Consider the following 72,089-nt stretch of genomic DNA (forward strand, 5'->3'; position numbering starts at 1 on the left):
CCCCACACAAACACACAAACAAAATATTTCAATGAATATAGAATTAAGTCAATACTGAGAAGCTGGGCACAGAGGGTTATAAGATTATAATGTTATAAGATTATAATAATGTAAATCTTGTTCATGTAGATCTATCCACAACACACTATACTATACTACACTACGCTACACTATACTGCATTTCAATATCCACTATTGTGGTCTCAGGGCTCAATACTCATATACTAGCCTCATATGTCTATCCATAGGGCTTTGTTGAGTTGCAATCAGTGTTGAGGCATGTCATAAATCGCTTGATAGAGTAACAGTTAAAATTCCAAATGCATTGAATGTGTGTCTTTAATATAGTATTGTAGCTTAAGAGTATTCCCATCATAGTATTTTAGGTGCTTTTGTTATTGTCTTGTTTTTTACATTTCAAATGGTTTAAGTAAAAAAAAAACATTTTTTAAGCTTTTGTGCTGGGACTCAACTCTGTAATCCTAGCTACTAAGAAGGATGAAATTTGAGGGTTGCAGCCTGGTCAGACAAATTCATGAGACTCTTATCTTCATGTAACCAACAAAAAGCTGAAAGTAGAGATGTAGATCAGGTGGTAGAGCAACACCCAGCAGTCAGAAAGCCAAGTGAGAGCATGAGGGTCTGAGTTCAAGCCCAAGTACAGGCACACCCACAACATACTCACACAAACTCCCTGTTGTTCAGAGCTATAATTAGCACAGTGGGAACTGGGCAATTCAATCAAGTCTTTTAGAAGTATTTTGAGCTGGTGAGAAAGCACGCTGGCTTTCGCTCTTCTGGTTATGTTGGCACAGTGTTCCCAAACTCACCACACAACCTGACTCACTTGTGCCATTGCTCAAGTTTTCTTCTACTTCCAATGGCTTTCCATTTCTCTTCTTCATATAACATCTTAAAAGATGCTACAAGAAAAACTTTTTAAAAAAATCAAAACGGGTGGATTTTCTTGGGTCCGGTCGTGGGGCCTGAACTCTGGGCCTGGGTACTGTCCCTCAGCTCTTCAGCTCAAGGCTAGCGCTCTACCACTTGAGCCACAGCGCCACTTCCGGCTTTTTAAAAATTTTTTTCTGCTTATGTGGTGCTGAGGAATTGAACCCAGGGCCTCATGCATGCAAGGCAAGCGCTCTACCACTGAGCCACCTTCCCAGCCCATGGGTAGATTTTTCTATCCAAGTGAGTTGCTTAAAAGTTCCTGTGTTGGCCTGGTGACTTGGCTCTTGTTGGTTATTCTGTTAAGATCAAATCATCAAGTATAGAAAGGAAAAGAAGAACTGCTTTGGGATAAGGATTTCTGAAATGCAAGGTTGTGTCTTCCCTTGTTTATTTTTTTCTTTCCCAAGATGGAATTAAGACACACCTCAGAAGACATACCTCTTAAACACAAGAACTAGTAGAAGGTGTGGGTATGTTTTGAAATTACATACTTGTATACTGTTAATCTTATTTCAAAGTCCAGGAATGGTCACCTAATGTAAATATGTTTTACCCTATTCAAACTAGCCAGTTGTGACCAGATTGTGAACCTGAACTCTACCAATCTGAGAAGAGGGGTGGGGCCTTCTGCATTAGGGATAAATAGGAGAGCAGCCTGCATGTTCTGTATGCTTGCTTGCTGGATTTTTGTCTGTTGGCTCATCCTTCTGCAGAAGTAAATTTTGCCTTGCTGAGAGAGTTCTTTATTTTGGTATCTATTGATGATTGATGTGACTCCAGTAGTGTTTGAAGAGCATATTTATAACAATCTTTATGCAAACATTACATCCTCCATGAAGCCTTTTCTATTTCACTCAAAACTACCCTTCCCTTTATCTGTCTGCTTTATGAATGCTATTGTTATCACTCTCAATCAGCAAACACTGAATGTCCAGATGGACTGCATCCCTGCACAGTTTGTCACTCATTTCCATAGGAATACAAGCATTTGCAGGCAAAGACAATATCTTGGTTATCTTCTCAATTTTACAGCTTAGTGTAGGGGTAAATGCAAAGTCATTTACTAAGTGACAACTAATACATAAACAAAAAAGGAAGAATAAAGAGAAAAGGTTCCATGGTCTATGCAATTATGTATGGAAGATTGTGATAAGAGGAGAGATTGGAAGAGAGGAGAGAAGAGGAGAGAAATAGAAAGGAGAGAAGTAGCGAGTAGCCTGTGAATCTCAAAAAAAATTCCTATGGAGAAAAATTTTACTCTAGTCCATCTATAGGCTCAAACATCAGGATCTCTTGTTCCCAAGACATTTCATATTTATTTTCAGACTGTAATTGCTAGTTCCATCAAGAAATGGCTAGTTGCTTTATAAATTTATTACAAAGTGGATATAGAAGTCTTTGATGTTTGCCCATGGTGGTGGCTCTTACCTGTAATCAAGGCTTGCCAGGTGTTGGTGGCTCATGCCTATAATCCTACTCAGGAGCCCAAGATCTAAGGATCATGGTTCCAAGCCGGCCCGGACAAGAAAAACTGTGAGAACTCATCTCCAATTAACCACCAAAAGCTGCAAATGCAGGTGTGGTTCAACTTATACAGTGTTAGCCTTGAGAAAAAAAAATGCTAAGGGACAGTGCCAAGACATTGATTGCAAGCCCCCCCCCCCCCTCAAACTCATCTTTGTTGCTTGCCAGAGGGGAAATCAGATTCTATGGGTGTGTAGGGTACAAGTTGGAACAAATGTCAGTAAACTCAAAGAGACAAAAGTTCAGGTACCTTCAGGATGTAAAAAAGAGACTCAACCTTCCTCCTTCTATTTGTTTCAACACTTGTGTCTGTTGTCATGTCCTGTGTCAGGGAGGGTGCTTGACTATCAGTACCATAAAGATCTGGCTTTGCTCCTGATTTGTCTCCAGCTAGCAAAAGATGCAAAAATGTGAACTGGGATTCAGCTTTGTTGAGAATGCCAGTGCTTGGGAACCTTACAAGTCAGGAAGAGCAGAACATTCCTTGGTGGGCCGCCTGGAGACTCAGCTTGTCTATCGCAATACCTTGAGATATAGCGTATGTGTTTGTATGTGTGTGTGTTTGCTTTGAGACTAAAATCAGATGGGGTATTTTGTTAAGAAGGAGAGATGCAGGAGAAAATGAGGGAGAGAGTGACACTGTTCAAAAGGAAATGTACTCGTTACCTGACTTCTGTAAATGTAGCCCTTCTGTACATCACCTTTACAATAAAATTGTTTTTTAGAAAAAGAAGGAAAGACCACAATCTCTGTCCCATGCTTACACAAGGACTGGGGAAGAAACAGACATTCTCTGGAATCAATGTGTAAACACAAAAATCCAACTAGATGACTATGAAACAAATGCTGAAGTGACTTCAGTGGTCAATACTTACTAAAACCTGGGAAGATTTCCCAGAAAAGGTTTTTGTCAAATAGAATATTGAAGAGACAAGGAACACCACACACTCTTTCACAAGTTCACCCTCAGTTTCTTTATGATTGGCATATTCACTACCTAACTTGTCTGAATACTATTGTCTCTGTCACAATGAAGGTTAATGGAAGTGGCTTGTGATTCTAAACTCTACTGAGGAACACTGATTTTATCCAGATGTATTTGACCTCTCAAACTCATCAGATTTAGTGTGTTTTGGGGTGCAGTGCTGCTCTAGGTTGGCTTTTCTCATTCCTGCTAATGCATTCACACATACCAGGAACATGAGTTTGCCTTTGCATTCAACAACAAAGAAATCATTATTTGTCTTTTGCTCTTGGAAAGATTGACACTATATACTATACATCAATTTTCCTTGATTGTAGTTGCCATTTGTAGGATGTCACTACACTTTTCTTGTTGATTTTGCTTTATTGTTTTATGGTGCTAGTGCTGGGGCATTGTTCAAGGTTAGCACTTTACCCTTAAGCTTCACTCCTGGCTTTTTACGAAAGTGGCTAATTGGAGAGAAGAGTCTCAATAGACTTTCCTGTCTGGGCTGGCTTTGAATGGTGATTCTCAGATCTCAGTCTCCTGAGTGGCCAGGATTACAGGCATGAGCCACCAGTGCCCAGAAAAGTCTTTAAAAAGTCTTAAAAAGTACGTGACTTGATTATTTTGCATCAATCTATCAGTCTATTCCTACATGTTACATTTGGACTATGTTCAAGGTTTGTATCATTGGCTCTTTGAGGTCTTTTCTGTGTGCTGTAGTTTCTTGCATCTTTATCTGAAATTCACCTTTTGTGAGGATAGTTGGTCATGAATATGTGGATTGAGTTTGGATTGGAGTCACTCTCTGCCATTACACAGAAATTGTAACCAAGATTCTGAGGATGATGCCCTTTCTCAGCCTTGGTGCAATAATTTCAAGCCATTGAAGATAAATTGCCTCCAAATGAATGACGCTGATATTCCACATTTGCCTTCTGATCTTTCTACATCCAGTCACAACAGGTTCAACGCCAGCCTGTTCTCAACTTTAAGAGACAATAGACAATCTCATCATCTGTCCTGTAGACTCACAGACTGAGTATACTTTGGGATATAACCTGGGATGAGAATAATGCTCTCTTGGTCACGGAGGGTTGGTGGTTTTGCCCTGGTTTTTCTGAGCCTCAGGCTGACAGAAGTCTATACTTACTAATTAGGTACAGCTTCCCAGATGTTGTGAGATGAAAGGGACATCAAAGGCTATAATTCAAACTTCTTCACAAGGTTGGCATTGCTTCCCCAGTAGCTTAGTGAGGAAAGTTTTTATGTTGTGCTTACATTGTGTCTTTTTGTGACTTTGCTCCATAGTCCTAACTCACTCTGAAACTATACAAAATGAATCTCTTTCTTCCACCACAGATTGATTGTACTTTGGCTACCAGAAGACATACCATCTTGCTATTATTTTCCTTTAGGTCAAACACCCAGAGTGCCTATAATCTTCCACTTCCTATGAAACTGAAAATTATACTTTCATAAATCAGTGTCCTTCCCCTCTCCAAATCCTACATCTTTTTTTTTTTTTACATATGTGGCTCTGTTGTCCTTTCACCTGGCTGGGCCTGGAATCATTTGAGTCTAAACCTTACTCTTGTTTTACATAGGAATAAACTGAGGCATGGAGAGATACTCATATGGTTAGGGGTAAAATCAGATTCAGATTTAACATAATAAAGATTTTAATTCCTTTCTATGTGACATTTTCACTATGTCATGCAGAAGGCCAAATACAAATGTGGCATATTTGTTTCGTTTTTTGTTGGTCAAGGCATGACTTTGGTTCTAGAAAGTTTTATTCAAGTAGAATATCTTTTTTTCTTGAGCATTTTCCCTGATTGCAATAGTCCAGTAGTTGAATTTACATTTTTGTGCTCCATCACCTTGCTCCAAATGCACAAAGCTGCCTCCAGGAAATTACCTTTTGGCATCTGAAGTCTTGGGACCTCAAAACTGCTTCAGTCATGTCCTTCCATAGATTAATTACATGTAATTTTGATCAAGCCTGGCAAAAAAGCAATAAATAAGGAAATAGAAAATTCAAAAACAGCAAAAAATTAAAAAAAATTTATTGTAAAGATACTGAACAGAAGGGTTACAGTTACATGAGTAAGATAATGAGTACATTTCCTATCAAGCATTGTTACCCTCCTTTGTTTCCCCCCCCCACCATCCCTTCCCTCCCCGCATAGAGTCTTGTATGTCTCATTGTTACAATGGGTCAACCTGTATCCTTATTTTATCATTTTGTTATTTCCCTTCCCCTCCCCAAATTAGAAAAATGTATATACAAGGGACTGGGAAGGTAGCTCAGTGGTAGAGTGCATGCCTTGCAAGCATGAGGCCCTGGGTTCGATTCCTCAGCACCACATAAACAGAAAAAGCCAGAAGTGGTTCTGTGGCTCCAGTGGTAGAGCGCTAGCCTTGAGCTGAAGAGCTGAGGGGCAGTGCCCAGACCCAGAGTTCAGGCCCCATGACCGGCAAAAAAAACAAAAAACAAAAAACACTCAACTTTCAGGCTGGGAAGGTGGCTCAGTGGTAGAGCGCTTGCCTTGCATGCTCGAGGCCCTGGGTTCAATTCCTCAGCACCACATAAGCAAAAAGAAAAGAGCCGGAAGTGGCGCTGTGGCTCAAGTGGTTGAGCGCTAGCCTTGAGCTGAAGAGCTGAGGGACAGCGCCCAGGCCCAGAGTTCAGGCCCCATGACCGGACCCCCCCCCCCAAAAAAAAAGAAAAGAAAAGAAAAGAAAAATGTATATACAAGATGCAGGGCACTGGAATCAAATACAGTAACAACAGGGGTTATACCACGGGGGGAAAACATACAAAAGAAACACAAAAATCACATAGTATATTAAAAACAACAGCAACAAAGATAAAACTTCTTGGGGGGCTAGGAAGGTGGCTCAGTGGTGGAGCACTTGTCTTGCATTCCTCAGCACCACATAAGCAAAAAGAAAAAAGCTGGAAGTGGTGCTGTGGCTCAAGTGGTAGAGCGCTAGCCTTGAGCTGAAGAGCTGAGGGACAGCGCCCAGGTCCAGAGTTCAGGTCCACGACCAGACCCACAAACAAACAAACAAACAAAAACTTCTTCAGTCCCTATCTTGGGGTTCATTTTGCTTAGCATCATCTTATATGGTCATATGTACATAGCTTTTGACCTTTTTTGCTTGTCTGATAAGATTATCCTAGATGTATACTAGTCATTGCAAATAAGAGAAACCATGGGACCTATGTTTCTTTGCGTCTGGCTTACTTAATTTAACTTTTTCCAAGTCTTTCCATTTCCTAACAAATGGGACAGTGTCATTCTTTCTTATGGAGACATAGAATTCATATAAATATATATTTTTTGGGGGAAGGGATCTGGTCGTGGGGCCTGAACTCTGGGCTTGGACGCTGTCCCTCAGCTCTTCAGCTCAAGGCTAGAGCTCGACCACTTGAGCCACAGCGCCACTTCCGGCTTTTTTCTTTTTGCTTGTGTGGCGCTGAGGAATCAAAAATCGAACCCAGGGCCTTATGCATGCAAGGCAAGTTCTGTACCACTGAGCCACCTTCCCAGCCCATATATATATATATATATATATATATATATATATATATATACACACACACACAATATTTTCTTGATCCATTCATCTACTGAGGGGCACCTGGGTTGGTTCCATATCTTAGCTATGGTGAATAATGCTGCAATACACATAGTTGTGCTGGTAGCTTTAGTATGGCTTTGTTTGTGATCGTTTGGGTAAATGCCTAAAAGTGGGCTTGCTGGGTCATAAGGGAGCTCTATGTGTGTTCTTTTGATGACCCACCATACTGCTTTCCAAAGTGGTTGAACAAGTTTACACTCCCACCAGCAATGCAGTAGGGATCTGTTTTGGCCACATCCCCTCCAGCATCTGTTACTAGATTTCTTGATAATAGCCATTCTAACTGAGGTGAGGTAGAATCTCAATGTGGTCTTGATCTGCATTTGTTTTGTGGCTAGAGAAGTTGAGCATTTCTTCATGTGTCTATTGGCCATTCTTATTTCCTCTTCAGAGAAGTCTCTCTTTAAGTCTTTAGCCTTAAAGGCTTAGGTGGTTGTTTCTTTGTTGTTGGGGGATTTAATTTTTTTAGTTCTAAGTGTATTTTAGATATGAGGCCCTTGTCTGTTGTATGGCTAGTGAAGATCTTCTCCCAACCCATGGGCTTTCTATTAAAAAAAAAAGAAAAATTTAAATTCTCAAATAGGTTTTGCAGCCCAGTTGAAGAAGAGAAAATCTCCATCAGTTCATTTAAACATGTTGTGTTTATTCTATGACTTGTGGAGTGTTTCCCTGCTCTTAATCTTGTGAAAATCTGCCTCTCAAAAAGAAAACGATGCCCTCAAATCAAAATAAAGTTTATGGTAATCTTTTCAAGCCCAAAATACATATAAGGAGCGTAATGAAAGTGATAAAGTGAAAACTTTAGATTTGTTGTAAAGTGTTGTATCTTTAGCAGATGTTGGGTGGCATTATAGGAAAGATGAATCACGCATGTCCGGTATGTGAGATAAAGCGCATGAAATAATAGGTAGTGCTTTGTGAGTGGTAGTTAATGTGTGCTATAGTAATTTTGTGAGAGTAACATAGCTTACCTAGGCTGTTTCAGACCTACCGTAGGTGTGAGTAATTTTAGAGTCCTGAATTCTGTATCCTGAGCAGTCACAGTTTTCCCTCCACAACCGTTTCTTTCAAACCATGCCTGTGGATATCAAGGTTCTACTGTAAATATGGTATAATCAGAAAGATATACTTGGGGCTGGGAAGGTGGCTCAGTGGTAGAGTGCTTGCCTCACATGCATGAGGCCCTGGGTTTGATTCTTCAGCACCACATAAGCAGAAAAAGCCGGAAGTGACGCTGTGACTCAAGTGGTAGAGTGCTAGTCTTGAGCTGAAGAGCTGAGGGACAGCAGCCAGGCCCAGAGTTTGGGCCCCACGACCCACCAAAAAAAAAGAGAAAAAGAAGAAAAAAGAAAGATGTACTTTGGGGCAAAAAGGAGACAAAACAGGTTCAGCCAACTTCTGTGGGAGAGCCTAGTGATACAGACATGCGCATTTCTTGATATTTCATTAGATAACTCTAGTCACATATAGTGGAGTTGATCTTACTGTTTAGTGTTGTGCTCCTCTTGTAGGATAAATAGATTCGATTTGTCTTCTGAGTTGTGTGTTTCACTTAATATGATGGTCTCTAGTTCTGTTCATTTTCCTGTAAACATGATTTTGTCCTGTTTTATAGCTTAAGTTTTAAATTCATACTCCTAACAATAAACTTTGCTTTTAGAACTGCCTTTGCTGTATCCTAAACATTATGGCAAGTTGAATTTTCATGTCATTTGATTCTAGGAATTTAAATTTTCCCCTAATGACTTTTTTGTGGGTACCGAGTTTGAAATCAGGGATTTATGCTTGTTAGGTAGGCACTTTAGCCACACCTCTAGCTCCTTCCCTACTGAATTTTTAAGTAACTCGTTGAATATTAAAAAGTTCATTGTCAGCTAGGCACTGGTGGCTCATGATTATAATCCTAGCTACTCAGGAGGCTGAGATCTGAGGATCGCAGTTCAAAGCCAGCCTGGGCAGGAAACTCTGTGAGACTCTATCTCCAAGTGGTGCTGTGGCTCAAGCGGTAGAGTGCTCACCTTGAGCTGAATAGCTCAGGGACAATGCCCAGGCCCAGAGTTCAAGACCCATGACTGACCAAAAAAAAGAAAAGTTCATTGTCCAATCTCCATGTTTCTATATTTTCTGTAGTTTCTCTTGATATGTCTCTAATTATATTCTATTAGAGCCTGATAAAATATGAGATTATTTCATTTTTTCATATTTGTTGAGACTGACTTGGTGGCTTATCATGTCATCTGTTTTGGAGAAGTGCCATGAACTACTTAGAAGACTATGTGTTCTGCAACTGTTGGATGGGCTATTCTGTAGCTGTCTGTTGAGTCTATTTGATCTATGGTGCTGTTTAATTCTAAATTTCTTAAAACATCTTTGTGTGGTTGATCTATCTGTTGATAAGAGTGGGATATTAAAGTCACAATTATTGTATCTGAATCTGTCCCTTTATATGAATTAGATTGTGTGTGTGTGTGTGTGTGTGTGTGTGTGTGTGTGTGTGTGTGTGTGTGTGTGTGTGTGTGTGATTAGTTTTAAGTACATCAACATTTGGTGTATGTGTACTTTTATCTTCTTAATGGATTGTTCCTTAATATGCAGTGACCTTGTTTACCTCATGACTAATTTAGACTAAAAGTCATCTTTTATCACATAGGAATAGAGCTACTTTTTCTTGCTTTCACCTTCTGTTTGCTTAGAATACTTTTTTAATTGTGAAAATACCGTACAGAGGGGTTACAATTACATGGGCAAGGTAATGAGTACATTTCTTATCAAGCATTGTTGCCTCCTCCTTTGTTTCCCCTTCCTGTCCCTTCCCATCTCCCCTCCCCAGAATACCTTTTTCAATCCTTTCACTTTGTCTCCATGTGATTTTGACAGTGAGGTTTCTTGCAGCCTGCAAATAGTTGGACCTTAATTTTTGTTTTTTAAATGTGTAAAGGGTTATTGATTATTGAATTAATGGTTTTTGATTCTTTCCCATATCTATTTATGTACTCTTCTTGTGAGGTTTATTCTTTCCTGTGCTTTTATGTTTGAGTTTGTGTTTCTTCTTCTTCTTTTGTGTGTAGTACTCCTTTGAGTGACATCTACAATGCCAGCATAGTTGTCATGAATTGCTTTGGTTTACATTTATCATGGATAATCTTTACTTCTATGAGGGTAATTTTTCTGGATATAGAATATTGATTGAAAATTATTGTCTTTCAGGCCTTGAAATATATCATTTCATGTTCTTCTGGCCTTTGGGCTTTCTGCTGAGAAATGTACAATCATTCTGATAGGTTTGCCTTAGTAGGTAAAAAAAAAAAAGTCATGTGGCCTCCTGGATGAACTTTTGATTGTGGCCTTAACCACCTTCCCCTCCTCACAGGAGTTGAGGTTAGTGCTTAGAGCTTTGGACAGTTTCATAAGTTTTCTATGCATATTTTTTGCTTATTTCTTTAAAGTTGTCCTGTTATCTCTTAATTCCAAATGTTCTTCCTCACCTCAGAACATAGTCTCTTCCTTTATTACTCTGACCCTTTTTATTCTCCAAGTCACATGGATGAAACTTCTAATCTCCCATTTTTCCCTAAAAATAGCTAGCCTTTATTATTATTATGTCAGTTATGGGTTTGAACTCAGGGCCTGGGCACTGTTCTTGAGCTCTCTTGCTCAAGGCTAGCACTCTACCACTTTGAGCCACAGCTCCACTTCTGGTTTTTGAGTGGTTAATTGGAGATAAGAGTCTCAAAGCCTGGACTGGCTTTGAAGAGAGATGATGCTCAGATCTCAGTCTCCTGGGCAGTTAGGATTACAGGCATGAGCCACCAGTGTCTGGCTCATTTAAAAAATTTTTTTTCTTAGATTTTTTTTTTGTTGTCGGTCCTATAGCTTGAACTTAGGGACTAGGAGCTGTGCCTGAGCTTTTAATTTTCTCAAGGCTAGAGCTCTACTATTTGAGCCACAGTGCCACATCTGTCTTTTTGTTGGTTAGTTAGAAACAAGAATCTCATTGACTTTTCTGCTTGTGCTGGCTTTGAATCACCAGTTCCCAGCTCACTTTTTAAAAAAAATTTATGTTGTTTTTGAGAAAGGTTGTTACTACATAGCTCAAGTTGCTCTTGAACTCACTATATAGTTCAGGCTGGCCTGAAACATACAATTTTCCTGTTTTAGTCTTCTTATTTAAAAAATATTGTCAAGGTGATGTACAGAGGGGTTACAGTTACATACGGTAGTGAGTACAGTTCTTGTCGAAATTGTTACCTTCTCCCTCATTTTTCTCCCACTTCCCCTCCCCTCAACATCCCCCAAGTTGTACAGATCATTTTTAACATATTGTCTTGTGAGTATCACTGTTGTATGGCCTGTCTTAATCTTCTAAGTACTGAGATTACAGGCATGCATCACTATGATTAGCTCAATCACGTCATAGACACTTGATGACAATGGAAGATAATAATGAAATCACCACCTTAAAAAAAGCCTATATAACTGGGCAAATTTTTAGCTTTGAGTAGCATTATTATTACCTTAATATTCCAAGTTGGTTTCCAATATTTCTCATCATTTTCCAATATGATTTCAGAAAACCCTGGCCCTTAAGAAATCAGTTTGTGGGCTGAAGGTGGTTCAGTGGTAGAGAGCTTGCCTTGCATGCATGAGGCCCTGGGTTTGATTCTTCAGCACCACATAAGCAGAAAAAAAAAAGCCAGAAGTGGTGCTGTGGCTCAAGTGGTAGAGTGCTAACCTTGAGCTGAAGAGCTGAGGGACAGCACCCAGGCCCAGAGTTCAGGCCCCAGGACCGGACCCTCCCTTCCCCCCCAGCCAAATCAGTTTGCTCCATAAGTCTCATGCAAAGGCTATCTCTGAATGTTCCTTTCAGAGTAAACATTTACCATGTGCAGTCCTCTGGATTATGATGGTCTGGAGCTTTTCTATGGCCCTTGGCATTTCCCACTCCTTATCCATTCAGACTTAACACCTTTCACAATTACTAATAGGCCTAAGTGCTTACTAGAGGACCTTCCCACTAAAAGGTAGCCACACTTAATGCTAATCCTACATTATTATGCTTGACTTACTTTAACTCATGTTGGAAAGAAAGGACCTGACCCCCCAGACCAGACTATCTCTATATATGTGAAATGTGAATGCAGTAGATTCAAATTCTTACACCCATAACACTCATTTCTATGGCTTTGGTGTTCATTCAGATTGAGGGGCAGATACCATCCACTACCTGCCCTGGGAGGTTCTCTGACTTCAGGCCAGACTAAAGGAGCTAGCAGATGAGATTATGTTGATCTCCAGTGCTTACCACCTTTCCTGAAATGGAGGCACAAATCATTATATTGATTGACTAAACAGATTATATAATATGAAAGAGTGTCTTTTTGGTTCTTCAAGTATTGAGGCTATTTGGGAAGATTTCCAAATCAGGGCCTTCACATTCCTGATCAGGGAACTCCAAAGCTTGGAAGAGCTCCTAACACATATGCATTTTAACCTGCTGTTTAATTATCCTCCGTATCTAACAAACCCAAATGCCATTTAAGTCCTTGACATGTATAGGCCAAAAGCCATCTAGTACCAGAGATAGGTACCAGCACCTGGAATTAGAGGTTGAGGGAAGAGATGCACAGATAATTCACACAAAATAAGATCACCCAATGGCAGACCACAAACCAGAAGATGGGCATATAATACTTGACAAGTCTTTTATGTTTGTATACAGTTGGTATGAGACCTTGCTCCTCTCCCTTGGCCCCACCCTGGCAGACAAGAGGGCCAAATTAATGAAGAAGTAGAAGAAGGCCTCTCTACTCAGTCCTGGAGATCCCCTGGTCAAGAAGAGTACATGAAGGTAGTGACTACTTCTCAATTGTAATATAGGCTGAAGTAAGCCACACGGTTCCGATGCTCTCTGAAGTCTTTGTCTGTTGACAGCTGCAATGAAACAATATTGTCTAGATCAATATTCTAATGTTAAGCCTCTGTCTGCAGTCTTCCTGACTGTGCATTATAGCAATGTGGCTCAGCAGAACCCCAACTCCATAGTAATCTAACCCTATTGGTTCAATATTTGTGCAAATCTACTCTTCATCTTACTATGGTATACATCCATCATGCAACAAATTATTTACTATTTGGTACACATTCTAGTATTTGATAGGCTCCTTGAAGAGAAGGATTATATATCCTTGAACACTATCACAGGGTAGAGCACAATGGTATTAATACATGGCATTTAACACATATTTCTGGAGTTAATTCTAAATTCCACTAGGAAAATACTGCTAAAATTATAGTAGCTAACCAATCAAAGATATGTTATTTGATCAGGTACTGTGTGAAATACTTTTCTATATTATTTTAATAGTTAAATTTAGCAGGGTGCCAGTGGCTCATATCTGTAATCCTAGCCATTCAGGACACTGAGATCTAAGATCTCAGTTCAAAGCCAGTCTGGGCAGGAAAGTCTGTGAGACTCTTATCTCCAATTAACCACCAAAAAGAAGTGGAACTATAGCTCAAGTGGTAGAGGGATAGCCCTGAGTAAAAAGCTTAGGGACAGTACACTGGCCCTAGGTCTTGAGCTCAGGGACAGTGTACTGTCTCTGAGCTCAAGACCTAGGACTGCACACACACACAAAATTTAAGATTAATTGTGTCATTGGATCAATTGTATTATCATACTCATTTTATAAATAAGAAAATTAGAGCTTAGAAATTAAAGGATTTGCTTAACATCATACAGCAAGTCAATACTAGAGCTAGTATTGGAACCCAGGTAATATTTTTCCTAGAATTGTGCTCTTATCTACAGCTCTCTAATGATGTAACATGCAAGTGATACACTGGAAGAAGTACTTCATTAGGAGTCATAAGATCTGGATTCCAGCTGTACAATCTGTACAAATCATGCTATTCCTAGTATCTATCCCTATCTGTCATCCTAGGGATTACTTGAAGATCATATATGTAAGTATGAGTTTTGGCTATACATATATACACATTTCAAAATTGTATGAAGTTATGTATGTCTCAAAAAATTCCTTATTCTTATATACACACAACCTTGTGCACATAATTTCAGGGAACCATGAACTCCCTGAAGTTTTATTCTTTACAGACACCTGGTTTATGACATAACTAGACAGAGCAGCTCACAGAAGTTCAAATCCTATTACCTCAGTTTTAAGGGTTCTTTTCTCCAGACAAGGAACCTGATCCCAGTCTGGAGCTCCAAATACCATTGGCCAAGTAACTTTTAAGGGTGGCTTTTTCTCTGGGTTGTATGTGCCAGGACTAGAAATAAAAATACAAACATGTATAATGAGTTAGTTACCACACATGAACTCCATCAGTAGCACATCCATCCCTGAACTCCTTGGGGAAAGATAACAGACTGACTAACCTCTTGATGTCAGGCACATGTACTTGTTAATGTATTTCTAATTAGAGATCTGTGTTAGAGATAGTCACTCCCAACACATAGTTAGGGCAAAGATTAAAAAGCTTAAAAAGTATTTCTGCAGGGGGATGGGAAGGTGGCTCAGTGGTAGAGTGCTTGCCTTGCATGCATGAGGCCCTGGGTTTGATTCCTCAGTACCACATAAGCAAAAAGGAAAAAAAAAGCCAGAAGTGGCGCTGTGGCTCAAGTGGTAGAGCGCTAGCCTTGAGCTAAAGAGCTGAGGGACAGTGCCCAGACCCAGAGTTCAGGCCCCATGACTGGACCCGAAAAAAAAAAGTATTTCTGCAGCTGCACTGGACATAGAATAAAAAGAACTAAGCAACCCAAAGACAGCAATGGGAAGGGAGGAATGAGAGGGAAAGAGGAAACAGCCTACACTAAGCAAAAGGAAAGAAATGTAATCATCACCCAAAGTGGAAGAAATAATTTGTATTGCCAAAGCTCATAGAATTCACAAACTTTATAGACCATGATAATGACAATATGCCTTGTGAAGGTTAAAATGTTTTTGTGACTTTAACTAAGTGTCACTATTCCACAATACTGTGAAATATGTGAAATTTATATAATCACCTAATCTCAATTTTAAAAAAAATGTGAGGGAAGGGATGGGTTAGGAGCGATGGGTGACAATGTTATCAGACACCTTGTACTCATATTGTACTCATATACTGTTTTGTAGAATGGAAACTTCTTTGTACAACTACTTAAAGATATAATAATAAAAATGTAAATAAATATATATGTATAAAATGCCAAGTCCAAAAAAAAAGTATTTCTGCCACTCAATGTCCTTAGTTAAGAGACAGAAGATCCCTGGAAAGGTGAGTGATGAGCTGGTACTGCCCACAATTTGAAGTTGATGATTAACATGCACCGACAATCTTTTTGTAATCTAGGGACAGCAGAGCAGAATCAATTACATTTTCTTAACTGTTGTATTTTTTCAGAACACTTTACGTCTTGATATAGACTTTATTGTGTGGAAATGATAATTAGGGTAGACATGGCAGGGTGGAGGGGGGTATCAAGATTCAATTCCTAAACCTAAATGCAATCTTGGAAAGTTGCTCTTTGATCCTTGAATTTCTCATGACTAAACACCTGGAGCATTTACTCATACATTCTGAGTTCCTAAAGCATTTAGAATAAGCCTCTTAACTCACAAAGCCTTTGTAAACCCTAGACCACCCCTCTCATTCTCTTTTCTCTTTATATCCTTGTTCACTATACTCTAGTTTTTTTTTTTAACTCCACTACCAATTCTTTCCCAACTATACTGAATATTAGACCTAGAAAACCAAGATTACGGGTATTTGATTCTTACCTGTGTGGACTCCAACATGTAAGCTCCAAGAAATATCAGGAACATTGTGTGATGGGTGCACCACTGCTAGATATGTGGAACCTATAAAACTACCTGGCACAAAATACAGGCTATTTCATGAATAACAGATTCTATAGTGCCAGGGATCTGAAGGGCAAGAGGTTAAACATTTAAAGGTAAGTTGTTTCTTTAACTGGGATGGTTTGTATGTAATCCTGATTTAAGGACTGCTTTTCCTACTTGATATTCTCTTAACTTTAACTGGGATGGTTTGTATGTAATCCTGATTTAAGGACTGCTTTTCCTACTTGATATTCCCTTAAGAGCACCCGAAAAGAGGAGACATACCCAGGATAAGAAGGCTCCTTTGAATAGCTCCCAAATTGAGGCATCAAGGTATTAAATGGAGCAAAATTTTGCTTGACTTTCTTTTCACCAGTGTTTACTTTCTGGTACATGCCTGGGTAAGGTGTTGTATCCTGTTACCAAGAAAAAGATCAATGTGTTAGAGAATCATGTGTGTGTATGTGTGTGTGTGTGTGTGTGTGTTGTGTGCATGTGTGCACATGCATCTGTGTGTGCATCTATCATCTATCTCCTTATGGTTAAAAAAAAGAGTCATTTTTCTTTCTATAAATCAACTATGTTTCAGTCATTTTAAGACATAGAAATAGGCCTTTCTGGATGCCAAAAAAATTAAGATATGGGAGTAGATTGTCTAAGGACAAATAATACAGAGGTTGTAAACATAAACAAGGATGGGTAGAAAACCAAGGTCATTTGTCACAGTCCATAACCTCATCATTTGAACCCAATCCCACAAAAGGCTGGAAAATTCAGAATCTGTTTTTTTTAAACTGGCAAGATAATAATATATATAATACATTAATAAATATCACACTCACACAAACACACACATGCACACCTTCCAGTATTTCAACTGTAGGCATCTCAGCATTGAAGCCCTTGTCTGGGGATCACTTATTTTCAGTGGATTGTTTCCTATTCTCTCCAGGACCCTTACACACATTTGCAATGAGAATGCCCAAGTGTTTCATGGAACAACTAAGATCATCCTGCAACCCCAGCACATTACCTTGATTGTCTTAAATCTTGCCGCTGTTCTGGCTCCGAGAGTATATCCTTTTACACTGGTGGGAATCTTAGATAAGTTGTATGCTAAGCTATTCCACTTTGAGTGGGAGAGGGAATGGGAGAGAAAGGAAATGTCAGTAACACAGAGAACATCTTTCAAAATGCTGTGAACTTAGAATGTTCCTCTCTGAACCTTCTTTGCAAAACATTTCTCTTTCTTACTTGATTTGACTCCTTTGAGCTCAAGACCATCTAAACAATTATATACATAACACGTATGGTTTTACCAAGGAGTATGGCTGGACAGGTCAAATAAACGACATTTTTGAATTCCAATGGATTGGATCTTTCCAGTCCCGCAAGAGCTGAACTCACTCTTAATACAACAGTTACCCTGAGGACTGAACTAAAGGGAGAAACTGGTATAAGATACCTTAAAGTTTATCCTTCCATAGCCAGGGAACCGAGACCCACCTAAAGGCAGGCGAATACTCACATCTGTGTCTGTGTACCGTCCAGGCCCACGGTGGGGCGCCCCCCTAATAGGGAGAAACTTGTTCCCCAATCTGTTTGGGGGATGGTAGTAAGGAAAGAGCTTCCTTGATTGACATGTTCCAAAGAAGTAGTTATCAGGCAAACCTAAAGATCAACAAAGAGGCGAAACTCCAGGTGAGGGAAGGCTCCTTGCTCTGTGGCAGCCTACTGACAGCCTAGTGGAAGGAGAGAAAGGTCGAGAGGACCTGGCTCTTACAAAAACCACACACAGCTCCGTGGAGAGAGGGAACTGACCTTCCTCCCACTTAACCTTTCTTGGCTTCCCCATGTTCTCTTGCTCTCTGATCTACCTTCCGCAGATCTGGATCTGCTTAAGCACATCTCCAACGTGCTCAGTCTCAAGGTTTACTGCGTTGCCAAGGAAACGGAGGCGGGGCCACTAAGCTTCCAACGCGACTGCGCAGCAGGGGGGGGGGGTCGGCCTCTTTCCAGCTACTACTATTCGGGTGGGAACTGGCAGGAGGGAGCCTACAGCCCAGGCAACCGTGAAGTCAGCTGATCAGATCAGGTGAGAGGGTCTGCTAGATTCGCGGCTGGAGGAGGTGGGTGAGGGGGTGGCAAAGGTCCCCAAGCTGTGCACGATTGCAGAGGTGTCGTGAAAGTAGACAATCATCACCACAGCTGCAAAGTTGGCATAGAAGGGTGAGCACCCTAGGCAACACCCACAGCGGAGAAGTGGGACGGGCTGCTACTCTAGTAGGTTTCTCGGTGACCTGTGGTTTTCTTTTTCTTTTTCCTTTAAGCCCTTCCAATCTGGTTGCCCCACACTATCTAAGAGGGATAGAGACAGGATCAGGGACAGGCTTGAAGCTTTAATAGACATATGGCTTTGAGTGGCCCAGTCTAGTGGAATCATAGATGTGTTTTAATATTTGGTAAATATCTTTAGTTGTAAAAAGGGGTTTCAATTCAACATGATCAATTTTGTTTTGTTTTGGTTCCAGTACTGGGGCTTGAACTGAGGGCCTAGACACCATCTCTTAGTTTTCTTTTGCTCAGGACTGGCTCTGTACCACTTGAGCCATACATACCTCCACATTCTGCTTTTTGGTGAGTCATTGGAGGTAAGATGTTTGCAGACTTTTCTGCCCAGGCTGACCTTGAACTGTGACCTATATACCTCAGCCTCCGAGTAACAAGAATTACAAGTGTGACCCACTGTGCCCAGCTTAACATGTCAGCTTTTTTAGTACAGTGCATCTGGATTAATATTTTAAAAAAATTGACAATCCTTTAATTTTAAGTCTGTTTCCTCGTCTCTAAATTGGATATAGTCATTCCTGTTTATAAAGAATCTGAGAGGACTAGGAGATAAAGTCAAAACCATGCAGTGTCTGCATTAGGTTTGAATATGGTTTTAGAAATTGTCCAGGTATGAAAGGTTAAAAAGACATACTGTGAGGAGTTCCGGGAAGATGGCGGAGGAGAAGCTGGAATCTGAACAAGCTCTTGCATAGAAAGCAGTTTCAGAGTTCCAGTGAACAGTCCCAAGCCAGAGAATCACACCTAGTGTGCCATCACAGGACAGAGAATTAGTCAAGAGAGGGGAAGCCAAGCAGACACATCTGAGCGCCTGCCAGCAGCTGCCGCTGCGGTGGCAGGGTCGCGTCGGCGACCACCGCAGCGGGGTCATACCTGAGACACAGTCCGGGACGAAGGAGCCAGACGCAGCGACGAGCGGATTCTACTCAACACCAGCAAGAACCGACAAGGAGCAGACAACTTCATCCTGCACTTTGCAGACCAGAGACGACCCAGGATCCAAGACTCAGCATGAGTAGAAGCCCGACTTCCTCACTCCTTCTCAGGGAGCAGAGGAGGGAAGGCCACCCCTCCCCACCCAGCACCGGTGATCTCCATCTTGGATACCGACAAAGCTTGGAGGAGCGGCTAGCTCCAGCTCAGGCCTTGGAATAAAACGAGTCATTTAGCAGGTCACAAGAACTTAACGGCGAAGTGACCTCACAGACTCAGTTCCATCCAGGGAAAAGTCACCCAGCTCAGGCGCCAGCCATTGGAGTGGCTCTCCTCACCGGGTAACCAGAGCCAGAGGCTGCCCCTCCCTCTAGCAGCCACCACAATCAATTGAAAAACAGAAACCCTGAGAATGGCTCCAGGCTGGGTGCTGTGAGTTTTTTTTCACAAAATAGCCCCAGGGAAAAGCTACTGTTTGTTGAAAGGCCTCAACTCTACCCAGAACCTAGCCTCATCACTGCATCCCCCTCTTGTGTGATTCTCAAAGCAGATCACCCTCCCAGTAAACTAACCTGGGAGGGGGATCTCAAAATCTTGGGTAAAGCAGAACATTTTTCTGCCTGTTCCAACAAACTGACTTAAGAAACCAATCAAGCCACGGGACCTCAAGCTGACCAGAGACTCCAACCAGACTCTGGTTACAGACAAAAGGGAGATACAGGACTCTTCCCACCCCTCCCAAAAAAAAAAAAAAATCAAAGAACTTTTTTTTTCTTCTTCTTCTTTTCTTTCTTTTTTTTTTGGTTACCTTATATATACAAAAAATTTTTTTTCTTTTTCTAAAACTTTTATTAATCTTTAATTTTTGCCTCTTCTGAAAAAATAATTGTTTTCCAGTAACTTTTTTTTTTCTCCTCTTATAATTTTTATTTTAGGAATACGTGAATGTGTGTTTTCCTTTCTTTTCTTGTCTTCTTTCTCTTTTTCTTTCATTCTTAATTATCTTTTTGTTTTTTGTCTAGCTCTACTGAACTTCTGATCTTTTCTTCTCACTTTCCTATCCTTTCCACCTTTTCCTCTCTTTTGTTCTTCTTTATGTGACTTAACTCTTGTCCTGCACATCCTCAGATAAACCCGTAGTTAACTAGTAGACCCTATCCCCCGTTGTGTACACACTTAATCCACAAACTTATTACTCAATTCAAAACCTCTGAGACTTAAATTCATTAATAGCAGTACTACCTCTTTATACCTATATAATATTTTTAAGCATTTTTTTAAAGTTTTTCACATCTCCTCTATGTCCCTCCCTTTCCCTTAATATATTCACATTCCTCTCTAAATAGATGGTCTTTTAATCTCTATAATAACATTAATTTTTATGTTTCTATTTTTTTTTTCTGGTCTCTTTTCATTCCCCTTTCCCTTTCTTCTTTTTCTCTCTCTCTCTACTTGCACCCTACCCAACCTATTTCCTGCATTGTGATTAGGACATAGTTAACTCTCCCTGTGCCTCCCCACACCAATCTATTCCTATTTTTTACCCACATCTCTCCCTAACCCTAATAATTTCTCGTTTTCCAAATTCTTCTCTGCGGTTCGAAGTCCTTTAACATATAGTTGTTTGATGTCGAATAGATGTCTCTGTTGAACTAGATTGTATCTGTAGACTATTGACTGTACAAATGCAAACTTTGGTTGATGGTTGCCTTAAGATAGTGTTCTAGCACAAAACTGGTGCTATCTTCATCTCAAATGGGCAGAGTAAGCCAGAAAAACACAAGAAAAATGGCAAATTCGGGTATCTCAATTCCCAATCTTGATAATCAGGGGTTAGAACAAATAATGAATAATCCAGAGAAGAGTTCCCAAATAGCTCTGCAAACACTGCTGGCAAACATGATAAATGAGAAGTTTGACAACGTAAAAAGGACTCTGTATGAGCGTGATAGGGAGAGAGAGGAGGCATCCCAGAAGTTTATACAGGAATATCATAAGCGTGAAGAAGCTACTCAAAAACTGATACAGGATTTGCATGAACAACTTGAGAATACTCAAAGAGAAAGGGAGGAATGGCGTGAGCAGGCTGAGAACACTCAAAGAGAACTGCAGGAATCCCATGAACGGGAGGAAGCTAATCAAAGAGTAATACAGGAATTGAGAGACCAGATAGAGAACACACAAAGATCACTAAAGGCATTCATGGAATCCATTAACAAAGAGCTGAAGGAAGTCAGGGAGACCACAAAGGGAATGCTGAATGGAACCCAACAGAAGGAATGGGAGTCCAAAGAAACCATAACCAATCAACTAAGTGATTTGAGAACAAACACTGAACACCAAATTAAGGAAGTAAAGAAATTCATACAAGACCTAAAACAGAGCTTCAACAAAGAACTTGAAGCCATCAAAGCTGACCAACTAGAAGGAAAAGAGATAAAAAAACAAAGTAGAGAGTCTTGACAGCAGGTTAGACCATGCAGAAGATCGAATCTCAGGGATTGAAGACAGCCTAGATATTATAGAGAAAGAACATACAACCATCCAAGACAAGTCCAAGAAATATGATAGATCTATCCAACACCTGGAAGACACCATCAGAAGGCCTAATCTAAGGATAATGGGTGTAGAGGAGCACCTAGAAACAGAAGTTAATGGTCTAGGAAATTTGTTTAACAGGATCCTAGCAGAGAACTTCCCAAACATGCAAAAAGATAGGCCTGTTCAGATACAAGAAGCCTTTAGAACCTCAAATAGACCAGACCAGAATAGGACATCCCACCGTCACATTATAAGCCACACAGGATCAACTCAGAACAAGGAAAAGATCCTTAAAGCTGTCAAGGAGAAAAGGGTAATCACCTATAAAGGGAAACCAATTAGAATCACCTCAGATTTCTCAGCAGAGACAATCAAAGCAAGAAGAGCCTGGAATGATGTATGTCATGCCCTAAAAACAAACAACTATCAACCAAGAATACTGTACCCAGCTAAACTCTTCTTCATAACTGAAGGCCAAATAAAAACCTTCCATAGCAAAGAAAAATTGAAACAATACATCTCCACCACACCAGCCCTACAAAAGATTCTTAAAGATGTCCTACACATAGAAAACCAACAAGACCACAATAAAGGCAAGAAACTGCACCCAAACTGAGAATCCAAGAACCATAGGAAGAACCCAGTTTTCGCAGCCCCCAAGAAGGTAGATAACATGGCAGGAACTCCCAAATACCTCTCAGTCCTATCTCTTAATGTTAACGGACTGAACTCTCCAATTAAGCGACATAGACTGTCTAGTTGGATTAAAAAACAAGACCCTTCTATCTGCTGCCTGCAGGAGTCACATCTTGCCCGTAAAAACAAACACATTTTCAATGTTAAAGGCTGGAACAAAATCTACCAAGCAAACGGACCCCGTAAACAGGCGGGAGTTGCAATCCTAATATCAGATAAAATAGACTTCAAATTAAAATTCGTGAGAAGAGATAAAGAAGGTCGCTACATACTAATTAAAGGATCTCTCCTTCAGGAGGATATTACAATTCTAAATATCTATTCGCCAAACAATGGAGCACCCAAATTTATCAAAGAAACACTACTTTCCCTCAAATCCCATATAGATCCAAAGACATTAATTGTTGGGGATTTTAACACACCACTCTCCCCACTAGATAGATCAACTCGGCAAAAACTCAACAGAGAAACCGCAGATCTAAACAGCTGCATAGATCAACTAGACTTAACAGACATCTACCGAACATTTCACCCAGCAGCATCAGAATACATGTTTTCCTCAGCAGCACATGGAACGTTTTCTAAAATAGACCACATTTTAGGCCACAAAGCAAACTTGTCTAAATTCAGAAACATTGAAGTTATGCCTTGCATTCTCTCTGACCACAAGGGAATAAAAGTAGAACTCAACACCAAAAGCCACCAAAGAAAGTCCGGTATCACATGGAGGCTGAACAACACACTGCTGAATCATGAGTGGGTCATGGAAGAGATTAGAAAGGAAATTCAAATGTTCATGCTATTCAACAAAAATGAACACACAAATTACCAGCTCCTCTGGGACACAGCAAAGGCAGTACTCAGAGGCAAGTTTATAGCTCTGAGCTCCTACATCAACAAATTGGAGAGATCTGAAACTAACAATTTAATGACACATCTAAACCTCCTTGAAAAAGAGCAGCAAGATAAACCCCAAACCAGTAGACGGAAAGAAATAATCAAAATTAAATCAGAATTAAATGAATTAGAATCCAAAAAAACTATAGAAAGAATCAACAAAACAAAGAGTTGGTTCTTCGAAAAACTTAACAAAATTGACAGACCCTTAGCAAATCTTATCAGAAAAAGAAGAGAACACACCCAAATTAATAAACTCAGAGATGAGAATGGAAACATCACCACGGAAACAACCAAGATTCAGAACATTATAAGGAAATACTTCTCAAAACTTTATGCTAATAAGTTTGAGAACTTGACAGAAATGGACCTCTTCCTAGCAAATATTGACATGCCAAAACTAAACCAAGATGAGTTAAGCTATCTTAACAGGCACATATCAAGCATTGAAATAGAAACAGCAATAAGAGACCTCCCAGCTAAGAAAAGTCCAGGACCAGATGGTTTTACAGCGGAATTTTACAAGGCCTTCAAAGCAGAGCTCACACCAATTCTCCTCCAACTCTTCAATGAAATTGAAAGAGAAAGCTCACTACCGAACACATTCTATGAAGCCATCATAACCCTCATCCCAAAACCAGGCAGGGACTCATCAAAGAAAGGGAACTATAGACCCATTTCTTTGATGAACATTGATGCAAAACTTCTCAAAAAAATTTTGGCCAACTGACTTCAACAATTCATCCAAAAAATCATACACCACGATCAAACAGGATTCATTTCAGGGATACAAAGCTGGTTCAATATACGCAAATCAATTAATATTATTCATCACATCAACAGGAGCAAGAATAAGAACCACATGGTTATCTCAATAGACGCAGAAAAAGCATTCGACAAGATCCAACACCCCTTTATGATGAAGGTTTTGGAAAAATTAGGAATCCATGGAACATTCCTCAATACAATAAAGGCTGTATATGACAAACCTACAGCCAGCATTATACTCAATGGTGAAAAACTAAAGCCATTTCCTCTTAACTCAGGAACAAGACAAGGATGCCCACTCTCTCCACTTCTCTTCAATCTAGTATTAGAATGCCTAACTACAGCAATAAGACAAGATACAGACATAAAGGGGATCCAAATAGGAAAAGAAGAAATAAAACTCTCCCTCTTTGCAGATGACATGATCTTGTATTTAAAGAATCTCATAGACTCCACTCCCAAATTACTCAAGCTGATTCAAAACTTTGGCAAAGTAGCAGGTTATAAAATTAACCCCCCAAAATCAATGGCTTTTCTGTATGCCAACAATGAGAAAAGTGTGGCTGAAATTAGGAAAGCAACTCCATTTGTAATAGCCCCACAAAAAATAAAATACCTAGGAATTAACTTAACTAAAGAAGTGAAGGACCTCTATGATGAAAACTTTAAAATCTTGAAAAAGGAAATCAACAAAGAACTTAAAAAATGGCAAAACCTCCCATGCTCCTGGATTGGAAAGATTAACATCGTGAAAATGGCAATACTTCCCAAGGCTATCTACAAATTCAACGCAATACCTATCAAAATTCCAACCTCATTCTTCAAGGAAATAGAAGAGGCAATCCAAAAATTCATATGGAACAATAAAAGACCCCGAATAGCAAAAACGCTCCTCAATGGAAAGAACACTGCTGGAGGAATATCAATACCAAATTTCAAACTCTACTATAAAGCCATAGTAATCAAAACAGCTTGGTATTGGCATAAGAACAGACCTCAGGACCAATGGAATAGAATTGAAAACCCAGAAATGAACCTACAGACCTATAGCCAGCTAATCTTCGATAAGGGAGCTAAAACAATAGAATGGAAGACAGACAGCCTCTTCAGTAAATGGTGCTGGCAAAACTGGTTAACTACATGTAGAAAACTAAAGCTAGATCCTTATATATCACCCTGCACCAGAATCAACTCCAAATGGATCAAAGACCTTGAAGTCAAAGCAGACACTCTGAAAACATTACAGGATGGAATAGGAGAAACCCTAGGTCTCCTTGGCTCAGGCCGAAATTTTCTGAATAGAGACCCGGAAACACAACAAATCAAAGAAAGGTTGGACAAATGGGATTGCATAAGGTTGCAGAGCTTCTGCAGGGCAAATGACATAACTAGCAAGATCAATAGAAAGCCCACGGATTGGGAGAAGATCTTTACTAGCCATACAACGGACAAGGGTCTCATATCTAAAATATACTTGGAACTCAAAAAATTAAACCACCCAACAACAAATCCTCAAAGAAACAACTGCCCAATAAGTAAGTGGGCGAAAGACTTAAAGAGAAGCTTCTCTGAAGAAGAAAGAAGGATGGCCAATAGACACATGAAGAAATGTTCAACATCCCTAGCCATAAAAGAAATGCAAATCAAAACAACATTGAGATATCACCTCACTCCAGTTAGAACAGCAAAAATCAAGAACTCTAACAACAACAGATGCTGGAGGGAATGTGGACAGAAAGGAACCTTACTTCATTGTTGGTGGGAATGTAAACTTGTTCAACCACTTTGGAAAGCAGTATGGAGGTTCCTCAAAAGACTTCACATAGAACTCCCCTATGACCCAGCAATCCCACTTTTGGGCATTTACCCTAATGTTTACAAAAAAGACCACACTAAAGCTACCAGCACAACTATGTTTATTGCAGCATTATTTACCATAGCTAAGATATGGAACCAACCCAGATGCCCCTCAGTAGATGAATGGATCAAGAAAATGTGGTATATATTCACAATGGAATTCTATGCCTCCATCAGAAAGAATGACATTGCCCCATTTGTTAGGAAATGGAAAGGCTTGGAAAAAATTATATTAAGTGAAGTAAGCCAGGCCCAAAGAAACATAGGTCCCATGGTTTCCCTTATTTGCAATATCTAGTATAGGTATGAGTCAAGCGGAAAAAGTCAGATAATGTGATGTTAGGAAAACGAACCCTCAAATATGTATTTTAATGTTTTTGTTTCTTTCATGCATGTGTTTCTAATGCATTTATAAGATTATTTCTTTGTTGCTTTGCATGTCCTTCCCCCACAGTGTAACCCCCGCTTTCACTATATTTAATGTCAGTATAACATGTGGAGGAGATGGGGACAAACAAGTCGTTTAAGGATTCAGGTGGACCTGTTGCAACAATGAGAAGTACAAAATGTCATGTCAAAACCAGCTTTACAATGTCGGTGTGGGGGGGGAGGGGGGGTATGGTTGGGTGGGGGGAGGGGGGAGGCTGGGAAGGGAGGTGAAGGGTAAACAAAGGAGGAGGCTGCAATGCTTGGTAAGAAATGTATGCATTATCCTGCCCATGTAATTGTAACCCCTCTGTACAGTATGTTCTCAAATAAAACAAAATAAAGTTAAAAAAAAAAAAGAAGACATACTGTAACTGACCTGTACTGTCTATTCTTAAAGATCACTCTGGGAATGGCACTATCCTGAGTTAATACTGTCTTCAGTGATGATTTTATAGATTTAACAGAAGTTGTCCAGAAGGTGATAACTGAATCCTTTCATAAAGGATATTTTGTGGTAACTTGTGGATGTATATTTTTGCCTTCAAAAATGTTTTTATGTTTATCTGGGCGCTAGTGGCTCATGCTTGTGATCAGAGCTACTGACAAGGCTGGAATCTGAGGGTCACGGTTGGATTGGCTGCCAGATCAGGCAAGAAAGTCCATTTAGATACCCAAAACCCCAAAGTGAAGCTGTGGCTCAAGTGGCAGAGCACCACCCTCAAGTGAAAAAGCTAAGGATTCCTGCCCAGGTGGTGTGTTCAAGCTCCAGTGCTAGGGGGAAAAAAATCTTTAATTGTACACAACTGTATCTATTTATGGGGTACTATTTAATGTTTCACCACATGCGTATATTGTGTAATAGTCAAACAAAGGTAAAATAAGACTCTGTATCTCCTCACACATCACCTCTTTGTGATGAGAACATTCACATTCCCTCTTTTTAGTGGGGAAAGCTTTTCTTTCTTTTTTTTTTTTTTTAAATCATGATGATGCTACTGGTCAATAGTCTAGAGAGACTAAATACCTTGCCGTATGCTTTGTTTAGCAACACAGTGAATACCCAATGTTCCACAGGGCATTCAAATGTCTTGATGTAGTGTGCAAAGACAGCTCGCTGGTAGTGTCTAAGGTTGTATATTAGCACTGAAGTATTTTTTTCCACATGTGATAATATAGAAAGCTCAGTAATCGAAAAGGCCCCTATGAGAAGTCAAGCTTGGATGGAATGAAAATAGGGTTTCAAAGTGTAATTTACTATAAATATTTTGGCTATACAATATGATCTTGGTAATACGGTGGAAAAGAAAATGTTAACAGGTGTTGGTACTATTTTGATAATTTTATTTCTATTTGTATTCTTAGGTAATATTAGTATTTATAGGTTCTGGGTATTTTTTGAAAATAATACACACTATCAGTATAGCAGACACATGTCACAAAGTACATTGAAAATATAGCAACTATTCCTACATTGGTAGGCTTGTTTGCTTCAGACTACTCCTCTGAGAATAGGTAGAAGAGCTAGACTAAATAAAATATTATGTTTGGAGATGGCAAGCAAGAAAGAAAACACTGGACCAAAATTGCAGAAAGAAGAGAAGCCTAAAGTGTTGAAGCCAACTGTTGCTTTTGTGTTCTCTTTGGACACTGGTTAACCAAAAAGCTGGTTCAGAAATAGACAATTTGAGCACAGATTTGAACAGACAGTCTGAGAATTGGAGGGAAAACTAGGCTGCCCATGAAAAAGAGGAAGCTGGAAAATACCTTGGAATTTTGTTTGGGAATCTGAAAAGATAAAATTGAAGAATTAAAGATAAACTCAAAATATATCAGCTCTTAAAACCCCCTGAAATCCAGCTTTGCACCAGTCAACCTCCAATTGCATTAAGGCCATCTGCTTCTACTCTTATTTTCTGCAAAAGACAAAAATAAATCATCTTTGAAGGGAACAACATCCAGACCCTCAGCTGCATTTTTTTTCATAGAAAATATTTGACATAAAAAATATTTCTCTTCTTTGTTGCTTTGTATGTCCCTCCCCCACGGTATAACCCCTGTTTTCACTGTATTTGATGTTGGTATAATTTGTGGAGGGGAAGGGAAAAACAAATCATTTAAATAGGGATACAGGTGGACCCATTGCAACAATGAGACGTACAAGTTGTTATGTCAAAAATGAACTTTACAACTTTGGTGTGGGGGGTGGGGAGGAGGTTGGGCCGGGGGCAGGGGGAGGATGAGATGGGAAAGGGAAACAAAGGAGGAGGCTACAATGCTTGATAAGAAATGTACTTATTATCTTGCTCATGTAATTGTAACCCCTCTGTACAGTATTTTCACAATAAAAAAAATAGAAAAAAAAAGTATTTCTCAGCTGGGCGCGGCGGTGGCTCATGCCTGTAATCCTAGCTACTCAGGAGGCTGAGATCTGAGGATCACGGTTCAAAGCCATCCTGGGCAGGAAAGTCTGTGAGACTCTTATCTCCAATAAACCACTTGAAAACCAGAAGTGACACTGTGGCTCAAGCGGTAGAGTGCTTGCCTTGAGCTGAAGAGTGCAGGGACAGCGCCCAAGCCTAGAGTTCAAGCCCCACGACCGACCAAAAAAAAAAAAAAAGTATTTCTCATACTGAGAAGGAAAAAAAAAAGAAACAAAGAGATCCCAAGAAATCCAGAGACTGTGGTCATCAAACTTGGGCCTTAAGGTAACAACACTTGGCTTGAGATTTTAGAGGATGCTTCAGGACATCAGAATGGTCACGGGAAGAAGCAAGTACCTATGTCTCCCCAAAGCAAAGGCATGACTTCTGAAGAGGAATATTATACCCAGCAAGGAGCCATGGCTCACTCCTAGCTACTCAGGAGGCTGAGACCTGGAAGACTGATATTCTAAGCCAGCCTGTATAGAAAAGCCTGTGAGACTCTGTCTCCAATTAAGTCTCAACATGCTAGGCTGAAAACATATCTCTAACGATAGAGCAACAGCTGAGCAAGCAAGCCAAGCAACTGTGGAGCCCTAAGTTCAAACTTCATACTGCAGGGAAGGGAAAGCAAAAGAAAAAGTGAGATCCTAAAAACAAAATAAAGCCAGTAAAGATTTCAATATACTCAAGAAAGGAGAAATACTAATATAATATGGTATTGGGCCCACTTGTATCCAAACTATTGCCAAATTCATTTAATTATTTTGATGGCACTGGGGATTGAACTAGGGGCCTGTGATTTCTAGGCAGGCATTCCACTTCAGCCACATCTCCAGCCCACTTTTGCATTAGTTATTTTCATGTTGGCTTATTCCCAGGGCTGTCCTGGGCTGAAATTTTTGTGCTTGTGCTTTTTTACTGCAAATGATAGGCATGTGTCATTGTGCTCAGCCATGGTGCTTTTCCCAGATCTGGGAGAACAACAGGTAGCACCACCAAGTTCAGCCAATGGTTGAGATGAACTCTCAAGAGCTTCTATTTTCCTAGGCAGGCCTGATACCATGATCCTACAATCTCTGTCTCCTAAATAGTTTAAGATTACAGGCTTGAACAACTATATCCAGATTGGAATTTATTAATTGTTCATTAAAAGCAACCTAAACATAGATAATATAGTCAAAAATGGTCTGTCTATATGCTCTGTGTGTCCCCAATAGGATAATAGTGCATTTAAGAAGCTAATACTGCCAGGTGCCGGTGGCTCACGCCTGTAATCCTAGCTACTCAGGAGGCTGAGATCTGAGGATCGCGGTTCAATGACAGCCCGGGCAGGAAAGTCCATGAGACTCTTATCTCCAATAAACCACAGGAAAACTGGAAGTGGCGCTGTGGCTTAAGCAGTAGAGCCCTCGCCTTGAGCTGAAGAGTGCAGGGACAGCGCCCACGCCCATAGTTCAAGCCCCACGACCGACCAAAAAACAAAAAGAAAAAGCTAATAAAGAATTTTAAGTATTGTTAAGGAATGTTGAGTATCTATAGTTAGAATAATGACTGCTCACAAAGAATCTATGCAGAAAACTACTTGAGATATATATAGACAATGCTTTATGTTGTAGCTACTTTTGATGATGACTTTAGTAAGTTAGCAGTTCTAATCACAAATGCTTTTTTTTTTGCCTGTGGGATTTGAACTCTGGGCCTGGGTGTTGTCCCTGAGCTCTTCAGCTCAAGGCTAGTGCTTTACCACTTGAACCACAGTGCCACTTCCAGTTTTCTGGTGGTTGATTGGAGATGAGAGTCTCATGGACTTTCCTGCCTGGGCTGGCTTTACTCATAATCAATCCTTAGATCTCACCCTCCTGAGTAGTTAGGAATACAGGCATAAGCCACCAATGCCCAATCTCACATATGCTTTTAACTACAGTTTAGCATCAAGGTTTTAGCTGTTATAATTTTGTAAGACTGCTTACTACTTTCCTCATTTGACTATGTCTGAGGCCATTATAAGAATTATCATTCCAGAAAGCCACTTGCTTCATTGCAATGACCTAAGAATAAGAAAGGGAAAGTAGATTTGATTTTTGGCATAATGCTTTAAGTAGTTTTATTTCATTTAAAAACTTATGGACTATTATATGGACTATAAAATAGCAGGGGGCTATTTTCCACTTGGAAATACCTACCTAGTAAGCACTAAGCCCTGACTGAGATAGAATCCCAGTACCACAAATAAAACCAGCTTATTAAAGTTCAATAATCAGTTCAGCAGAAAGGACAAAGCTGATTATTATAAGTTGGAGAATTTTAGATGCAGTCAAAAACAGAAATAAAGAATACTATCACTGAAATGAAGAGCTAACTCAATGCTTGCTTAGCAGATTAGAAGGGCTGAACAAAACTATGAATAAAGTGGCAAGTGGATCAAAACAAAGTACCTAGGCAGATACTTGAAGAGAAAAAGGCTAGAAAATACCCAACATAAGCCAGGTACCAGTAGTGTATGCCTATCCTGAGTTCAAGACCTATTACTGGGAAAGAAAGGAAGGCAGGAAGGAAGGCAAGAAGGCAGGCAGGCAGGCAGGCAGGCAGGCAGGCAGGCAGGCAGGCAGGAAGGAAGGAAGGAAGGAAGGAAGGAAGGAAGGAAGGAAAGAAGGAAGGAAGGAAGGGAAAAAGGGAGTGAGTGAGGTCCTAATGTAAGGTAATGGAGAGATGAGAAACAATGAATAGCTTTGATATTTTTGGAGTTTTGTAAGGATGAAGACAGAATGTGGCATATGCTAGAGTTGAAAAAGAATGGAAGAAAATAGTTCAGAATGAAAAGCATTGAACCAGAGATTAAATGAATGCTACAATCACAAGCAAGATAAATGCAAATCAAACTGCTTGTTATAGCATAGTAAAGTGGATGAAAACCATGAAGAAAATCTTGAAAGCACCCAGACAAAAGGCATGTTAGAGCGGGGCACCTGTGGCTTATGCCTGTAATCTAGCTACTCAGGAGGCTGAAATTTGAAGGGGGGTTTGAAGCCAGCTATAAAAGGAAAGTCTGTGATATTCTTATCCCCAATTAATCACCAAAAAAACCCAAAAGTGGAACTGTGGCTCAAGTAGTAGAGTACTAGCCTTGAGCAAAAAGCTCAGGGACAGTGCCCAGGGCCTGAGTTCAAGCCCCAGTACTAGTATCCCCTCCCCACCAAAAGAATCGTGTTAGCTAGTTTGTCAGTCATGGGATTTGAACTCAGGGTCTGAATGCTGTCCCTGAGCTCCTATGCTCAAGGCTAGTACTCTACCACTTTGAACCACTGCTTCACTTCTGGTTTTCTGGTGGTTAACTGGAGATCAGAAGCTCATGGACTTTTCTTGCCCAGGCTGGATTTGAACTCAGCCTCCTGAGTAGCTAGGATTACAGGTATGAGTCACTAGTGAAGGCTTCATGTTAGTTGTTTTTTTTTTTTTTGGGTCCGGTCGTGGGGCCTGAACTCTGGGCGTGGGTGCTGTCCCTCAGCTCTTCAGCTCAAAGCTAGCGTTCTACCACTTGAGCCACAGCACCACTTCCGGCTTTTTTTTCTTTTTGCTTATGTGGTGCTGAGGAATCGAACCCAGGGCCTCATGCATGCAAGGCAAGCGCTCTACCACTGAGCTACCTTCCCAGCCCTTCATGTTAGTTTTAAAGAAGCAACAGTTAGATTGATAGCTGTCTTTCTGACAGAAATAACAGAAGTCAGGAGACAGTGAAGTGGTATCTGCAAAGGTTGAAATAAATGACAGTAAAAGGAGGGATGGAGTATAGATTCCACAAGAAGAGTAACATAAAGTCAATGTATGTATATCAGTATCAGACAAAAAGAAGGAAGAAAAATAAACATTTTTATTTTTATTAGCATCTATTAGTTATACAAGGGTTACATTATAACACACACATACAATATTTCCTAATCAACCTCAACCCCTTTTATCATGCTTCACATCCCAACTCCCCCTTCTTAAAAAATTATGACATACTTCACTACTTTAAAAGACATTGTTTTAAATTAATAAGTAAATGCAAAGTCAACATCTCTAGAGTCTATAACATTTCTAGCAACATAGCCTCGGACTATGCAAAGCAAAAAATTATTGAAGAAAGTATATACTTTTTTGGTCCTTGGAAACATTTATCCAAACTATTTGTGTGGGTTATAAAGATTTTTACAAATTTCTATGTATCTCTAACCATATTTAAAACAACTCAACAACCAAAAACTAAGATAGTATTTTGGCAGAACAGTAAAGAAAATATGGTGTATATAAGTTAGTGCTGCAACCAAAGAAATACCTAAATGGACAATGGTAGCATCATAAAAATAAATAAAAATATTTATTTCAAGACCTTATATTAAATTCAGCCTAAGGCTGGGAAGGTGGCTCAGTGGCAGAGCACTTGCCTAGCATTCATGAGGCCTTGGGTTCAATTCCTTGGTACCACATAAACAAAAATAAATAAAACAATTAAAAATAAAACCTTTCATTGGCTCTTTTCTTCTTATAAAAAAATAAAATAAAAAGAAGAGTCATGGACTTTTCTGCCCGGGCTGGCTTTGAACTATAATCCCCAGATCTCAGCCTCCTGACTAGCTAGGATTACAAGTGTGAGCCACCAGCACCCGGCTTCAAGCATGGGTTGGTTGTGCATTAGCTAAGCTTTGGCATATCTGTCAAAAGACACAGATCATTCCTTTCCTCCCAGCATTGCCATGGGAATGCAGGCATTGACAAAAAATGCTCATCAAGGGATGAACTTGCAACTGACATTTAACAAGTGTACTTCTAGCTACCACTTCTGTGCCAAAGACTATAGACAGCTGTAAGGGAACCTCTGTGCAAATACAAAAAAGATGATCATTTGTATAACTGAATGGGAGCTGCTTCTTGCCAAGTCTTAAGACATGGTGAGCATGCCAGGCTCTTCATGTAATCCGCACGGTAATCCCACCTCTTTCTGTATAGACTCCAACACTATAGAGATGCATTTTCATACATGCACTACAGTCTAAGAAAATGATTACCACGAGTAGTCTTCCAATTCCATTGCAGGTGTCTGTTGATTACCATGTCCTGGGGTATTTCATAGATCTTGCCCTTTGAGAATGATTGTAAAGTGTTGGACCAGAACCACTCCTCATGAGGATTTTCAAGAATCACGGTTTTCTCATATATGGTCTCCATAATTCATTGCCCTCCTGCAGTAAAATAAAGAGGGTGTCCAAGTCTGCTGCTAAGTGACATCCTCACCCCAGTTTATCTTCAAGTCATTGTGACAGTGCTCTTTGCAAAGCAGTGTGATGTTACAAAGGGAATCAGGCTAAATTTGAAAATTAGCTTGACTAGTTACCAACTGCATGATCATTGACAAGTTATTTGTGCACGGTCTCACTTTCCATACCTGTAGCACAAGGACAATATTTACCATTCAGAGATGAAGAAATAAGAAGTCTAAGGATATTTTCTGCCAGGGGCTATTTGAATATTTAAAATATAATTCATAGGAACCAGGCACTGGTGGCTCATGCTTATAATCTGAGCCACTCAGGAGGCTGAGATTTGAGGATCCTAGTTTGAAGCTAGCCATGGTAGATAAATGTGAAAAGCACTTATCTCCAATTAGTGAGCAAAAAGCTGGGAATGGGGATGTGGTTTGAGTGGTAGAGCTCCAACCTTGAGCACAAAAGCAAACTGTGTTGAGGCCATGAGTTAAAGCCCTAGTACCAGCAGAAACAAGACAAAACAAAACACTTTTCACAGGCCACATAGATTTGTCATACAGGCCAACAAGAAGCACACAAGGAGCATATATGTCTGTCTTGTCATGTACCATGTCAGAGGTCATACCTACAGTGTTCTTTAACCCAGAGTAGGCAATAACCTGCATAAACTAACTTGTTTAATGCTTGAAATGCTTAACTTCTTAATTCTTATCTCCATATCCTTTTATTTATTCTTTCAGTAAGTACTTCTTAACCTCAATATATTGGACATTCTTTTAGGCAGTAGGAATATGCCATTGAAGAGCAATCCTTGTCCCCTTAGAGGTTAATTCCAGTGGAGATATAGAAAAAGGTAAATGCATAAAACATGCTATGTCAGGTAACAGTAAGTATCCAGGAAAAAGGAAGAACATCAGAGAAAAGCAGATAAAGGCAAATTCAATCTTTGATAGAAAGGGAAGGCCTGATGGAAGTCAGAGAGTCAAATAAATAGTCAAGTAGAAATCTGAAGGGAGAATATTTTATTTTGTGCAAAGTCTCCTCAGTAGTAAGATGCCTTGAATACTTAAGAAACAGCAAGATGACATAGCTGAAATTGAGAGAATTATAGGAAGTGATGTCAGTGTAAACAGAGGGTTTAGATCATACCCTTTGCTTGTACATAGCAGGCATATAGAAAACATTTAAGACTAATTAATATGTGGCTGGGCACCAATGGCTCATGCCTGTAATCCTAGCTTCTCAGGAGGCTGAGATTCTAAGGATCAGGGTTCAAAGCTCACCCAAGCAGGAAATCCTTTGAGATCCTTTCTGTCCAATTAATGCACCTCCCCCCCCCCCCCCCCAGCCAAAAAAAAAAAAAGCCAGAAGTAGAATGCTAGCCTGGAACAAAAAAAAAATCATGGAGAGTGCCCAGGCTTTGAGCTCAAAACTCTGGACCAGCACATTTATACACAAAAAGACATTAGTATATAAAAGTGAAAGAAAAATTGAGACGGGGGTTCTACATTTAGTTTTGGTAATTTCTGCATCGTATTAATGGTGATACAACTCATTTTTATGAGGAAATAGTAGCACTGGAATAGGTTTTAGTTTGGAAACACCTGGCCACTCTGTTTTTTAAAGATGCTGGTTCTCAAAGCCAGCAGCTGCTTCCATGTCCTTTCTCCATTAAGTCCACAGCCCTTCATCCTCATGGACTCTTGTAGTGCAAGATGGCTCCCCCACATTCCCAAGCTCTCTTTTTGCCACAGGCTTCATTTTCTAATAGAAATGCAATCATTTTTAATAACTATCCAATTTTATGGGCTTTTCCCCCTTTACTTGATCATTGAGGACACATTAAATCCTGAGCATAAGTCACACAAGTGCTCAGGATTTAATCCATTGGCTTTGTCACCGTGAATGTTGCTTCCTGTGTCCTGAATTCCTATCCCAACTCCATGTCAACAGTGTTGAACTGAAACCATGTCACACCGTCTCTACCATAACCCTTGCTCATAGAAGAACCAAAGAAAACTACACAATCTCAGCCCTGTTCACACAACCTCCAACAACTCTGGTCTTCATATGTTTCATACTCCATGTTCTGCTTGAGTGACCCTATATCCACTTTACCTCTAATGGATGGCTCCTTTCTTTGACTGTCAAGGCCCAAGTAGGGCCTCAAATAGACTCTCCCCATCGAGACCATCTGGATAGCCAAAACCAAAATAGAATTCTGTTGGGTACAATGGCTTATGCCTGTAATCCTAGCTACTTGGACCTAAAAGCAGTGTCCTCCCCTGAGCACATTCTTACACTATCTCTCATTTCCTTATTTATTGTGCCACAAGCACAATATCATCTCATGAAAGAGAAATTTTTGTCTTATTTACCACTGTGTCTTCAGTGCTTAGGGTGCCACTTGGTAGAGGATTAAGTGTTGTGGGTCCACAAATGAGTGGGCATTCCCCAGAGTGCTGCCATGGACCTTAGCAGTCACAAGATTTAGTGTCTCTCACAGAAACACAGTACTTGGTGTCTTGGGAAACAGTAGAACACAGTAGGGTCTAACTTTGGATTTGGCTCTGCAGCTAACTAAGCTGTGTGATGTTGGGCAGTTTACTGGAGTTCCTCTGTGCCTGTTTCCTGGGATTAATAGTATCTGTCTCCTAAGCTTTCTCAGAGAACTAAATTAGAAAATACATAGAAACCCCCCCAAAAACAGAGTTTGAACAGGGCGTGGTGGCACATGCTGTTAGTCCCAGCTACTCAAAAGGCTGAGAATGGTGGATCAGCCTAAGCTACACAGTAAAACTTGTTCTCAACAAATACTGAATTTGACACATGGTAAGCATACCTGCCACCCCCCAAATCAGCCACTGCATTCTTACTACTTTAGGTAGGTAAGGCTACTTTCAGTTGCAAACTTTACTGCTTAAGTAGTAAAGAGGAATTGCACAGTTAAAGGAACATACATATCATCCATCCTTCTTCCTCTATTACAGAATTCAAAGGCAGAAATTTATCTGGGCCTTCCAAAGGAGTTAGAATCAAGGGCTAGAAAACCAGCAGAAAGTGTGCTCTGTGCTTGCTCCATCTCATATACTCCCTGACTTTTTCTGGTTGCTCTGTTCTTGCTCTGTATCCAGGGCAACTCTCCCTTCCCCTCAGTTGCTCTTGACAGCTCTTGAGCTTGCATACTACTGACAGGCCAGAAGCCCTGTTTGCATTGCAAATTCCAAGAGATCTGATTGGCCCTCTTGTCAGATGTGCATCCCAGCCAATCAAAGAGAGGGGTGACAACAGCTAGGGCCACTACCACCTCTTATCAGAATGGGGCAACCTCTTGGAAAAGGAAGCCTTTGAGCCCATGTGCTGGACAAGCACTCCAGGAGGAATTCACTACTGAGATTTCCCCAAATCTACCAACCCTGGAGTTACTAGACTAGCACTGCATCTTCAGCAAAAGTGATCCATGGCCTTCTACTCCTGAGAAAGCCAAGCAGCACATCTATGCCCTTGAATCTGGAAGTCTATTCTCTTCAGGTCCTCAACCCACTCTTGCACTAAATATTCTACATTTCCTTCTCGCAGATTCCAATTTCCATGCAGATGAACATGGGCAGGCGGAAATTCGGTTGGTTAGTCCCAGCACTTCCTCACACATGCTCTTCCACCCCCAGGCGTAGCTGGCATTTTCTTATCCAGGAGAAATTCCTACCCCAGTCACTGAAAACCACAGACATTCATGCTTAGACTGCTGATTTTATTGCAGAACTTTAAGTAGGAGCAAGATTTCTTTTGCAAGAAGCAAAGGAGGCTGTTCAGGAGGCTGGGCAATACAGACACTGGTCATGTTCATGGCCAGTTACAGCAACTGCAGCTGGTGTCAAAGACAAGCCCAGCCTGGCAGTTCTGCTGGTATGAAACTCCATTTACGCAGTGCCAGAAGGCATTTTTGTTATCTGCCACTGGGTAGAGGCCGTCAGCTTTGTCTGCACAGAATCCACTGCCCCCAGAGCCCCCACTGCCACTGCCACTGCCGCTGCCGCTGCCGGGAGCATCAGTGACAGGCTTACTGGGCTGAACAGGAGCCGTGCAACCTGAAATATATACCACAAAGGGCAGACATACAGCAGCACAAGAGGGTTAAGGTTAGGGCTGGGGATGGGATTAGGATTAGGTCTAGGGTTAGGATTGGAGTGGGGTTAGTGTTAGTTCTAGGGCTTGGGATAAGGATAAGGTTAAGGCTAGGCTACGGTGGGTCTGGGTGAGGTTTCAGGCTTCTCTAGAGTTGATGAGCACTGTAGGTGTGGAGGTCTGCAGGCGGGGTGCAGTTAACCCTGTGGTCCCACAACTTGAGGACATCTGAAGATAATGCTATAACTTAGGAAGTAAACCAGCCTCCCTTTCAATAAAAGGTTCTTTTTTGTGGATGATGTATAAGTCATTCAAAATGTCCCTGCTGAGCACACAATGTGTACAAAACACTTTTGTATCACTTGGGTATAAGTAGGGAATAAATATACACTGAGAAAGAATATGCAGACGATTTAGGAAGTTCTGTTCCTGGAATGACAGATTTAAGAGAGCCTCAGTAAGGGCGGATGGAAAAAGGCTCATAAAGAAGTTGATTTCTATAGGAGAGCCAACATAATTTCTACATTCTCTTATATGCCCTGAAGACTTAGCAGACCCAAAGAAAACCTACCAGGTGGGCCTGGTTTCCCACCAGAGCATAAAATTCTGGTTTGGAAGTTGGCGGGAGCTTGAGAAATAGGGAAAGAAGAGGACCTGTGTCTAATCTGAGAAAAAATAGTGTGATAAAATAGAGTAATTTTCTTACACCAAGGGGGTGAGTGGATGCTGAGGTTGCCTGTTTTTGCTGGGGAAGGGACAGTTGTGCACTCTGGCATCCCCCCCTGATGTCACTTACTTTCATTCTGCAGGCCGAGGGCTTTCTTCAGAGTGGAGATCAGGGGGAACTTGCCCTGGTTACAGAAAGTGCCAGTGAAGTCATCCAGATCAATTGCCCACACCATGGAGCCTCCAAAGTTGTTCTGCTTAAGCCACTGGGTCTATTGAAGGAGAGAGGACAACAGGAGTCATTCAGGTTCCTGGAGTTCCAGGCCAGATCCTTGGCATTTCCAAGGCGCTGATCTTACCTTGATGTCGAAGCTCTTGACATCGTCATAGCCAACCCACACATTCCCCTGGTAGGCATAGGGCACCTCCTGAGGCCCATCCCATGCCTCTGTGGCTCCGTCTTTCAGGAAGGTACAAATCTTTAAAAAAAACAAAAATCAAGAAAAGTAGAGATGTGGCTCAAGCAGTAGAAAGCTAGTTGTGAGTGTAGAAAGCTGAGCAAGAGTGCAAGTTCCAGGGTTCCAACCCCAGTACCAGTACCAAAACTAAAATAATAATAATAATAATAATAAAACTTTAAAAAATCAAGATATCTAAAATCCTGTAACTATTACTTCCATGAACGAAAACACATATGCTCAGCTCTAATAATTCTTTTTCCCTTCATGTATCTAGTTAAGGCTTTACTCAAGTTTCTTGTAATTAAAAAGACTTGTAATTAGATAAACTGTACTTGTTTTTATTTGTGGGAAAGAAGAAAGTCTTTTTTCTTCAAGAGCTTATGTTTTGTTCATAAGTGTTTGGTTTAGGGAACCCATAGTAACATGGGAAATGTATTATGCTTTTGTGTTCTACTATAAATGACCTTAAGGATATAGTCTGTTGCTTGAAGGCATATAGGTGTTGTTAAGGGCTCCTCATTTGGATTAATTATGTAAGTACGTTATCAGAAGGCTTTAAGCATTCAGAGCAATACTGGTATAGAGCAGGTAGGTAATACTCAGAATGAACATTTGCAATTTCAGTCGATTCTAGCCTAAAGGCCTAGACAGTGCATGAAATTCACAGAGCACTGTACACCCCAATCTACTCACCTCATAGTAGGCCCAGAACCCAGACTCCCTGGTATAGGGCCCAGCAGGGCCAGCACCAGAGGCAGGGGCACCAATTCCAGTGTTAGAAGGGTTGCTCAGGGTGAAGGTGTGTCCATAGGCTGGGAATCCAACAATGAGCTTCTCAACTGGGGCCCCATTATCCTTCCAGTACTTCATGGCAGAGTCCTGCAATGATAGTGGTTAGCTACAAGCTCCAAACAGTGGTGGATCCATTGCTTAACATGCAAAAGGAGATGATGTTAGTGACAGGTGGATTAGTATTTTGTTTCAAGATATTTTGATGGAATCACATTTAATGAAATAGAGGCAGAGACTTGGACCACTGTCTAAGTGAGAGAGTTGCAGAGCTCAGGTTTCTTTTGTGCTTAATCTCCACATGATATGCATCATATCTGGTCTGCATTCACCTCTGGGGAGTGCCTTACCACATTCAGATAGGTGTTACTGCCCGTCTCAGTTGGGTATTTGTAGAGGGGGCTATTCTCTCCAGTGTAGCTCTCCCAAGAGCCATGGAAGTCATATGTCATGACATGGATGAAGTCCAGGTACCTGAAGTGGGGTACATGGCTTAAAGCACTGCTGATCATCCTTTTCCCCACCTCTGCAGGCAAATGATACTACTTTCAAACCTCCCAAACAAGGTTTCTGAGTAGCAAGACGGCCTCCAGATAAGTATACTACTATGCCTAATGATACAAATGAGAGTTTGAGGATAAGGTGTTTCACTCACTGGGACAGCTGAGGGATCTCATAGCCAGACTTGATTGTGGAGATGCCAGCAGCTACTGCAGCAGTGATCATCAACCTGGGTTTGCCAGTCTGCTTGGCCTCCTCTTCAAAAGCTTCATGAATTTCCTGAAAAATAAAAGGCAGGATAGGGCATATTCAAAGCTGATTTCAGCTCTTTAAATGTTATACATATATATGCATAATGTTTTTCCTTTTCAACAGCTTTCAACATCTCAATAAAATTAATAGGATAGAGGATATTAAAAACTTTATACCTAATTGATCTATATGAGGACTAGAAAATTCCACCAGAATCACCCAGCAAGTTAGTGGTCAGGTCACAATCAGAACCCAGGCCCCTGAAGAGAGGGCAGAGCTCCAACTGCCTCACAATGCTCTGAAGCCCCTCGTGGTGCAGAATCTTGCATTTAGCTTTTAGTAGTGTAGAAAATTGTTTTCATTTGTTTAGTGGAAGAAATACTTTATTGGAGTCACATCCCACCATGTGAAATGCTGGATTGGCTAATGAGAAAGGTGGTAATGCTTAGGTGACAGGTTCTCATTCATTGCCAGAGGTCAGTCCACCTGTGTTTTGTGTGTCTCTAATCTTATTTGGATTTAGTACTTATCATTGGATTGTTTGGTCCAGAGTGTGTTCCAGTCTCTGAAGAGTGTCATGGGACATTTAACTGGAAAAAGAATCCAGTATGGTCTTACTCTCTGTTGCTTCAGTAGCAGAACTAGAACCAATAGGTAGAAAGTATAATTTATAACTCAAGATATGTTTCTGCTTAGGATAGAGTTGCTGTTCTTTCGATTTTCTCCTAGGGATGTCCTTACTACAGAAACTATTCAGAAGCTGGAAGAATCCTTGTCTTGGGAGAGGAAATCTGAAGCCTATATTTAAAACTCTGACCTTTACCATTCCATCCATTTTTCCTTGGTGATCTTCTACCCTTGCTGATACCCAGTCAAATTTGTTATCATGAATGCTAGGTTGTTATTCATCCAATGCCAGTTAGGCAATGCAGATACCTCTCACTTATCATGATCAAAACTAAATTAATCAGTCATTATTTCTCCAAATCTATTCTTCTTCCTGTATTTACTGTACTCATGAATAGCACCAGCCCTCAAAGTCAGAACACTGAAAAACCATCTCTTTTCTACTTCAAATCAATCCCCAGATCTGTTGACTTTTACCTTCTTTATGTCCCTGTGTATGTCTCCTTTCCCCCTCATTGTTAGAACTGTTGCTGGGGCCTTGATCATCTTGTTTGGCTCCTCAAATATCTCTTTATCCTTACCTTTTAATTTATTCTCATGGTTAAAGCCAGAGAAATCTATAAGCTTTATCATAATTCTCCACTATGTAAACATCCTTCAAAGCTGCCCCATGGTCTTAAAGGTAAATTACATATTATTTTTGTTGTTGTTGTTGGTTGTGGGACTTAAACTCTGGGCCTAGGTGCTGTCCCTGAGCTCTTCAGCTCAAGGCTAGGGTTCTACCACTTGAGCCACAGCACCACTTCCTGTTTTCTGAGTAGTTTATTGGAGATATGAGTCTCACGGACTTTTCTGCCTGGGCTGGCTTTGAACCGTGATCCTCAGATCTCAGCCTCCTGAGTAGTTAGTATTACAGCATAAGCCACTGGTGCCCGACTCTAAATTCCATATTCTTTAACCTAATATACAGTTCTCAGATATATGTCCTGATTCTTGCTACCTATGTAGCCTCTCAGGCCAGCACTCACTTTCTTGTTCACATATATCTGTCTGTCCATATGTATGTATGTATGTATGTATGTATGTATATATATATATATATGTATGTATGTAAGTAATATATGTCTTCTTTTTGTGTCATTCTTATCCTCCAATAGTTAACACAAGGTTTTCTCAACACTGAGACAAAGCCTTGGTTTATGTACAAAATGTGTGTGTGTGTGTGTGTGTGTGTGTGTGTGAGTTCTGAGGCTTGAACTCAGGACTTGGGAGCTATCCCTGAGCTCTTTTGCTCAAGGCTAGGACTCTACCACTTAAGCCACAGATCTATTTCTGGTTTTTTGGTGGTTAATTAGATGTAAGAGTCTCACAGGAGCTAGGCACTGGTGGCTCATGCTTTTAATCCTAGCACTCAGGAGGCTGAGATTTGAGGATCACAGTTCAAATCCAGCCCAGGGAGGAAAAGTCTGTGAGACACTTATCTCCATTAACCACCAGAAAACTGGAAGTAGTGCTGTGGCTCAAATTGGTAGAACGCTAGCCTTGAGCAAAAGAGCTCAGGGACAGAGCCCAAGCCCTGAATTCAAGTCCCACAACTGACAAAACACACACACACACACACACACACACACACACACACACACACACACACACGAAAATAATAAAAACAAACAGTCTCACAGACTTTCCTGTCCAGGCTGGTTTCAAACCACAATCCTCACATCTCAGTCTTCTCAGTAGCTAGGATTACAGATATGAGCCACTAACATGTGGATCCAAAATGCTTTCTGATCCTTTCTCAAGAGTCCCCTTTTGTTTTTGCTCCTTTAGTATTTCATAGACCTTTATCATGGAACTTATCAAAATGTACTGCAATTGTTGGTTATGTTTCAGTCTTCTACCTCTTACTGTGCATTCTTTAAAGTCAACGATTATGTATTATCTTTGTCTTCAGCCTGACATCTAACACAATATCTGGTCCACATTGTGTTTGTGCTCAGTAACAGTATGGTGTCTAGTATAATTTCTGGAAGCAATAAACTTAGAAACCAATACCACAAGTAGTGACGAAAATGGCTATGTGGTTTGACGCAAGTTACTTATACCCTTTATATACCTAAATTACTAATCTATAAAAAAATGTAAAATGTATAGTACCAATAGCATAGAGTAAAGGTGAAGATGAAATGAATTGCAGGTATTTATTTTTCCTCCTTGAGTAGCTAGGATTACAGGTATGAGCTACCAGCACCTGGCTTGAGCTACACTTTGTGAGTAAGGCATAGAGTATCTGACATATGGTGCACATTTTTCTTTTTGTTGTGTGTGTGTGAGTGTGTGTGTGTGTGTGTGTGCACCTGTGCACACATGCACGCACCAGTACTGGGGCTTGAATTCAGGGCCTCACATTCTTACTTAGCTTTTTTGCTCAAGGCTGGCATTCTACCATTGAGCCATACTTTCACTTCTAGCTTTTTGCTGGTCAACTGGAAATAAGAATCTCTTGGATTTTGTCTGTCCAGGCTGGCTTTGAACCTTGATCCTTCCATCTTGACTTCCTGAACAGCTAGGATTATAGGGGTGAGCCACCAGTCCCTGGTCACATATTGTTTTTAAATGCTTACTAGATATGACACCCAAGAATTTTGCAGTGCTAATATTCTGTAACTTCTAAATTCTCCTTTAGAAGAAGTACATTTGAATCTTGTTGAGCTACTAAATCTTAGTCTTTTACTCACCTGTACCAAGACAGTGAAGAGATGCTTGTCTTGAGGCGGACTCCCACGAGAACCAGGGTACTCCCAGTCAAGATCTAACCCATCAAAGTCATACTGGCGCAGGAACTTGATGACGGAGGCTATGAAAGTCTTGCGGTTCTCCTCAGTGGAAACCATAGTGGTGAAACTGAGAGAGACTCAAAGATGGCAGGTGTAAGCAGTGGTCCCAAAACACCAGAGTAATGAACACTGTACTTCTTTTGTTGTCTCCGAGCTTTCTCTAGCACTCGTACCACAGATGTTTTTGGTTTTGTCCTGGCTGTCCTTTATACTCACTCTTCTTACCAGCTATACTATCTTAGGGTTCCTTTATTTTGTTATTTACCCAATCTTTCCCTCAGACTGCTCTTGCTTTGAATACCTCACCTCAAGTAGCCCCCCAAGTTTATGTCCCTAAAAGAGTCTTCTTATGTACATGGTTTCTCCTTCTTTCTCCTAGAAGACAAGCTATGTAAGACCCTCCCCGGGGCTTGTCTTCTTTATTGTTTTGGAAGCAGATAAATTTCTGTGATAGAATCCCAGAATATGCACTGAAATTTAAACATAAAATATGTTCAATGTGGAAGCTTTGGTATAGTACTTTACTGAATCATAGTACATCTGTAATACTCTATCTTAAATTGGTGACTCTAAAAGGACACAGATTACTTTGGGCTAACTTGCTTTCAACAACACATAACAGTCTCTCCAAAGAGGACTTACGGGGCAGTTCCAAAGTTCCAGCCTCCAATGGCCAGGAGAGTTTTCAGCTGGCTGTTCCTTTAAAGCAAAAGATGAAAAAGAGAAATTTCCTGTGCATATCATTCATTGTTTCCTTAATGTGATATGATATAATATGGAATAATTTTCTTCAGAAAACTTTCTTTACAAAAATACATACATATTGGAGCTGGGAAGGTGGCTCAGTGGTAGAGCGCTTGCCTTGCACGCATGAGGCCCTGGGTTCGATTCCTCAGCACCACATAAGCAAAAAGAAAAAAAACCCGGAAGTGGCGCTGTGGCTCAAGTGGTAGAGCGCTAGCCTTGAGCTGAAGAACTGAGGGACAGCGCCCAGGCCCAGAGTTCAGGCCCCACGACCGGACCCCAAAAAAAAAAACAAAAACAAAAATACATACATATAGATATATGTTACAATTATTATTTAAGTGGTGTACAAAGGAGTTGCCATTCAACAACAAAACTGTTTGGGAATACAGTGCATCTTGATCAGAAAACCTTTCTTGTTTATTAAATTCAATGAAATCTCATACCCTCCACTTGTTTTTTTCCAGATACAAATAGCTAAAATAGTTGGGTTTCCTGGGTCATAAAACAGGCAGAAATAGAGCCAGTAATTTTTAGACCCCTATCTCATACCATGTACAAAATCAGCTCAAATAAATTAAACATCTAAACATAAAACTTCAAACTATGAAACTACTAGAAGAAAACATGGGGAAACCTCTATGACAATGGCTAATAATGATTTTTATATGAACCTCCCTCCCAAGAACAGGAAACAAAAGCATAGACAAATGAGATTACATCAAACTAAAGATTCTGCACAACAGAAGAAATAGCCATTAAAAAGATAGCATGCCAAGGTCTGGGAAGGTGGCTCAGTGATAAGAGTGCTTGCCTTGCATGCATGAGGCCCTGGGTTCGATTCCTCACCACCAGATAAGCAGAAAAAGCTGGAAGTGGCGCTGTGGCTCAAGTGATAGAGCTCAGCTGAAGAGTGCCCAGAGTTCAGGCCCCACAACCGCCAAAAAAAAAAAAAAAAAAAAAAAGAAAAGAAAAGAAAAAGAAAAAAGATATATCTGATATGAAGTTAAGGGGCTGGGAAGGTGGCTCAGTGATAGAGCGCTTGCCTTGCATGTATGAGGCCCTGGGTTCAATTCCTCAGCACCACATAAGCAAAAAGAAAAAAGCCGGAAGTGGCGCTGTAGCTCAAGTGGTAGAGCACTGGCCTTGAGCTGAAGAGCTGAGGGACAGCGCCCAGGCCCCGAGTTCAGGCCCCACGACCGGACCCCCCCCCCCCAAAAAAGAAAGAAAACTGATATGAAGTTAATATGCAGAATACCAGAAGAAATGTAAACAACTCAATAGCAGGAAACAAATAATATGATTAAAATGGACAAAAATATCTGAACAGATAATTTTTAAAAGAAGACAAAAGCTAATAGGTGTATGGAAAGATATTAAAATGCAAAAAGATATTAAATGATACTAAATGCAAAAAGATGCTAAATGATACTAAATGCAAATTTAAACCACAGATATCATCTCCAACCTGCTAGAATGGCTATTATCAAAGACATATAAGATATCTAGTGTGGTTAAGGATTTGAATACAAAGCACATCTGTACATTATTGGAAATGTAAATTACTACATTTATGGGAAACAGAATGGAGATTCCTTAAAGATTAAAAACAATTTCACATCCAAAGGAAGTGAAATAACTATCTTGAAGAGAGATCAGCACTTCTGTAATCATGGTAGAATTATTCACAACAGCTAAGATGTGAAGTCAGCCCAAGTGTCCATTCATCAGGGAATAAATGGAGAAAAATGATATGCTATTTAAATACGATATAATCCTAGAGGTATGGCAGAAGTTGTAGAGTGCTTGGAGTAGGTGTTGGCCAAAGGATATAAAAATTCAGTGAGGCTTGCACCGGTGGCTCATGCCTGTAATCCTAGCTTCTCAGGAGGCTGAGATCTGAGGATCACAGTTTGAAGCTAGCTGGGGCAGAAAAGTCCATGAGACTCGTATCTCCAAAAATCTACTCAGAAAAAGCTGGAAGTGGCACTGTGGCTCAAGTGGTAGAACACTAGCACAAAGATGCTCAGGGACAGCGTCCAAGCCCAGAGTTCAAGACACAGGACTGGCAAAAAAAGAAAAAAAAATTCTGGGAGACAGGAAGGATAAGTTTAAGAGATTATCACTGTGTAACATGGTGCCTATAATTGATAGCAATGGCAAGTATTGTTTTTAGCTGCCAGGAAAGTAGATTTTAAGTGTTCTCACCATAAAGTAAGTTTGTAACACATCTGTTAATTAGTTCAACTGAATAATTCCATGATGTGTACTATTTCGAACACAGTGTTATATATAAAATAATGTATGCCTTTTGAGACCCTGTCTTATTTTTTAAAAAAAAGAAAGAAAATGCAGGAAATGATCTTATTCTTTACTCCAAACCATTGATTCTGAACTACAGTTAAGAAGCATTGATGTTTGGAGAACTAAATATCCCCTTCTGCCCCTTTCTTACTTCTTTTTCAGTCCATTGAAAGCTTGGTAGAGAGTCACGTCATTCCACTCAATGGTAGTGATCTCATTGTTCCGCATCCCAGCAAAGGCATAGATGAGGTGAGTGCACAGGCAGGGGTCGATGTCATCAGGCTTGAAACTCCCCAGGCCTGGCCGGTACTGGGCCCAGTTGGTGAAGTAACATATCAACTGGTAGGCAGATCCTGAGGGTGATGAGAAGTAAGAATAGTAGGTCATTTAAAATGTGCTGTCAGCTTTGACTCTGTTTCTGTTTCCTTTCTTGTAACCCAGATGCTTAAAGGGAGTAATTTGTGTGAACATTCTTGCAGATGAGTCCAGACACTTGGAGGGTGTGTTGATGGTGTGTGTGTACGTGCACACATGCTCACGTGCACACACACATACATGAACACATGCATGCTAGTACTGGAGCTTGAACTCAGGGCCTGGGTACTATCCTTTTGCTTTTTTGTCCAAGCTGGCAATACAGGCTGGCACTCTACCACTTGAGCCACAGCTCCACTTTCAGCTTTTTGCTGGTTAACTGGACATAAGAGTCCCATAAACATTCCTACTGTGGCTGGCTCCAAACTGCAATCCTCAGATCTCAGTATCTGAGTAGCTAGGATTACAGTCATGAGCTTGTAATCTTTTGTAGTCTCATGAGCCTGTAATCTCCTATCAGAGTTTGTTATTTTTAACTTTGATCCAAAATAAATCTGATATAAGCCTTCTGAAGGAAAGATAAGAAACTAATAGAGGAAGTGAATATGATTGAAGCACTTTATATATATATGTATGGAACTATCGCAATGAAACCACTTAGCTTGTATAATTAATATACCCTAATTTTTAAAACAATAGAAAAGTAAAGATGCCCAGTAGTCTCATGTAGCCCACAGTGTGCCACCAGTTCATGGCTCTTAGGAGGTCAAGCTGTGAAAGACAGCAATGTTTTATCTCTTGATAGCTTTTTTCATATAAAGTAATACTGGAATGTATTTTGCTATCAAATATATTAAATAAGTAATTACTTTGGGAATCATTCATAGTAATTTTGAACTTGATGGCTGAGAAAGATTTTGTGACTAAGAAAACCTGGAGCCAACAACTTACCCAACTGAGCATTCAACTGTAAGGCCAGGGCTGGAAAGAAAGAGAAAACATTTACTCTGAGTCTATTCTCTGTATCCTGTAGTATCTAATTCTGAGGCCTTCAGTACCATCCTTTCTGTCACCAGTTGTTACAGCCCAAGGGAAACTTTGCAACAATCTACTCTTCCACTCATTATTCCAAAATGGCCGCAACGTCCTCTTATTCCACCTTTCATGTAAGAAATGTGTTATTGAATGTGAAGCCTACTACCTAGAAAATAGTACTGACCGAAATTACCCCAAATTCCCTCTCCCTGGTGACCACACATCCGTATGTGCATCACTTCCCAAGCTTGGATGAGCACAGTCTTCCAATAGACAAAGACTCCCCTAAAACAGAGAATTCAGACTCACTTGGAGACTTAGGACATTGGGTTTTTGTGGGGTTTCTTTTGAGCCCTTGTAAGAGAGGAGAAGAATTCAGAATCTCCAGATGCCTCTGCCTGGCTTTACTGGAGGAATTTTGATTTTTGAGATAGGGTCTCAATATGTGGTGGAGGATGGCCCCAGAGGCATATCCTCAACCTCTTGAATGCAGAGATTACAGGCCTTCGCCACTAACCAAGACACTTAAACTCTGCTTTACAAATTGAGCTTAAGGTTTCATTTGGAAAAGATTCTGATACTTGAAAAGGATTGCAAATCACAGCTTTGTAGTAACTAAAAAGTTGTGGATGATATGACTTGACTCTAAACAACTGAATCTCTTTGCATGACTGAATTCCTAAGAGTGACATTTTAATTTTTTTTATCCTCTTTCAAAAAATGTTACCCTTTTCATCATTCTCCTCCATCATTCCCAACCTCACCATCCCCTCAGTTTACCGGGTTCCATTTTCATATATACACATTGGATATTATGACTGCATTCACCCACCTTTCCTCTCTCCATTTGTCTACCCCCTTCTACCATCACCTTACCCCACCAACCTGTTTCAGCTTCCTGGTATTCATTTTGTTAAGCTGTAAATTAGTTGCTCAAATGCATCATTGGAATCCTCCTGTGCATACCACACTTCAGTTAATATGTTTGTGTAAATATGCATATAACCCTGCGTATGCTTCTGTATATGTTTATAACTTAGATCTAATACCTACATATGAAAGAAAATAAACACATCTTGTTTCTCTGAGCCTGACTTACTTCTAGTGTGACTTTTTTTTATAATATACACTCAGCAGTACTCTACAGAATAAGTGAGAAATAATTCTGAAAATAGTGGAGTGAAAACAACTTGTATAGTCTTATTCCAATTCATACTGAAGCAGCTAGTCCCAGGACATGAGCATGGAAACATAATGCCAATCAAAAGTATGTGGTTCAGAAAAATGAATGGAGAAAAAGGTAAGGCATAAGCTACAGATGGAAGAATGAGACAAGCATTGGGGGAAACCAAGTGAGCTTTTCTTTTAGGACCATGTTTGTGGCATCAACAAAGGCACAGATATCACCAGAGCTAATGAAGTTACAAGAACAAGAAGCAGAATGATTTGCATAAGAAGAAACAAGGCTTGAGAATGCTGAAAGAAAAATGGAAATGCATGGAGGCTTAGTGCAACCATGGCTTACAGGTTACAAGAGGCTATAACTGAATACAAACGCACCTGTGAGGAGAATGAGCTTTGCCATCATTGCTGTAGGTACTGTGCCTGCAGAGCCAAGATTTGCTTTTTATACTATTTGAATTACTGGTTATCACATTTGGGTTCCCAAATAGAAAGCATTTAACCAGGATGTGTATGTAGCTAATCAATAAATCAACAGATCTCCTCCTTTGCTGAAGTGGCTTTTTGAACCTCCCACCAACACTGCTATCACCTTCCTGATCCAGTATGGCCAAAAATAATGCCTTGACTCCTAGCAGGGCGTGGGGCACCATCACCATAGAAAGCACTCACCAGCTTAATAGCGTTTGTGGCAGGTTTCCAAGGTAGGTAAGCATCTGTTCAGATTATTGTGGTTAAATTGCATTCTGTGAATATTTTGTGCTCAGGATCAGAGCATATGCTTATTGACAAGACAGTAAAATCCCTTCTAAGTTATTAGCTGTTTTTAAATCCTTTTTCTTCATGAAATTATTTATGTGTAATTTGTACTATAACTGCCTCAGGAAGTTTTCCTTTTCTGAACTTCTTATTTATACTTGTTCTTTGAAATAACTTCAAGTCATAATTACGTAATTAAGATAATTTTATCTTAAGAATATATTTGTGGGGCTGGAAAGGTGGCTCAGTGGTAGAGTGCTTGCCTTGCATGCATAAGGCCCTGGGTTTGATTCCTCCAGCACCACATAAGCAGAAAAAGCTGAAAGTGGCACTGTGGCTCAAATGGTCAAGCGCTAGCCTTGAGCTGAAGAGCTGAGGGACAGTGCCCAGGCCCAGAGTTCAAGCCCCACGACCGGCAAAAAAAAAAAAGGAAGAAAGAAAGAAAGAAAAAGAAAAAGAAGAATGTATTTGTTTCAAAAATGTTTCATTTAAAGTTAGCAAGAACTCTTCAGTGGTCCATAGTTTCAAATTATATTCAGGAGATCCTACAAACATTTCATGCTGTCGATATGTATAGATAATAATAATGTCGAACCAAGCATCTTCTTTTGTGGAACTATTTGCAACTTGTTCCCTTCTAGAATTGTATTTAAAAGGAATTCCAATCTAACCTTTCAAAACATTATACTAATGTAGAGAAGTACAAACACGCTTCTGTAGTTATCCTTTGATGTGTATTTATTGATAATAAATTCCTACTTCAGCTTTAGCTCTCTTCTTCTCAGCCTCTCTGGTTCTGGCATCTGGAACATGCCTCTGCTAAAGCTATCACCATCTTCCCTGCAATATCCCCTGCTCTTCTCTACTTACTCTAATCTTAGCAATTCCTCAGTCCAGTCCAAATCTTTTCTTTACATTTCAGTTGTCTCCTCTTCCTCTTTATATACTCTAGTACATATTTTCTATACTTCTTATATAGTAGTCTTATAAGGTGTCCATCATAGAATGTTAGAATTATTTCAAGTCTGGACTGCTGGTTTCTTTATTACACATGGAAATTAAGTTGTATCCAATCATTTTATGATAAATAGGCCTGTGTGTTTGGTTCCCATTTACTGGACCAGAGGAAGTCCATAGAAATATTGTCATGGAAGATTTCAATTACAAAAACAAGGCAAATGAATTATATCTACTATGTTGTAGTGATTGTACTTACTGCTTATGTCACTTAAATTATGTCATAATTTTGCAAGTGACTAAAAGCAACTCCGACCAAAGTAAATCAATGTACTGGGAAGACACGAGGAAACTCAGATAAAGATAACTCATTATGGTGTGGAATCCTGCAGATGTCCCTGACAGCTGTGTGGCTATCATCTGGCAATAAAAGCCTTTGGTTTTGCTGCAGAAAAGATTTAAAAAATAAGTAAAATGTGAGATTAAACAGATTTATTAACAAGCCACAGTATACATTCAGTTTGAGTTTGAGTATGCAAGAGAAACTCCATTTTATCTCTAGTAAGATATACTTGTTTTAGGCTACAGTCTTGAGATTCAGATTAGGATATTTTTATACAAACCATTTGGTTAATCGATTAGTTTAATTGTACTATTTGATTAATCAGTCACTTTATTGTTCTTTTTATTTTTTTTGTCATCGGGCTTAAACTCTGGGCATGGGTGCTGTCCCTCAGCTCTTGGGCTCAAGGCTACTGCTCTACCACTGAGCCACAGTGCCACTTCAGGTTTTCTGGTGGTTTATTGGGGATAAGTCTCATGAGGACTTTGCTGCCTGGGCTGGCTTTGAACCGCAATACTCAGATCTCAGCCTTCTGAGGAGCTAGGATTACAGATGTGAGCCACTAGTGCCCAGCTTCACTTTATTTTTTTCTATGTATTAATTTTGAGATTGGCTTGTTCGGGTTTTCCTTTGGGCTTGAAGTACATTGTTATTTGAGATCTCTGATATTTTAAAGTAGAAACTCATAGCATTAAGCTTCCCTCTTAGCATTGCCTTTTCTGAGTCCCTAGCTTTCCAATGCCATTTCAGTTACTAGCTAGTTAGAAACAATACCTAGAATAGCACTATCTTTTTGCTTTTTTTGCTCAAGGCTAGTGTTCTACCACTTGAGCCTTAGATCCACTTATGGATTTTGATGGCTAATCAGAGATGAGTCCTTTGGACTTTCCTGCCCCAGATGGCTTTGAACCAGGATCCTCAGACCTCACTCTCCAGAGTAGCTAGGATTATTGGCATGAGCCACTGGCACCTAGCAATGAATCTAGGAGTTTAAAATTTTTCTCTTATTTCTTTGATTACCCATTCATATTCAATATTATTTAGTCTTAATATGTTTGAATATTGTGTGTGTGTGTGTGTGTGTGTGTGTGTGTGTGTGTGTGTGTTAGTACTAGGGTTTGGACTCAGGACCTCATGCTTTCCCTTAGCTTTTTTGCTCAGATAGCACATTACCACTTGAGCCACATCTTTACCCTGGCTTTTTGCTGGTTAATTGGAGACAAGAGTCTCTTTCATTTTTCTGCTTAGGATAGCTTCAAATCTTGATCCTCATATCTCAGCCTCCTGAACAGCTATGACCTATTGTGTCATTTAATTCTGAAGTTCACTTGTGGATTTTTTTTTGTCTGATGATATATGGATAAGAACGAAGTATTAAAATCAGTCCCTCATTATCATGTTGGGATATATGCTTTCATATCTACTAGTATTTGTTTTAGAAACTAGATATACCAACATTCAGTGCATGTGTTTAAATTTGTTATATCTTCTTTTTTTTGTTTTTTTGGCCAGTCCTGGGGCTTGAACTCAGGGCTTGGACATTGTCCCTGAGCTGCTTTTTTTCCCCTCAAGGCTAGTTCTCTACCTCTTGAGCCACAGCACCACTTCTGGCTTTTTCTGTTTATGTGGTACTGAGGAATGGAACCCAGGGTTTCATGCATGCTAGGTGAGCACTCTACCACTGAGCTACCGTCCCAGCCCCAAATTTGTTGTATTTTCTTGATGTATTCTTCTCTTTATCAATATAAAGTGATCCTGTTTGTCTTTTTTCACCAATTTTCTTTGAAAGTCAGCTCTGGAAAATAAGAATATAGATATTCCAGTTTTGGCTTTGCTTGGAAATTTTATCTCATCTTTTCACTTTAAGCCAAACTGTCTTACAATGAGACATGTTTTTATAAGTAGCCTGGAGGACTCTCCCTGAAGACTTGAGTAATCAGAACAGCCAGAGCTTCATTGTAGGTAAATCTCCTAACACTTTTACACTGTTTTTCCTTGGGTACAAAAGACTTGTGACCTTCCTCCCTTGTCCACAACCCATTTTCATTTAGTTGATGTTCCCTTTTGTTTATCCACTCTTCATTTGTTTCTAAGCAGAATAGTTTTGCAGGTAATCAGAATCAAAGTCATCCCTGAGATACCTTAGAGCACTGCACATGTAGCATTCCGGTCTGCCACAGTATTTCCCTGATTTATGGAGGAATATTGAGTAGCTTCTAAAGGATTAGGATCAGTCTTTCTTCAGTTTTTTTTTCCCCTGATTTGCAAGAAGTCAAAAATTTTGCGAGCCAGAGTGAAGGGGATATAAAAGAAGGGATTATTGAGATAATGGTATCAGAGTTCAGATAGTGTATGAATAAGGGGCTATGGGGTGGAATTACACAAGGTCTGGATTAATCAATATTTCTGGTCTGACTTTAATCCAGGGAGGATGGAGGAATTTCACAGGAATTAGCAGCAGATAAAAGACGATATTTTGAGGGATTTAGATTTGAGAAGTTGTTGGCCTTGGCAGGCTCCAGGTTTAATAGAATACTTCCACTTGTGCGGACAGGGCTCTGGGTCATTTTTTTTTTTTTTTGGTTGGTTGTGGGGCTTGAACTCTGGGCCTGGCACTGTCCCTCAGCTCTTCAGCTCAAGGCTAGCGCTCTACCACTTGAGCCATATCACCACTTCTGGCTTTTTCTGCTTATGTGGTGCTGAGGAATCGAACCCAGGGCCTCATGCATGCAAGGCAAGCATTCTACCACTGAGCCACCTTCCCAGCCCCTCTGGGTCATTTTTTAAAGAAACAGAAATAGCTCAGGCTACAGAGATTTCAATATCCCAAACTACAGGTTCTACTTAATATAAAACAATTTTTGGTATATTTTTGGTGCTATGGTAGTTGGTTCTATTAATACCTCCAAGAAGGAAGATGTATGTCTAGCGATGAAGTGAAACGTGTGTCCAAAATAAGCAATATAATAATGGGGCAGGGTATTCTAGGAACACCAAAAATATTTAAGGAAAAACACTAATTCACAAAGTTTGCAAGTTAAGAGTTTAGTAAATCTTTAGGTCTTTATAGAGTTTTATCAATATCGGTTACTACACAAGATTTATTAGGGAAAAACAAAGATCCTCAGAATTCAGTTAAGGTAAGGATTGAACCCCTTTACCTAAGAGAATTTATCATTTTACCTGACTCAGAGAGTTTACCTGAGGCTGTGCTGCGCACAATGGTGGTACACACCTATAATCTCAATTACTCAGGAGGTAGGGATAGGAAGATTGAGGTTGAGTCCAGCCCAGAGTCTGTCTCAAAAAACAAGCCAGGCATGGTGGTACACACTTATAATACCAGCTACTTGGGAGGCAAATGTAAGAGGCTCACAGTCCAGGCTGACCTGGACATAAGCATGAGGCACTTTGTGAAAAGTAACTAAAAGCAGAAAGGACTAGGGGTGTGGCTCAAGTAGTAGAGCATCTGCTAGGCAAATGCAAGGCTCTGAGTTAAAAAAAAAAAAGTTAACTGAGGAACTTTCTATGTTAATGTCAGTTGGCTGTTTAGGTATCCACAAAGGAAGGAAAGTCTGGTTATCCTCAGCCCCTAAGGTAGCTAGATATAGGCAGATGTCTTTCTTTGCCTTTGGAATCAAGGACATTCTTTCCTTCAATGATGTCTCTTCTTATACAACTGGTATTTGGGTCCTTTCATAAGGCAGTCCTAGTGTCTACACTGGTAACATTCATTAGGCTTCTTGCAGTCAGCCTCTTAATCAAACAGCTCAGGTCTTTCCGCTGAGGTGGCATATTTTTATTCAAGAGAGGTAAAGCACTCCCCCCCTCCTCCCCCTTCACTGCCATAGCTATTAAGCAAGCAAGCCTGTTCCTGTGCCTGGAACTGTTCTCCCAGGACTTGCTGAACTTTTCTTCTCTTATCTCAATTGTTGAAAATGCAAATGCCAAAATTTAACAATTGAATAATGGGATTTGTGGGCTCTATTGTTTGCCTTTGAGTCTTTGGGCTGATACTTGAGGAGAATGACTAATGATGAAAGTTCTCAATAGTACTTGCCCTTCAGGTGGATCAGGATTCATGTTGCTATACTTTCTCGGGTCTGTCAGGTGACTTCAAAACTGGGCAAGATTTTCATCTTCGTCCATAATGTGTCTGATTTTTTCTTGGATAGGTTTGCTCACAGACTGTTGCTTCCCCCAATTCAACAGCTAGTCATATGACTTCAGAATCTTCACTCCCATCTAAGGGCCTCATTTAAACAGCTGTGGTCTCAGAGACTTGGTGGGATCCCTTGCATGGATTTTATCCCCAGAAACCTGTGCTGTTCAAATTTGGCTTTTCTCCTCAGGAATACAACAGATTGGAAGACTAATATACAAGACTGGAAGAAATTAAATCGAAGGCAATGTTTAGGAACCTATCAGGATCTTCTGAAAACAGGCCCAATGTTAGTATACTCCAGTTAGTTCTAACTGGCCAATGAGAAGGAGCATGCTTGCACAGAATTCTGTCTTCTCCTCCTGCCATTTTCCTTAAAGGGCAGAGATTATTATTCTCAGAAACATCTGGATGGTATGAGGTCTCACTTTGAGTTACACTAGTGGGAATAAGCCTCTGTTCTAATGGGAGTGAATAAGTTTCAAAGGGAACTGAAGTTGATTGAAGTACCTATTTTTTCAAAAAGCTGTGGTGGGTTGACTTGGTTCCACTTTGCTAGAAAGAAGAAAAAGAAGAAAGAAATCTAGATTCCTCTAATTGGGTGGACAGGAAGAAGAGAAGGGAGTTGGGGTTGTAGGTGATCGGAGAAGATGATTATGATGATTCTATAGGTTCTGAACTACTTCTTGTCCTGTCGTTGTCTGTCTGTACTTTTGTTTTCCTTTGTGAGCACGGCTGCTCCGATTCATATTGTGTAAAGGGTTGTCGAAGCAGACGTGCTTGCATGACAACCCTGGAGGAATCGGGAGATGTCCCAGATCCTCTTGGGGGGGGGGGATCCTTGGAACCCTGCCGTGTGAATTGTGGGGTGATGGTCCTTGGAACCCTGCTGTGAGAATTGTGGGGTGTGGGTTGGTTCGGTGTTGGGCTGGAACTGACCAAGAGGGCCTCCTAACCAAGGCCCAACTGGCCCAGTCCGCTCCTTCTGCTGTGGGGCGTGGATCAGTGTGGAACCCCACCGTGACAGGAGTCAGCGGACCAATTACGGAGATCTCCACTTCATAACTGTCAGGCCTGCGTGTGTTTTGTTTGTACTGTTTATTGTTTTGGATTGTATGACTGACAGGACTGGAAACCATGGGCACCCTCCATCTAGCCTCCTAGACTTACAAAAAGAAGCTGAGAAAGAGGAAAAGAAATTGTACCCCCGTTTTTCAGGGAGATAACTTGGAAGAAGAAATGTTTCCTCCCCCATACTCCCCTTCCCAGGTTCCTTTTGTAGAACCTGAGAATGATCAAGAGGAGGAGGGAGCTATAGAACCAGCAGCCGAAACCTCGGCACCTGCCCTTAAAGTTTCTGAGGGGCCAGTCACTCGACAACGCTATGGGATCAACCCCCATTCTAATGCAGCTGTTTTTCCCTTACGTGCCGTAGGTCCTGTGGATGCAGATGGTCAACAGCAACTCCAGTATTGGCCATTTTCTACCAGTGATCTATACAATTGGCGCACCCAAAATGCCCCCTGTTCTAAGAAACCCCAAGATTTAAGTTGTTTGCTTGAAACTATTCTCTTTACTCATCAGCCCACTTGGGATGATTGTAGTCAGCTTTTACAGGTCCTTTTTACCACTGAAGAGAGAGACCGTATCTGAGAGGTGGCCCGGAAACATATCCCTGGCCCCACAGGAGCGCCCATCACGGATCCTGCCCTGATCGCTGCCTATTTTCCTGAGATCCGACCAACATGGGACTACAATAGGTTGAAGGTAGGGAGCGACTCCTCGTCTACCGCCAGGCTCTGTTGGCAGGTATCAAGGTGGTGGCTCACCGACCTACTAATATGGCCAAAGTATATGATGTTAGACAGGGAGGAAGTGAAAGTCTGGCAGCATATCTTGAGCAGCTCATGGAAGCTTTTAGTCAATATCTTGAGATCCAGGAGTCAGCTCAGATGATTATGTTTGCCTATATAAATCAAGCTGCACCAGACATAAAGTGAAAGTTGCAGGCTCTAGACAGACTTGGTGAAAAGTCTATTAGGGATCTAGTAGTCGCAGCAGAAAAGGTTTACAATGAGAGAGAGACAGAGGAGCAAAGACAGAAAAGGAAGGACAGAGAACGTGAAATTGAGCATGAAAAGAGAGACCAGGCCAAGGAAAAGAGGCCAGATGTGTTGGACTCGCCACTATCGCATGCCAAGCATACCTGGTTCACAGACAGCAGCAGTTTCATTCAAGATGGAAAAAGGCACGCGGGTGCAGCAGTCACCATGGACACTGAGATAGTGTGGGCAGAAGCACTTCCCCAGGGAACGTCTGCACAAAGAGCAGAACTAGTGGCATTAACGAAAGCCCTACAGATGGGAAAAGGGAAGAGACTAAACATTTACAAGGACAGTCGGTATGCTTTTGCCACCGTGCATGTCCATGGAGCCATTTACCAAGAGAGGGGGCTGCTGACAGCTGAGGGAAAGACTATTAAAAACAAACAAATTTTAAGCCTCATCCAGGCCTTATGGGAACCAGCAAATATTATGCCCTGCCCTGGCCATCAAGCCAAAGGAAATAACTTGGCCGATCAGGCAGCTAAAGAGGCGGCCCTCCAGCCCAGAGCGGAAGTACTGACTCTAGTAGACCCAGGGCCACGAGCTTTGCCTCCTGAGCCTCAGTACTCCCAAGAAGACTTGGAGTGGATAAAGAAAATTCCCATGGCCTATAAACCCCCCCAGACAGAGAAGAAAACAAAGACTGGTGGAAAACTGGTGTTCTTAAGAGAAAACTGGGATTCTTAAGAGAATCCATCGGGTCTCTCACATGGGAACCCGAAGAATGCAGGACTTGCTCCGACACTTAGAAGTAAAAATTAGGCAAGGAAATCAACTCATTGAGGACATTGTTAAAAATTGTAAAGCCTGTCAGCTCACCAATGCCCCCAATCAACTGATTACAAAAGGAGCTCACCTCCGTGTAGATAGGCCAGGTTGTATTGGGAAGAGACTTCACAGAAATTAAAACTGGAAAATTTGGATATATATATTTGCTAGTTTTTGTAGACACCTTTTCAGGATGGGCCGAAGCCTACCCAACAAAGCATGAGACTGCGAAGGTCGTGGCTAAGAATATCCTGGAAGAAATCCTACCCAGGTATGGCTTCCCATCCACCATTGGGTCCGGCCTTCATCTCAAAAGTAAGTCAGGGAATAGCTGCGGCACTGGGGACAGATTGGAAACTGCACTGTGCTTATAGACCCCAGAGTTCAGGGCAGGTAGAAAGAATGAATCAGACTCTAAAAGAGACCTTAACTAAATTGGCCTTGGAGACTGGTGCAGACTGGGTATTGCTCCTTCCTTTTGCCCTGTTTAAAGTAAGAAATTCACCCTATCAGCTTGGCTTTACTCCTTTTGAAATAATGTATGGACACCCTCAACCCATTATTCCTAGCCTTCAGACTGAATTGCTTGCTGGTTTGAGTGATACTGAATTTCTATGTAAACTTGACTATCTACAGCTTGTCCACAAAAGTGTGTGGCCCCAGCTTAGAGCATTATATGATTCTGCTTCTATTTCTACTCCCCAGTCATTTAAACCAGGGGACTAGGTGTTTGTTCGAAGGCACAACTTGAGATCTCTGGAACCACGGTGGAAGGGACCTTACATGGTACTACTGGCTACACCCACTGCCCTTAAGGTGGACGGTATTGCTGCTTGGATCCACTGCTCCCACGCCAGACCGGCTGACCCCTTTGCCCTGGACGATTGTGGGGAAACATGGGAAGTCTCCAAGCATCCTACCCAACCACTCTGCATACGCCTCAAGAAAAGAAAAATGGACTGATTGTTATTGGTATTGTTGTTTATGGCTAAGGTCAGAGAGAAACTAGAAAAGAAAAGAATCCATTCAAGATCGAGAGTTGTTGGAGTTTAGTTTTGGGCCGGAGCCACAAGATTGTGTCTCAGGACCATAAGTCAAGGTGTGGGGGGGAAATGAAGGGTTAAAATACTTGAGGCAGTGACCATTTGTTGCATGTTTCAGAGCAGAGGAACACGTGGTGCTAAAACACCTGGTTGTGTGACTTTATAAGCCCTGCAAATCCTTAACTCGGGGCTCTCCTCCTAGGCTCCGCTGTGTTGGAGTGTAGGACGAGGCCCGAGCTGTAGCCCATCTAAATAAAACCTTAAAACAGCTGTAAAGTCTGACTCTTGGTGGTGGTCTTGGTGGGGGTCCTGCGACCTGGGCACAACCCTTCTCTGGTGGTCATCATGCATCATCAGAAACCTCAACAATGCATCCTCTAAAGGATCCTCTAGATACAAGGGACTCCCAGGGCAGTGAGCACATAGCACAATTTAGAGAGTTTCCTCCATTTGGAGTCCATGAAAGCTTGCCCATAGAGAATCTCTATTTTTCCTCTCTTTTCAAGAACAGAGCCATAGCCAGGTGCTAGTGGCTCATGCCTATACTCCTAGCTACTCAGGAGGCTGAGATCTGAGGATTATGGTTCAAAGCCAGCAAACACAAAAGTCCATGAGTCTCTTATCTCCAATAAACCACTCAGAAAACTGGAAGTTATGCTGTGGCTCAAGTGGTAGAGCACTAGCATTGAGCTAAAGAGCTGAGGGACAGAGCCCAGGTCCAGTGTTCAAGCCCCACAATCAACAAAAAAGCAAGTTGTCAAATTTATATATTTAGGCAAATTTTCCCCATTTTTCAGTTTATATTGTGATCATTCAGTATTGCAAAAATATATATAAAAAGGAAATAACCTTTCTCTTTTTAATTCTTCCCCTTTAAAATGATTCCAAATCTTTTAGTATAAAACTTCAAAGGGAAAGCAGGTCTGGTGGCTCATTCCTATAATCATAGCTACTGAGGAGGCTGAGATCTGAAGATCTCAGTATGAAGTTAGCTCAGGCAGGAAAACCCATAAGACACTGCTCTCCATTTAACTACTAAAAAAGCTGGAAGTGGAGCTGTGACTTAAGTGGTGGAGCTCTAGTCATGGGCAAAAAAAATCAGGGACAATGCCCACACTCTGAGTTCAAGCCCCAGAACCAGAACACACACACACACACACACACACACACACACACACACACACACACACACACACACACACACACACACAGCTTCAAAGGGAAGTTGAATTACCAATTGTTTCAAAAAGTTGAAATGGGTAGATTTGGTTCTGCTTTGTTAGAAAGAAGATAAAAAAGAGAGAAATCTAGCATCTTCTTGAGTTCCTTTGTTTCCTTGACTAGCTTGTAATAACCTATCCTATCTCACCATTTCCCAGAGAGCAGGTATCCTTTGTTTCCAGTGGGAGACCTTTCCCTTGGTATCCTTGGGGGATTTGGGGTGCACAGAGAAAATTCTGCCCCTTTTTAGTAAACTTCAAAGACTGTGTGATACAAGTGATGGGTCAGGTTTGCAATCCATTATGGTTAAGTTCTTTCCCAATACCTATTCTCAACACGTTGTGTGGTGTTTTAGGTTTTGGTTTTTTTAGTATGCTCTTGAAGGGTAGAGTTTATTCTAAGACTCTGTAAACATCAGCATTATATCTGACACTATTTTGCAAATAAATAATCTGAGGATCAGATCCATTAATAGCTCAATAGAGATAGTAGTTTCCTCAAAATGAACCCCTTTTTTTTTTAAATTTTTATTTTATTTTATTTGAGAAAATGAACCCCTTGAAGTCTATTCTAAACATCTAGCTTAGTGATACATAGGAGAAATTCAGTAAATATCCCTGGTAGAAATGAATGATTAACATGGTAATTCTTGTATTTCAAATCAGATTTTCTCATTACATTTTTTTCTGTTGTTTCATTTTTCTGTTTGCATTTCATGAAAAAAATAGTAGCCAAAATATAGCAGATGTAGCTACACTACTATCAAATAAAAGAGGTTTCAGTTTAAAATGTCATAACAAAGAGTATAATATACTACTAAAACAACAACAATAAACAATAAAACAACAAGAATATACCAAGTGTGAATAGCTGCATACGAAATGACAGCCCACTCAAATATGTAGAAAGCAAACTGGAGAAATAGTTCTTCAGCATTCAACTCTCTACAACAGATTGAAAATAGATAAGTACAAAAATGGAGGACACAAACAACACAATAAACAAATTAGATCTTACAGACATAGACAGGACACTCAACCCAAAGAACCAAATACCCAAATAAAAACAATCAAACCCCAGTATTTAATTTCTTTTCAATTGCACATGGGGAATTTTTCAAGATAGAGCATCTATTAAAACACAAATTAAGGTTCAACAGATTTCAAAGTATAGAGATAATATACAGTTTCTTACCTGGCCATAAACAGGTGAAGTTAGAAATGAACAGCAGATGTAGAAGAATTTATGTTTGTGGAAATTAACAAAACTGTTTTAAAAAAACAATGAATCCAAGAAAAGGAAACTACAAAATAAAGAATGACAATGAAAACACATACATAAAAATTTTAAGACACTGTGAAAGCAGCAGCAATAGGAAAAAAATGATCACAAATCAACAGTTTATAACTTAAGAAAACAGAAAAAGATAAACACAGCCACACAGCAGTTGCTGTATTCCTAGCTATTCAGGAGGATGAGAGCCAGCAAATCATGAATTGAAGCCAGTCTGGACATAAAGTCTGTGATACAACATCTCCAAAAACCAGCAAAAATTCCAGCTGGACAAAGTGGCTCAAGTGCTAGAGCACCAGTTGAACAAATAAGCAAGTGTAAGTTCCAACCTTGTTACATGAGTGCAAACCTTGGTACCAGAAAAAACAACAACAACAACAAATGAGACCTGAAACTAGCAGAAGAAAAGAAATAATAAAAAATGAAAACAAGGGCTGGAAAGGTGGCTCAGTGGTAGAGCGCTTGCCTTGCATGCCTGAGGCCCTGAGTTCGATTCCTCAGCACCACATAAGAAAAAAGCCAGAAGTGGTGCTGTGGCTCAAGTGGTAGGGCGCTAGCCTTGAGCTGAAGAGTTGAGGGACAGCGCCATAGGCCCAGAGTTCAGGCCCCACGACCGGACCCCCCCCCCCAAAAAAAACAAATGAAAACAAACCCAGTCACAGGTGGCTCATACCTGTCATCCTAGCTACAATCAGGAGGCTGAGATCTGAGGTTCATGGTTCAAAGCTAGCCTGGGCAGGAAAGTCCATGACACTCTTTATCTCGAATTAACCACCAGAATACCAAAAGTAGTGCTGTGACTCAAAGTGGTAGAGCGCTAGCCTTGAGCAAAAGAGCTCAGGGATGTAAGGTCCATTCCTGGATGGCGAGCAGACCTCGCCCAGTACCTGCGTTACCTAGGCAACTGGGACACCTGGAAGAGGTCACACCTGGATCTGATGTGGCCACACCTTTCTCCCACCTGGTCCCACCTCCTCTTACCTGGTCCCATTTCCCTTTACCTGGACACACCTTTGCCCACCCCTCCTCTATATAAGGCCTAACCCAGGGCCAGACACCCTCTTTGCCAGCCACATGGAGGGCCAACATGGCCTGGTGCCAGCCAGAATGATTAATAAACCTACCCCTTACCTGAATACCACATGCATGGTGCTGTTCTAACTCAGCTACCTCTTTTTAAAAACCTAAAAAGGGATAGCACCCAGCTTCCGAATTCAACCCCATATTGGACCCCAACAACAACAACAAACAACAACAAACCCAGAAACAAAATAAGAATTAGAAAAAGAACAATCAGTGAAACAAAAAACTCATTTTAAAAACATAAAAATGGACAAACCCTTAGCTAGACACATACAAACACATGCACACACACACAGAGGAAACAAAATTTACTAAAAAAATAAACAAAAATGGGAACATTACCAATTTTACAGAAAAAGTACATATCGTGTACCAACAAATTGGATAATCTAGATGAATCAGATCAATTTGTAAAATATATATCTTAACTAGGCTAAATGACAAAGAACTAGGAAATATGAAATAGGTAATGGAATCAGTAATCAAACGTGTCCCAATAAAGAAAAGCCCTGGACTCAATGGCTTCACGGGTAAAATTAAAACTAATCCTCATGTTTAAAAAATAAGTATTTAAGCCCAGCAACAGTGGCTCACGCCTGTAATCCTAGCTACTATGGAGGCTGAGATCTGAGGATCATGGTTCAAAGCCAGCCCAGACAGGAAACTCCTTGAGACTCTTATCTCCAATAAACCACTGGAAAACCGGAAGTGGCACTGTAGCTCAAGTGCTAGAGTGCTTGCCTTGAGCTGAAGAGCACAGGGACAGAGCCCAAGCTCAGATTTCAAGCCCATAACCAAACCAAAAAAAATGTATTTAGAAGGGATACTTGCTAGCTCATTTTATAAAAAAGCATTTGTGATACTCAAATCAGATATATATACTACAAGAAAACTACACTTCTGAACACTGATAGAAATATCTTCAGCCAAATATTAGCAAATTTGGGACTAGGGATGTAACTTAGTGGTGGAGTACTTGCCTTGCATGTGTGAGACCTCTAGTACCCAACAGCTACAACACACAAAAAATAAAACAAAAAAGTTTTAGCAAACTGAATTCAGGAGTATGTTAAAGGGACACCATAACTAAATAAGATTTACTCTTGGGAGAATGACTTTTTGTCAAATTAATATAAACAAAGCATCTGACAGAAGTTTCATCCTTTCCTGATAAAGAGCATTCAAAAACCTAGTAATAAGAGGAAACTACCTCAAGATAAAATCATATATAACAAACTCACAGCAAATCTATACTCAGTGATAAAAGACATCGAACTTTTCCTTTAAAATGAAGAATGACTTTGATCAGGTGGTAGAGCTCACTTGCGAACTTATTACTCAGGGCTCATGAGTGAGACCTTGTCTCAAAAATGGAATATAAAAGGCCTGGTGCCATGGATCAAGTAGTAAAATGTATTTTCCTAGTATGCTTTCCATGGACAAGGTCCTAGGTTCAATCCCTAGTACAGGTAACAATTTGTGTGTGTGTGTGTGTAGGTGCATGGCATGGGTGTTGTTCCTTTGCTTTTTCCCTCAAGGCTGACACTGCTGAGACACAACTCCCCTCCTGGTCTTTTGGTGATTAATTGAAGAGTCTCAAGGATTTTTCCCTGCCTGGGTTGGCTTCAAACAACAACCATTAGATCTCAGTCTCCTGAGTAGCTAGGATGATAAGCATCAGCCACTGACATCCAGAAAGAATTTTTTTTTTTCAAGACCAGTAATGAAACAAAGATGCCCGCTTTTTCCACCATGAAGGGGAATAAGGTTTGGGTAGAAATGGTCTGAATCTGTGATTGGAATGCAAGGGAGAAGAAGAGAACATCTGACTGGTGCTAAGAATTCTAAGGAAAAGAAAGCATGAGCCCATAGTGGTATTGATTACTGCCAAGTGTAATATCCTGGAGTGTACTTTTCAGGGAGACTGGGAACAATGCAACATTTGCACCTATGGAAAGACTCAAGGGCTCAAGGGACACCTGGATGGACTACTTAAGAATATGATCAGCCACCTGCACCCGTCCCCCCAAAAAGCCATACAAATAAATTTAAAATAGAAAATAATTAGTTCAATAGTAAATGCTAGGATTGTAAGGAGTAATACAACGACTGGAGGAAAAGAGTGAGCCAAAAGAGTTCTTCATCAAGTAGAAAGAGCAGGTATTCCCACACATACAAGAAAATGGAAGCAAAAACTCCAAGCCCTAGCTGGTCAACACAAACGAGGTGAATTAAAGGGACGAAGCCAATAATTCGTTTAACTATAAGAGGCTAATCCTATAATGTACAATATGTTTTACCCAGGAAAATCATCCTATAAAAATCAGGAAGCAAGACCTGTCTGGATCCCTGCTGCAGCAGCCCTGGCCACTGCGGCCTCTCCGCGCCCTCCTTGCCATTTCTTTGGCTTCTGAGAACCCGGCCTCCGACGTGGCCGCCTCTGATGATGTCATCAAGGCGTTCCTTGACATGCTGGTGTTGGCCGCCTCTGATGATGTCATCAAGGAGTTCCTTGATGTGCCAGTGCTGGCCGCCTCTGATGATGTCATCGAGGCGTTCCATGACATGCGGGTGCATGAGCCACGGTGCCAGAGAATCTGAAGAGGTACTGGGATGTGGTGCTGCACTTCCGGAGGAAGGAAGAGAAGAGCCTGGTAATGTAATGTGGGCAACACTATGGATGATTCCTGTGCCACTTTTGACAAAGATTGCCCATAGCACGCCTGTAATCCTGGCAACTCAGGAGGCTGAGATCTGAGGATCTTAAGTTGAAGCCAGCCTGGGCCAGGAGAGCCTTTATCTCCAATAAAATACTTAGTAGAAGTCTGAAGTGGTGCTGTGGGTCAAGTGGTAATTCAGAGACAGTGCCCAGGCCGAGTTCAAGCCCAGGACTGGCAAAAAACAAAACAAAGTGCCAATAGGCCCTCTACAATGGAACATACTAGCACAAGGAGGAGGATATGGTGTTTATCCTCTAGGTCCCCGAGTGTGCAACACTAAAGAGTAAAATGATTGATTCCACCTCCCAAGTCCCCATCAAGGAGATGGGATCGAACTTGAATTACAAGCGAAGCACTAGGAGAAAGTCAAGGATCTTCTTGCACCCCATACAGAAGCTGGAGTGCAGCCATACTATTTCCCTAAAAGGCAAGGCTGTAGGAACATCTGCTCCAGAACTACTCTGCTTTAGGGGATTTCAGACTGCCTCTTTTCTGTGGGCCTGGGGAAATTATTCAGACTAGTTACCAATCTTCCATACTCAAAAATTCCTTGGATTTTCCTCCTCCCTCCATGTCAAAAACACTGTTAAAAAAAATTACAGAACAAGTTGTTCAGCTGCCTCGCAAAATATCTGCCTGGCAGATCTGCAGGTATATTGTGTCATTTTGCTCATTCCATATTTATTGAGAAGTTGAAGGGATTGCCACAGCACCAACAACCCCAGCACCACACCCCCTAAAAAAAATAGAGTTGAAAGTCTCTCCAGCGCAATAGGAAAATAGAACGTGGAATTTCAGGAACTGGAGATAGTTTAGACATATTAGAAAAAACTAGGAGAAAGTACAGGAGGAAAAACGGATAAAAACTGTCTGAAATTAAAGAAGTTGCAAGCGAGATCATACAGCTCACAAATGCTAAAATATTTAATGTTTGGTCCAGTGTGTGTGTATGTGTGTGTGTGAGAGAGAGACAGACAGACAGACAGAGAGACAAAGAGAGACTAGAGATTAAACTTAGAGCATCACACTTTTGCTTAGCTTTTCTTGCTGAAGGTTGTTGCTCAACCACTCTTATCACACTTCCACTTCCAGCCTTTTGCTGGTTAATTGAAGAATCTTGTATTTGTTTGTCCAGGCTGGCTTTGAACCATGATCCTCAGACCTAAGCCTCTGGAGTAACAAAGATTACAGGCACAAGCCACCAGTGCTTAGCATTACTTTATTCTCATATTAAAATTTTAAAAATTAGACATACATTTTGGTAAAAAGAATATTTTTATTATACCTACCAAATTATTTTCCTGACTGTTCTTTCCCTCATATTTCCATCTGATTCCATCCTTTCAGAAACGAAGAGATCAGAAATGTTCCTTGAATCCCCCTGTTTCTGCTACACAAGACCCAAGAAAGAGCACTGCATGCTGTAAGGCTAGCCATAGGGAAGGGGTGGTTGCTGGACATGGTGGTAGGTACCTGTAATCCCACCTGGTCAGGAAATAGAGCTAGAAGGACTGAAGTTGGAAAGCAGCCCATGCAGGAAGTCAGGAAGACCTTGTCTCATAAATAGGTGGGCATGGTGACTCATGCCTGGATTCCCAGTCACTTAGGAGGTGAGTATAGATGGATCACAGATGGAAGCCAGCCCTAGGCAAAAACTTGAAACCCTGTACCTAAAATTAAGCTGAAAAGCTAAAGGACTGAAGGTGTAGCTCAAACAGTTAGTGTTTGCTAGTAAGTATGAAGGCCTGTGTTTTAAAAAAAATGGTGTTGTGGAGTAATAGTATCTGGTTGGGAGATTGGGATTAATTACCTCAAAGATCTTTTAGTAAAGAAGCAAAGGCCATTAGAGTAAAATGATAGAGAGCAATGTGCCATCAGCATACATTATCATTACTTACAACAGGAGCAGGAGATGTCAAATGAGGCCCATTTGTACCAAATGGAGGTCTGTCCACTCAAGCAATGGGAGAAGTCATTCTTGTCTGTGGGCTCAGGGTCCAGGCCGCTGGCACTATTGGTAAAGAATCTGTTGACACTGTGCTGTGTAAAGCTGTTGCCAGAACTGCCACTGTCACTGCCCCTACCTGAGCTGAGCTAAGAGTCACCATGAAGGAAGCAATGGGCTGGCTGGGGCATTGCAAGAGAAAAATGTCAGTCTGAGTGTCTTCCTGCTTTTAGCCAGGATTGCCTCACATATGAAAGCTGATACCATGGATTCTGTTTGTGATTCTGCCTTCCATAACCCACTTACCTGTCTCCTAACCTGGTGTGCTCTATCCCCTGCCCTCTTCTTGGTCATTGACTCTCATCCTTGGAGGCACAGTTCATTTTCTCTTCCTTAGATCGTATCAGTGTCTTCTTAGTGTCATAAACTCACAAGGAAGTTACAAAACAAAGCAATAGTAATAGTGGAAAAGAGAAGTCATTTCAACATTGAGATGTCATAGGAAAGGAGAAGCCAGAAGAATGCTCATGCAACCTCTCATCTTGACTTATCTCTGTTTTTTACTTATCTCTATTTCCATCCTCATTTCTTTCATTCTGAATGGAGTAGGTGATCCAGGATTAGTGTCCCTACAGTTTGAGTTATTCTACCAAGAGCAAAGCCCAAGTTCTTTATCAATGCCAAAACTGGGTTATGGTTGGATAGAAGACTATCTTCATTGTAGTCCACCAGTAGTTAGTTGGTCTTCCCTAAATTGTCTTTGGATCTTGGGCTGGACATCATTTGTTTCAGGTCTGGCCAGTACTATGTTGGCTGGTGAAAGATCATGTCTGCTGCTAGCCAGAACCTGGTACCAAGAAGAGGGTAAGCAACTGTTGGAGAAAACTTGTTGGGGGAGAGGAAGTCTAGACTTCTTAAGAAACCATAGATTTAGGGCTGAGAAGGTGGCTCAGTGGTAGAGTGCTTGCCTTTCATGCCTGAGGCCCTGGGTTCGATTCCTCAGCACCACATAAGCAAAAAGAAAAAAGCTGAAGTGGCGTTGTGCCTCAAGTGGTAGAGCCTTGAGCTGAAGAGCTGAGGGACAGCGCCCAGGCCCAAAGTTCAGGCCACCCGACCAGACCCAAAAAAACCCCAAAAAATAAAAAATAAAATAAAAAAACATATACCTTTCCTGTTTTTAGTCTCAAAGGCAGGAGGAATATTAAGACAAAAACTTGTTGTCCTGCAGTGAATCCAGAATTAGTAAGCACCTCAGTGATAATGATGTCTTAGGCATATGTCTGTCCTTCCAGGAGAACAGTAAAGAACTTTAAAAGTTAATGCCTGATTTTGATATGTTGTACCTTCTCTCCATGCTAAAAACAGCAGTGACTACTGCTTACTGAGCACTTATTTACCAAGCATTATTCTGGGAAAATTACTTACATTTATTCAATGATCATCATAGGTGCTACTATCTTCTCATTTTCCCAGCTTGGAAAGTGAGACAGAGAAAAGATGATTAGATATTCTTTTCTTTCCTTTTTTTTTTTTTTTGTCAGTCATGGGGCTTGAACTCTGGGCCTGAATGCTGTCCCTCAGCTCTTCAGCAAGGCAAGAGCTCTACTACTTGAGCCACTGGGCCACTTCCAGTTTTGTGAATGGTTTATTGGAGATAAGACTCTCATGGACTTTCCTGTGCAGGCTGGCTTTGAACCACAACCCTCAGATCTCAGCCTCCTGAGTAGCTAGGATTACAGGCCACTTGACCCACTGGCGCCTAGCTTAAACTTTACTTCCTGAATATTCTTGATTAGCAAGCGTACTTGTGTAGTTGTGTTTTCCCCTTTTGAGGAAATAAGCTGTCCCCATTCCACTAGGAAGCAAACAGTCCATGTTTACTTTAGATTCTGTGGATCCCTTGTATGATGTAGAATGAGGCATATAGCTCATCTGTGCCTTGGTTAACAGCTTTGTAACATGGAGTAATGATGCCTCTCTTGTGACCTCTTAGAAAATATTTAGTAAAGGAAAGATATGATCCTGCTTTCACAGAGAAGAAATACCATGTCTATGTCACTCACCTTGTTAATTTATTATTATGAGCATTTTTAAAGACCACAATCTATTGGTTTCAGTGTTAGGATTTTTAGTCCAATGATCTCAAACCATTAAATTTATAAAATTTTCAACTGTCCTTTTTTTTTAAAAAAAAAAAAAAAAAAACAACGAATGAGCCAAGTGCTGGTAGTTCATGCCTGTTAATTCTAACTACTCAGAAGACTAAGATCTGAGAGTAATAGTTCATAGCCAGCTTGAGTAAGAGGGTCCATGAGATTGTTATCTCCAATTAAAAAACCAGAAGTGGACGTGTAGTTCAAGTGATAGAGTGCCAGCTTTGAATGAAAAGGCTAAAAGATAGTGCCAACATTCTTAATTCAAGCCCCAGTACCAACATTCATTCCCCCGCTCCAATCAACACAAAGTAATGAACACTCCTTTTTTGGAGTGGTAATACATAGGATTATGTTGTTTCCAAACTATGAAGAACAAGGGAACCACAATATGGTATTCTATCCCCCTTCCCCACCAAAATTCATCCCTATCTCAGCTGTGAGCATGAAGAGCAGCAAGGATGATGACCTGGAGGGAGGCATTAGTGGTGGAACAGCCATTGTAAGCCAATGACCACACTTTTGCTGAAGCTTTCCCTGTGTTTGATTCTTTGGGTCTACTTCTGACCCTCTGCAGAGCAGATGCTAGTGGCTTACACCTATAACCCTAGGTATTAGGAGGCTGAGATCGGAGGGTCACTTTTGAAGTCAGCTGAGTAGACAAATTCCAGAGGATTATCTCTAATTAATCAGTAGAAAGCTGGAATTGTAGGAATGGCTTAAGTAGTAGATGACAGGACCTGACCAGAAAAAACAAGAGTACCAAGTCTTGCAATCAAGCTCCATGACAGGAACACCAACTAAAAAGACTATAGGCTTCCAACCCACTGAGGCTGACAAAGCTTTGGGGTCTCTTCCAAAAGCTTCCTGCCCTCCACTCCCAGTCATAAGACCATTGAAGTCCACCCAGACTTCTGGGAGAAGCTACAGAGGAATGGAAGGCTTAGCACCAGGGAATGAATGTTGTCCCTATATTTTGGTCAGGATCAGAAATCTCAGTGTATTGCTTTGAATTTGAAGGTAAGAAGAAAGTAGTAGAGCAACAAAAATAGCAAGAGGTAATCTGTGTGTCCCAGGTACAGTTGAAAAGGTTCTTTAGCAGTGGGGAGGATCAATTTGGCACCTTGCCTAGGTGGAAAGTTGTGCTTTCTCTAAATCTCCATTTACACTTTCTTCCTCCTCTCCTTTGTCTTATCAGATTCTCCTTTATCCTGTTGCCTCCTTGCCTCTAAAATGTTGGTGTTGGCAGTGCTCATAAAGCTCAAACCCATTATGGATAAGGAAATAATGTTATCTTGATTTTGTTTTATAAGAAGAAAAGATTAGACTCAAGGCCAAGAACCAGACCAATAAGCTCCATCATCAAATAGCTTATAAGAATTCACAATGGTTTATGAACAGTGGGATATATCATCTATTTGGATGTGAGAGCAACTATTGGCTATTTTGCTCATTTGTTTTTCAGGCAGAAACATTAAGTTTGCATTCATTCATTCTTTTCTTTTCTTTCATGGTAAGAACACAGGACCTTCCTTGGGAAAAGATGTAGAGGATTGTGGCCTATTGTTCTTGCTTCAAAATTCATGATCACCCTTCTATCAGTTTCCTATTCCTTCAA

The 72,089-nt window shown here is 40.7% G+C and overlaps 2 protein-coding genes across 3 annotated transcripts; both read right to left on the reverse strand.

The window, feature by feature from the left end:
* Positions 1 to 12,784: 12,784 nt before the first annotated feature.
* On the reverse strand, positions 12,785 to 17,800 carry Pifo (primary cilia formation). The gene is made up of 6 exons (XM_042683074.1): positions 17,767 to 17,800; positions 17,474 to 17,616; positions 16,979 to 17,074; positions 16,231 to 16,361; positions 14,272 to 14,389; positions 12,785 to 13,027 (listed from the first exon to the last, which is right to left on the reverse strand). The coding sequence occupies exons 1-6, from the start codon at positions 17,798 to 17,800 to the stop codon at positions 12,959 to 12,961; spliced, it is 591 nt and encodes a 196-aa protein (XP_042539008.1). The 3' UTR covers positions 12,785 to 12,958.
* Positions 17,801 to 33,967: 16,167 nt separating this feature from the next.
* Positions 33,968 to 58,379, reverse strand: Chia (chitinase acidic). Of its 2 annotated transcripts, XM_042679212.1 has the most exons (11): positions 58,347 to 58,379; positions 48,654 to 48,683; positions 47,539 to 47,740; positions 44,982 to 45,038; positions 44,241 to 44,406; positions 40,778 to 40,902; positions 40,473 to 40,596; positions 40,027 to 40,212; positions 39,232 to 39,351; positions 39,003 to 39,144; positions 37,863 to 38,169 (listed from the first exon to the last, which is right to left on the reverse strand). In XM_042679212.1, the coding sequence occupies exons 3-11, from the start codon at positions 47,613 to 47,615 to the stop codon at positions 37,925 to 37,927; spliced, it is 1,242 nt and encodes a 413-aa protein (XP_042535146.1). In that variant the 5' UTR covers positions 47,616 to 47,740; positions 48,654 to 48,683; positions 58,347 to 58,379; the 3' UTR covers positions 37,863 to 37,924. The 2 variants fall into 2 exon arrangements, with proteins under 2 accessions (XP_042535138.1, XP_042535146.1); XM_042679204.1 differs by lacking the exons at positions 37,863 to 38,169; positions 48,654 to 48,683; positions 58,347 to 58,379 and adding an exon at positions 33,968 to 34,057 and having other exon boundaries at positions 47,539 to 47,690.
* Positions 58,380 to 72,089: the final 13,710 nt, after the last annotated feature.

This window comes from Dipodomys spectabilis, unplaced genomic scaffold (assembly GCF_019054845.1).
Source record: "Dipodomys spectabilis isolate Male_0828 unplaced genomic scaffold, ASM1905484v1 ptg000002l, whole genome shotgun sequence".
Classification (NCBI taxonomy): Eukaryota; Metazoa; Chordata; class Mammalia; order Rodentia; family Heteromyidae; genus Dipodomys; species Dipodomys spectabilis.

Coding starts and splice junctions, on each gene's coding strand:
- Chia (XM_042679212.1), bottom strand. CDS start 47,615: ATGCGGAACAATGAGATCACTACCATTGAGTGGAATGACGTGACTCTC. Junction 40,903..44,240: donor TCTTCACTGTCTTGGTACAG/GTGAGTAAAAGA, acceptor TTTATTTTTCAG/GAAATTCATGAAGCTTTTGA. Junction 40,213..40,472: donor GTAACACCTATCTGAATGTG/GTAAGGCACTCC, acceptor CTATCATTGCAG/GACTCTGCCATGAAGTACTG.
- Pifo (XM_042683074.1), bottom strand. CDS start 17,800: ATGGGGAAGCCAAGAAAGGTTAAGTGGGAGGAAG. Junction 17,617..17,766: donor AAAGGTTAAGTGGGAGGAAG/GTCAGTTCCCTC, acceptor GTTGATCTTTAG/GTTTGCCTGATAACTACTTC. Junction 14,390..16,230: donor AAGGAGCCTTCTTATCCTGG/GTATGTCTCCTC, acceptor TTTTATTTCTAG/TCCTGGCACATACAACCCAG.